The sequence below is a fragment of the Taudactylus pleione genome, unplaced genomic scaffold, assembly GCF_031769625.1.
Source record: "Taudactylus pleione unplaced genomic scaffold, aTauple2 ptg000009l, whole genome shotgun sequence".
NCBI classification, from domain to species: domain Eukaryota; kingdom Metazoa; phylum Chordata; class Amphibia; order Anura; family Myobatrachidae; genus Taudactylus; species Taudactylus pleione.
In genome coordinates, this window is record NW_028284412.1 from 3,048,692 (window position 1) to 3,120,780 (window position 72,089).

Genomic DNA, 72,089 nt, shown 5'->3' on the forward strand with positions numbered 1-72,089 from the left:
TTTGTCTTGAATCCTATTGGATTCATCAATTAAATACGGTAGCCCCGGGGGGTTTAAATTAACAATTAAACTTGGCATGCTTTCTTTAATCTACTGGTCTATTCTCTGGAGGTTAGTGGAGTTGGTTCTATTTGGGCCATTATGTTCAATTATGTTAGGTGTGCTACAAGCCTTTAGTTTGATTATATTTGTGGATTATACTGCTTTGCAGAATTAACATTTACTTCCATTTTGCTCATTGCTGTTGTTATGTTGATAGCGGCTTTGCGCTATGGCTATAAGCAATTTATAGAAATTAATAGTAAATAGTTTATTCTAAGTCTTATCAGATATTTATGAATTCAAAGATTCTATTACACTTTTATTGGATTATATCTAATATTAGTCCAAGTTTGGGCATATTCTACAGGTTCTTCAGTGAGTGCCCGTTTTTGTAGGATATATGATTAATTCTTAAAATTATGTGTCTATATTTTTTACTATTATAGACGCTATGTGGTTTGTGTTAAGATCGTGCTTATGGATTGTATTACTGCTGTTTTTTGTATGTTACTTATGACATTACTGATTGTACCATTCATGATGTGATGTTTGGTAAACCTGTGCTTACCGATCGTGTTGTTGTTTTTCTATGTATGTTTGTCTTGTTACCATGGTGATGGGTTTTGGCACGTCTCTGCTTTACAGCGTGCGGTCACTAGACCCGACGGGTGACGTGTGATGTCATGGCGCATACACCGGAGGGGAGGGATGCCCGCCCGCTTGTAGTCACTTCTAGGGGTGATTAGAAGTATTTAAGGTGAGTCAATTTTGTATATTGTTGGCTTGACGAAAGATTTCAATAAATCTGAAATGTTGCACTAACTTCTATCGTTGCTGTGAAGTCCATGGAGTGCTGCTCCAATTACTACAATATACAGTCAGGTCCATAAATATTGGGACATTGACAGAATTTTCAAATTTTGGCCTCTATTCACAACCACAATGGCTTTGAAATGAAACAAACAAGATGTGATTTAACTGCAGACTTTCAGATTTAATTTGAGGGTAATTACATCCAAATCAGGTGAACGGTGTAGGAATTACAATGGTTTCTATATGTACCTCCCACTTTTTAAGGGGTCAAAAGTAATGGGACAAACTAAACAATCCTAAATCTAACTTTCACTTTTTAATACTTTGTTGCAAATCCTTTGCAGGCAATTACAGCCTTAAGTCTGGAACGCATAGACATCACCAGACGCTGGGTTTCATCCCTGGTGATGCTCTGCCAGGCCTCTACTGCAAATGTCTTCAGTTCCTGCTTGTTCTTGGGGCATTTTCCCTTTAGTTTTGTCTTCATCAAGTCAAATGCATGCTAAATCGGATTCAGGTCAGGGGTTTGACTTGGCCATTGCATAACATTCCACTTTGTAGCCTTAAAAAACTCTTTGGTTGCTTTTGCAGTATGCTTCGGGTCATTGTCCATCTGCACTGTGAAGCGCTGTCCAATGAGTTCTGAAGCATTTGACTGAATATGAGCAGATATTACCCAAAACACTTCAGAATTCATTCTGTTGCTTTTGTCAGCAGTCACATCATCAATAAATACAAGGGAACCAGTTCCATTGGCAGCCATACATGCCCACGCCATGACACTACCACCACCATGCTTCACTGATGAGGTGGTATGTATTGGATCATGAGCAGTTCCTTTCCTTCTCTTCTCTTCCCATCACTCTGGTACAAGTTGATCTTTGTCTCATCTATCCATAGGGTGTTGTTCCAGAACTGTAATGGCTTTTTTAGATGTTCTTTGGCAAACTCTAATCTGGTCTTCCTGTTTTTGTGGCTCACCAATGGTTTGCATCTTGTGGTGAACCCTCTATATTCACTCTTGTGAAATCTTCTCTTGATTGTTGACTTTGACACATATACATCTACCTCCTGGAGAGTGTTCTTGATTTGGCCAACTGTTGTGAAGGGGTTTTTCTTCACCAGGGAAATAATTCTTTTGTCATCCACCACAGTTGTTTTCCGCGGTCTTCCGGGTCTTTTGGTTTTGCTGAGCTCTCCAGTGCGTTCTTTCTTTTTAAGAATGTTCCAAACAGTTGATTTGGCCACACCTAATGTTTTTGCTATCTCTCTGATGGGTTTGTTTTAATTTTTCAGCCTAATGATGGCTTGGTTCACTTATAGTGAGAGCTCTTTGGATCTCATATTGAGAGTTGACAGCAACTGATTCCAAATGCAAATGTCACACCTAGAATCAACTCCAGACCTTTTACCTGCTTAATTGATAATGAAATAATGAGGGAATAGCCCACACCTGTCCATGAAATAGCTTTTGAGTTGATAGTCCCATTACTTTTGGCCCCTTAAAAAGTGGGAGGCACATATTGAAACTGTTGTAATTCCTACACCGTTCACCCGATTTGGATGTAATTACCCTCAAATTAAATCTGAAAGTCTGCAGTTAAAGCACATCTTGTTTGTTTCATTTCAAAACCATTGTGGTGGTGAATAGAGGCCAAAATCTGAAAATTCTGTCAATGTCCCAATATTTATGGACCAGGGTTGCTGAAATATAAAGTCCCATAGGAGGCACTCCGGACTAATAAATAAAATGACACTCAATGCGGCATGAAGTGCAATGTTTCAATGCCTTTATTGGCTTGACAAAAACGCCAATAAAGGCATTGAAACGTTGCACTTCATGCCGCATTGATTGTCATTTTATTTATTAGTCCGGAGTGCCTCTTATGGGACATATATATATATATATATATATATATATATATATATATATATATATAGATAGATATAAATACATGACACAGCACAGCCCCCCTCTCTGCCTACAGTGCCAGGTTATACTTACTTTTCGATGTAGCTAATATTGCTGCTCTTGATGTCTGGTCCAGGGGCTGGGCACTGGGTAGTGGTGGGCGGTGGCTAATCTGGAAGCAGAGCTGTGAGGTCACTCACGGCTCTGCTTCGCAAAGGCCCATGGGAGGAATGGCCGCGGATGCCCTCCCACGGCCCTCTTGCCTCACACTGTAGCACTAGTCAATAGCCAGAATGAGCTTCTGTGCAGAAGCTCATTCTGACTTGGCTCGCAGTCAGTCAGTGAGTCACCTGACCTGCTGGCTGCTGTAGTGCCCGATCGGAGCTGAGCTGAGCTCTGATCACGGCACAACGGGAGGGGAGGGGGAAGGCAGCGTCGCGTAGGGGGGCAGCATTAGAGCCCTGGAATGCCCCAAGGCATTCCAGTCGCCCTAGGCATTTGCTTACAATGCCTATGCCTAGAGCCGGCTCTGTATTTTTCCCCCAAAAAATAACACTTTTTGAATGTAACATGCACAGAGAAGGATTCATGAATTTGATTCAGTGGTGTAACTAGGGTACTTGGAGCCTAGGGCGAGTTGAAAACAGGAGACCCTCCCCCATGTGCATGATGAAAAGTGGGTGTGGCCACATGTCACACACCCCTTTCTCTGCACGCTGGGAACATTCCTTCCATTCCATATGCACCTTAATGCAGTGCCCCTTATACAGTCCCCCCTATGCAGTGCCCCCAGTAGTTCCCCTTATACAGTACCCCCAGTATGTAATGCCCCCAGTAGTGGTTCCCCTTATGCAGGCCCCCAGTAATGCCCCTTATACAGTACCCCAGTAGTGGTCCCCCCTTATGTAGGCCCCCAGTAATGCCCCTTATACAGTGCCCCCAGTAGTGGTCCCCTTATGCAGGTCCCCATTAGTGCCCCTTACATAGTCCCCCCCAGTAGTGGTCCCCCTTATGTAGGCCCCCATTAGTGCCCAGTGCCCCCAGTAGTGGTCCCCCTTATGCAGGGCCCCATTTGTGCCCCTTACACAGTGCCCCCCCCAGTAGTGGTCCCCGGTATGCAGTCCCCCATTAGTGACATGCACACACAAAACAGAAAAAACAGACTTACCTGAATCCCCGTTCCTGCCTGTAGCAGTCTGCTTCTCCGTCTCCATCCTCCCGCTTGGTCCTAAGGGAGAGATGTGATGACATCTCTCCCATCACCCACTGCAGGAGCCGGAAGGTGGAGCTCATGAGTGAGCTCCGGCCCGGCTCTGGCAGTGGGCGCAGCAGCCAATGAGAGTCTGTCTGACTCTCATTAGCTGCTGAAACACACACATCACCGCCAGCGCCAGCGGCGATGTGTGTGTAAATGTTTAGTGCGACCGCACTCACTGCGGTCTGCACTACACTGGCTAACTAGGACGGGCCCGTACCATGGCCGGCGGCGCCCCCCACACCGCAAGTTCCACGGCACCAAGGGCACAAGCCCCGCTCCCTGCCTTAGTTACGCCACTGATTTGATTGCTTTAGGTTTCGCCATTAGGTAGAGTTAGGAAGAATTTCCTGAAAAGGAAACAAGGCCATCGATAGCAGTGATGGGCCTGGGTATAGGTGTGTCCAAATCAGGGAGGTGTGGCCCATCTCCTCCCCCAAAAAAACTTTTTGGGAAGGGGGCAGTTTTCCCCCTTTTGGCCAGGGGGCAGATCCAGGTAGGGGAAAGATCAGTGTGATCATTCCCTCCATTACACTTGCAGGAAAAGAGAGGAGACTACTGCTGCTCAAAGGCAGCAGTCTCCCTGGGCCCTCCGCAGTCCAGCACACAGCAGCTTGTGGTGGGCTGGGAAGTGAGACTGCTGCTGGTGAGCAGCAATCTCCTCTCTCATTGCCTGATGTGCTAATGACCTGGGCCCCTTCACCTGCTTAGGCCTGGGTATGTAGTAATTGTAAATTTGTTACTAACTTATTACAGGTTGAGTCTCCAATATCCGTAATTCTATTATCCGAAATATTCCAAAAACCGAAGTATTTTGTGGTAGCGGTGACGTCATGACGTGACCTGGCATCATGATGTCACAGATCAATGACCAATCACTAGTGGCGTGGATGTGGCCTATATGCCACTCTCCCCCCACTGCAGCGCACTCCAGGAACATTGTGACACCCGCCAGACTCCCCCGCAGCACGTGACGGACCCTATTGCTACATCCGCCGGCCCCCCAGTGACACCCGCAGGACCCACCCCTGCCGCACATTCCGGGCCTCACATGATACCTGCCGGACTCCACCCGACGGATCCCTTGCGACACTCACCGGACACCCCCGCAGCACATGCCAGGCCTCCTGTGACACTCACCGGACACCCCGCAGCATACGCCAAGCCTCCTGTAACACCTGCCAGACCCCTCCGCTGCACACGCCAGGCCTCCTGTGACATCTCCCGGATCCCCCCCGCAAGGTATTCTGAAAACCGAAATGATCCAAAATTCGAAATGCTCCTGGTCCCGAGCATTTCGGATATGGGAGACTCAACCTGTATCCATTATTGACAGCAGTTTCGGGAAAGTACTACTGATATAAATAATCTTATCTTGTATATGTTTTTTAAATATTTTTTAAATTATTATTTATAGTCAGAAGAGGCCTGTATTTAATTGGTCTATCAAGCACCATCACTTAATAATATATATATTTGTCTTGCGCAGTTTTTTTCTTCTTTTCTTTATTTTAATTACTATGTACTGCCAGGTGGCTACTGGTATTACAATTAACAGCAGCATAGATTATATAATCTATTGATTGATCATTGTACGCAGCTATATCACACTAAATATAAGTATATAGCCAGTGGTTGTCTAGTGCCAGGTTTTAGCCGCTTAGGTTTTACTGACAGCTGAAATCCATTTCTCTTTGTGATATCTGTATAATATGAAATATCTTTTCAGATGGACAAGGCCAGAACACCACTGGGACATGGCTGAGGTCAGGACGCCTCAGACCATCCTTAAGAAGACGACCATCAAGAAGATCAGGAAAGGAGCCAACTGCCAGTCAACATAAAGCTGTTGCGCAGAATGGAGAACATCTCCTGCTGAGCCCCATCCTGAGGCTCATTGTGCCGCGTCTTCCCACTTACCGCGGTGCTATGACTTGGACATTTTCTGACAGCGTCTCTGAAGGACACCAGGCAGAAGAAGGAGAACCAATCAAACGCTGAAAAGCCTAAAGTGGTGAGCTTGTTCCTTTTTTTATTTTTTTTAAATTATAATAATTCTCCATGTTTACAGTTTGTCTTTGTCTATTTCCTTTTTTTTATTTTAATACAGGTGGATCTATGGAGGGATAGGAGATGAGTCAAACTATTGGGAAAGACATGTTTCTGATTCCTCCAGTTATTTTATATATTTTTTATATACTGTACAGTATTTGAGATTCAGTTTCGAACATTGTTTTCTTAAAAATAACAATTTATAAGTTTTTCTTTAAATATATCTGCGTTTATATGTACAGAACATACAGTACAATATTACATTCACTGTTTTCTCCTTTCTTTGCGGTGATCCATGCATCAGAACTGTCAAGGTTACAGCCTGCACCGATAGGACTACAAAATATTCCTAATATTTGAGGTCAGTCTTGTGCCCGCACCACATACCACTATCCTATTGCTCAGTTTCAAATATAATACAGTATGTTAAAACTGACTCTGGCTGTATATAATTATTGTGTCCACATTTCCTATCTGCATACTTTTGTTTTCATCTCGTATTTCTTCATCAAGACAAAGAAGCTGACATTTGTAATGGAAGGTCTACAGTACATATATTTATGCAGTTCACTTATATAGAAGTATTTGATGTACAGGTATTATAAAACTCCAAATTGTCTTTTGTTATGAGTTATTAGACTAGCAATTAATTATGACAACAAGCATTGCATAACTAATTACTTTTTCTTTATTTCATTCACACAAAGGCTAGGCCAACTCACTCAGTCACAGATGAGCACTTTGCATGTCAATGCTGACTCTAGCTTACCTACAACACAGAAAACATATTCTGCTTACATTTGCATGCTGGATCTTGTTGCTCAGATTGTTGCTGCAAATGTAATAGCCTTGTCTATACAGCTTTCCAAACTGCTAGTATGCATTGTTACCACCCTAAGGGCCATATTCATTGTTAATTATCGGGGTCCAGGCGGACCCTTATAATTAACATTCTAACTTGTGCTTAGCTGTGGAGCAATTAATCATTGCTCCAGGGCGGAGAGGTTCGGAGACAGCTGATCCAAAAATCACCTGTCTCCCGAATGTTTTCACTGCTACTTTCATCTGACTCGGCAGTGCTAGTGTGCCTGCGCAGGCTCGGACTGGGCCACCAGGGATCGGGGAATTCCCCGGTGGGCCCCAGTGAAATATAGCCACGCCCTCTATTGTGGGAGGGCGGGGCTTAGCGCATGTCACCAGTGCTGTTGTTTCACTCTGCAGCTGCCCGGTGGAAGCTGCAGGCTGCAGGTTGTAGGCGGGGAGCAGCGGGCGGGCTTTTCACAGTAACACCACTGATTCCATGTTCCGGAATCAGTGGTGACCTCATGGGGGGAGGGGCTTAGTGCATTTCATCGGTGGCACCGTTGTTTACACAATGTGTGCAGCTGCTTGCCAGTCAGTCAGTCTGTTGACTGACCCGGCAACAGCTGCGGGTGGTGGGCAGTGGATGTCCAGCGGCCAGCTCCATCTAGCACCACTGATTCAATTTTCTGGAATCAGTGTTGATGTCACGGGGGGAGGGGTTTAGCAAGGCTGTGCATGGCTGCTGCAGGTGCTATCTTCTTGCCGGGCAGCAGGGCTGAAGCAGCGTGAGCTAAACATTGGTGACTGACCTGGCTGGTGGGGAAGTGGGGGAGGCGGGAGATGGTCATAATTTGTGTAGGTACACAGCATACACACACAGCAGTCTGACAGTGTACTATATAAGCAGCTGCAACATTGATTGCCCAACTGAGTGGTGTTATCATGTGCTGCCGGCAGGGGGGTGGAGTGGAATCCAGGCACAGACACAGTCACCCATGATCTAAGGAAGTCACAGAATATTGGAAAAAATGGATTACAGCTACAGTATTTGCACACTTTCTGTCTAGGTAAATATTGGAAAAGACACTGCAACTGCTGATTCCATTTCTTAAAAACATTAAAGTGTCATCCCCTGCCTAAATTTTTACTCACAAGTTAAAAAACAAATTTAGAAGTTTTGTTATTATCATCAAGGCTGAAAAGTGGTAATGTAAATATGGGACTGGCCCACATCGAAATCTACGGATGGCCCCATTCTAATGTTGAGGTTCCAGTGCACTGAAATTATGCATTGCGAATCAGATACACCCCAGTCCCTTCCTTGTGTTGGCTGTGGGCTTTGCTATAATGAACATAGGGGCTGATTCAGCGTTGAATTCAATGCTGATATTATTGCAGATCGAATGCTTGTTTGCTATTGTGCGTGTGCAAATGCCACACTGCACACATTGCATTGTGATTATGTTTCGCACATAGTATTCACGGATCAGTATTTACTATATATATATATATATATATATATATATATATATACATATATATATATTGTGACACAGTTAGGTTAGGGGGTCCCTCTCCTGGGTAGAGGACTCCTTCCTTTCACACACAGCAGCTGGGAAACAGTACACCAGACTGGATGCAAGTACAAGCTGGTCGGCGCCAGTCTTTATTGTACAATGTCAGAAACAAACATAAAGAAAACATAAACATAAATCCTAGCCCTGTCGGGGCACTAACTTCACAGGTAGTTCCCTCACTACCAGAACCTGGCAGGGCCTAATGCCCTCACCAGCAACAAGGGCACAGCACAACACTTACAGTTAGGTTTTCAAGTGTCTCTGAGCAAACTCCCTGTCTGTTCTCCCAGGTGAGACAATCAGCCCCCAACACACTAGGCTTATATTGGCCACTCTCAGGTGGAAACCCTAACAAGCCTGTTACCAGGCTAAGAGAACCAAAACCTGGAGTGGCCGTGGGTGGAGCCCTCCCTCTCCTCTCACCCACAAGCCCCAGGTCCCAAACCGGCTTTTCAAAAAGCCAAGACTCAAGCCTGCTACACTGCAGACTTTCTCCTGGAGGTTTAAAACACATAAGACAGGAATCTGGGACAAATGTATCTGCCACAGACCACTTTACCAATGATCCTATCACATATCCCCCCCTTTGTTTCGACCTGTGGGGCGGAACAACTGAAGCCCCCAAACAATGAATGCGTGACAATGCGTTAGCATTGGCCAGCTGGCATCCTGGCCTGTGTTCCACTGAAAATTTAAAAGTTTGTAACGCCAAGAACCATCTCGTAATTCTCGCATTACTGTCTTTATTTTCGGACATCCACTTCAAAGGGGCATGGTCAATTTGAACTTTCTTTCAACCAAGTAGTACCTGAGAGCCTCTAACGCCCACTTTATGGCCAACGCCTCCTTCTCCACTGTGGCATAGTTTCTCTCATGTACATTCAACTTTCTGCTTAGATAGAAAATAGGGTGTTCCTCACCCTCCTTGTTCTGGGACAGGACCGCTCCTATACCTACTTCTGATGCATCGGTTTGTACTATGAATTCCCTGTCAAAATTAGGAGTCATCAGGACTGGTTGGGAACACAACGCTACTTTCAACTCCTGAAAAGCTTTCTCCGCCTCAGGACTCCATTCTACCATGACTTTTTGTTTGCCTTTGGTAAGGTCAGTCAGTGGGACTGCCATGGTGGCAAAGTTAGGTATAAACCTCCTGTAGTACCCCGTAATTCCCAAGAAGGCTCTCACCTGGTTCTTATTCAGAGGCCGTGGCCAGTTTTGTATGGCATCAACTTTATTGAGCTGAGGCTTTATCAGGCCTCTGCCAATGGTGTATCCCAGATATTTTACTTCCTCCATGCCTAGACAACACTTTTTTGGGTTGGCTGTCAAACCTGCCTTATAGATGGAGTCCAAAACTGCTTGTACCCTGGGTAAGTGAGACTGCCATTCAGGACTATGAATGACCACGTCATCCAGATAAGCAGCCGCATACCGTCTATGGGGCCTTAGAATCCTGTCCATCATTCTTTGGAAGGTAGCAGGTGCCCCATGTAGCCCGAAGGGCAACATCTTGTACTGAAACAAGCCCTCTGGCGCTGAAAAAGCTGTCTTTTGTTTGGCACTCTCGGTTAACGGTACTTGCCAATACCCTTTGGTTAGGTCAAGAGTGGTTAAATACCTTGCCGTCCCTAGTCTCTCAATCAATTCATCCACTCTTGGCATCGGGTAGGCATCGAATTTTGAAACACTGTTCAACTTTCGGAAGTCATTGCAGAAACGCACACTCCCGTCGGGCTTTGGAATCAACACAATGGGACTTGACCATTCACTATGTGATTCTTCAATAACCCCTAACTCTAGCATATTTTTAATTTCTTTCGACACCGATTCTCTTTGTGCTTCTGGCAACCTATAGGGCTTTAGATTAACTTTAACCCCTGGGTCAGTGATGATGTCATGTTTAATGACCGAGGTTTTCCCAGGTACGTCAGAGAACAGCACCCTATTTCTGATCAGAAACTCCTTGACCTCTTGTTGTTGAATTGCCGACAGGGTTTTTGCCACTGTCACTTCGGGAACTAAGGGCCCTGGATTTACTGGAGGGGCTCGGACGGCCGACAGTGCCGTTCTGTCTATCCAGGGCTTTAACAGATTTATATGGTATATCTGTTCCGGCTTTCTTTTCCCCGGCTGGTAAACTTTGTAATTGGCCTGCCCCACTCTTTCTAAGATTTCAAAGGGCCCTTGCCATTTAGCCAAAAGTTTATTTTCCACAGTGGGAACCAATACTAACACTCTGTCCCCAGGAGCAAAGCTGCGTAACCGAGCATTGCGGTTGTATATCCTCTGCTGTGCCTGTTGAGCCTGTTCCAGGTGCTCTCTCACTATCGGCACTACCGCAGCAATTCTCTCCTGCATTTGAGAAACATACTCAATCACAGTTTTGTAAGGACTAGACTGCCCCTCCCATGTCTCTTTGGCAATGTCTAGTAACCCCCTTGGGTATCTCCCATACAACAAGTCGAAGGGTGAAAACCCGGTGGAGGACTGGGGAACTTCTCTTATGGCCAACAATAAATACGGCAATAAGTAATCCCAATCCCTACCATCCTTGTCGACGACTTTCCTAAGCATGTGTTTTAACGTCTTGTTAAACCTCTCGACCAGCCCATCGGTTTGGGGGTGATAAACCGAAGTTCTTAACTGTTCAATTTTGAACAGGCGACATAACTCTTTCATGACTTTTGACATAAGCGGTGTACCCTGGTCAGTTAGTATCTCCTTGGGTATACCCATCCTGCTAAAGACATGAACTAGCTCTCTGGCAATGGTCTTGGTTGACGTATTGCGCAACGGTACCGCTTCCGGGTACCTGGTAGCGTAATCCATTATGACCAGAATATACTGGTGTCCCCTGGCAGACTTCATTAAGGGTCCAACCAAATCCATCGCTATTCTTTCAAAGGGCACCTCTATAATAGGCAACGGAACTAGTGGACCCTTAAAATGTGGCCTGGGAGCATGGTACTGACACTCAGGGCAGGATGCGTAAAAGTCAGACACCTCTTTATGAAGCCCGGGCCAGAAAAACCTCTGCATTATTCGCTCAGTGGTTTCCTCTACCCCTAGATGGCCTGCCGTTATATGACCATGGGCCAGATCCAACACTGTTCTTCTGTAGGCTTTGGGAACTATTAGTTGTTCCACAATATCTTCCCCCTTCTTAGTCACCTGATATAACAAATGCTGACACATTGCCATGTGGGGATAGGACAAAGGACTATCAGGGTCTACGGGTTTACCATCAACTACTTTTACATTCTCCCTGGCTTTTACCAAAGTAGGGTCATTCAACTGCTCCACGGCAAAGACCTCTCTTCTGACCTCTAAATCAGGCAGATGATCACCTGGCCCAACAACACTTCCCACCTCAATGGGAGGCACATCAGTTGGCGGGCCACCGTCACGTTCCGCATTCTCTAGTTCGCCAACCATAGTAGAAAAAGGGAATAACTCTGACTCAGAAGAAACTCCCTCCTCCACTACATCGACAACCTTCTCAAATGGATTGGGGTTGTTCACCTCTGGAACAAAATGGCTTTCCCACAACTTCCAGAAGGGAGCAAAGTCTCTCCCCAATATTGCATCGTACATCAGACCATGCACCAAACCCACAGAAACTATAGCAGAGCCACATGGTGTCTCGATGTTCACCTCGGCCGTAACATAATATCAAGTATCCCCATGTATGCAGGTCACACCAACAGTTTTCCATGTATGCCTCAAGGGGTTCACCAGCTCAGCTTTTATAAGTGTCACCAAGCTACCAGAGTCTAACAGTGCCTCTACTCGGTTGCCATCTACAGTGAGTACACACATGTGCTTATCAGTCTCAGCCTGCCGGTCAGCCGTACAGGCTGTCTGTGCAAAGAAAGACCCACTGCGGTAGACATGAGCAGTATCACATTGCATAGGTTCAGTTGTAAGTGAACAATTAGCGGCAATATGGCCGAAGCCATCACATCGGAAACACTGAGTCATATTAATGTCTAGTCATTTACGGGGCAAGAACCTTCCTGGCCTGGCAGGCCTGTCTCCAGGTTCTACACCCTCAGTCTTAGGTACATTCCACCGCCCAGCACCCTTCTCCCCTGGAACAGTCTTACCAGTGTCTGTGGGAGTTCGCCGGTGCGCCATCGGGGCTCGGTGGGGCATACTCATCAGCTCCTCAGCCGCCACGTACCTCTCCACCAGCTCGACCAACTGGTCCGTGGACTTGGGGTCTGCATGACTCACCCACTTGCGCAGAGTCACAGGTAATGATCGCAGGTACCGGTCCATCACGACCCTTTCCACGATCTGTGGTCCCGTCAGCATCTCGGGCTGTAGCCATTTTGAGGACAGATGGACGAGGTCATGCATCTGTGAACGTGGAGGCTTGTCCCTATGGAACTCCCAGCGGTGGACCCGTTGGGCACGAACAAAGGTGGTGACTCCCAAGCGAGTTAGGATCTCCTGTTTTAGTTTTTTATAGTCCTTGGCATCAGCCAGGCATAAGTCGAAATATGCTTTTTGTGGCTCCCCAGACGAAAAAGGTGCCACCAGACTTGCCCACTGCTCCTTGGGCCAACTCTCCCTTTCAGCCGTTCTTTCAAATGCGGCGAGATAGGCCTCCACATCATCGCCCGAAGTCATCTTTTGGAGGAAGTGACTGGCTCGTACGGAGTGAGTGGTGGTGGGAGGACCAGTATTAACATCTCTGGGCCGGGCGACCAGGTGCTGTACCACCTCTTTTATGGCCTGGCTGTTTTCCGCTAAGGCCTGGCGGGTTTCCTTGATGGTGACCTGTTGTTTCCTCTGGGCTGTCTCTAAGGCCAACAGTTGCACCCTGGTGGATTCCTGCTGAGCCCTGGTAGATTCCTGCTGAAGTTTGTTCGTCTCCTGCTGAAGTTTGTACGTCTCCTGCTGAGCTCCTGTAGCTTGGAGCAAGGCCTTAATAATTTCCTCCATTTTGTTCTGGGGTGTAGGTTGGAAGCTGAACCTTGCCTCTCTGAGCATTGGCTGACGCCTCCTCTATGGGACTTCAAGGACACAGTGTTATTTCCACACTCACAAATTGGGTGTCTGTCCCTTTAATTTTTAAACGGAAAGTTTTCCTCTTGCTGCAACTTCAGTGTGTGTGGTTGCACGCATTCTCCACCATATTGTGACACAGTTAGGTTAGGGGGTCCCTCTCCTGGGTAGAGGACTCCTTCCTTTCACACACAGCAGCTGGGAAACAGTACACCAGACTGGATGCAAGTACAAGCTGGTCGGCGCCAGTCTTTATTGTACAATGTCAGAAACAAACATAAAGAAAACATAAACATAAATCCTAGCCCTGTCGGGGCACTAACTTCACAGGTAGTTCCCTCACTACCAGAACCTGGCAGGGCCTAATGCCCTCACCAGCAACAAGGGCACAGCACAACACTTACAGTTAGGTTTTCAAGTGTCTCTGAGCAAACTCCCTGTCTGCTCTCCCAGGTGAGACAATCGGCCCTCAACACACTAGGCTTATATTGGCCACTCTCAGGTGGAAACCCTAACAAGCCTGTTACCAGGCTAAGAGAACCAAAACCTGGAGTGGCCGTGGGTGGAGCCCTCCCTCTCCTCTCACCCACAACCCCCAGGTCCCAAACCGGCTTTTCAAAAAGCCAAGACTCAAGCCTGCTACACTGCAGACTTTCTCCTGGAGGTTTAAAACACATAAGACAGGAATCTGGGACAAATGTACCTGCCACAGACCACTTTACCAATGATCCTATCACAATATATATATATTAGATCAAGAAATCTTAAAAACTAAAAATCCTAAAACAACAATTAACACAAAGTTTTCTACCAGTGGTTAAAAATAATCAAAAAACTAATAGGAATGGCTTCTACTATTGTACTAAATGTATGGGCTGTAAACAACAACCAAAGAGCACCAAACCAGCATTGGAATTCCAGTCCAAAGAAACAGGAGCATCCTTCAAAATTAAAGATGACATCTCGTGCGAGACAGAAGGAGCAATATATATGCTCGAATGCCCGTGTGGTCTTCAATATATTGGACAAACCAAACGAAAAATAAAGACAAGAATTTCAGAACACATTTATAATATTAAAAGAGGATTAAGTACACATAGTGTCTCAGCTCACTTCCTGAAATACCACCAAAAAAACCCAAAAGGACTAAAATTCCTCGGTATTCAGAAAGTAAAAACTAACTGGAGAGGTGAAGACATGGTAAATAAGTTAAAGAAAGCTGAAACAAAATGGATTTTCACCCTCAACACATTGGAACCCAATGGTTTGAATATTGATATAGAATTAAAAGCGTTTTTATAATTATTAATTTTAAAATATTATATCCCTACTATCCCTCCTATACACTTTGTACACCCTTTTTTCATCATACATCCATGATTTTTAACAAAAGAAAAACAAAAGACAGAATTTTCAGATTTTAAAATAATTTTAATGGAGTCCCAAAGAACATGCGATTGCCGTTTTTTTTTTTTTTCCGGGTTTACCCCTTCCTGTTTGGAGAATAAAATTTAGTATTTAAAGGCAGTTACATAACTACCACACTCATCCTGGAAAAAGAACCACATCAGGTTCGAAACGCGTTAGGAGAGTTGAGGAGGACTAAAAGACTTTCAACAGCAGACTGGTCACCATATTCGAGTAAGCCACCCGGCGTCTGATGTCATCATCGTGTGCCGCGGGCACCGCGCAGTGTGAGAACAGCGCCGCGAGGAAGAATCCCTGGAGGGAGAAAGTACTAAGCGATCCTTCACCAGTGCGGGTCTCACCACGTGACGGCTATTACTTCCATCAAGCGCCGCGGCACACGGAGGAACCCCGGAGAGGGGAATAGTAAGGTAGGGACAGTTAGAAGTTGGCTACACGAATTATTAACATCGGGACACTGCTGTTTTAAATCTACCACTCCACCAATTGGTCTGAAAAGACTATAAACATCACAGCTGTAATAAAATTGCTCTAATAGTCTTTACAGGGCATAGATCCCTTATTGAGGTGGAGCTAGTGCTATTTTTAGCAGAAAATATCTATTTTTTGATATCCATAGAAACAGCTGTAAGTATAGCTCAAATTTTGGATATTTTTTAAGTCTGTCTTTTATGTTTATTTTTGCATAAGCGCTTGGTTTTTAAGATTTTTTGATCATGTACAAATTATACTGAGCAGCTTATCATATATACATAAACAATTTTACAAAGCGCAGCACACACACATTGTATTCTATATATATATTAGAGATGAGCGGGTTTGGATCTCAGAGATCCGAACCCACCGAATTTCGGGGATTCGGGGCGATCCGAGCCAAGCTCAGATCTCCCTGCCTGCCCCGGATCCCTCCCCGAGGCAAAACCTTGCGATCCCGCTGTCGGGTCACGAGGTTTTGTATTGTGCGGGCTTAACGCTCATTGGCTGAGAGAGTCGTCTGTCACAGCTCTCAGCCAATCAGCGTTAAACCCATTATGCACACAGTCAGGAAGCAAAAGAAGATGGCACCCGCCATCCCCCGCTGCCTGACACTGCTGGCATCCCCCGCTACTGACACTGCCGGCACCCCCACTGGCAGCATCCCCCGATGCTGACAACATGTGCTGAGGACACCGTCAGCAACCCCCATACTGCCGGCACTCCCACACTGAGAACCACCAGCACCCCTGCACTGCCGACACTGTCAGCACATATGCACTGAGGACACCGCTGGCACCCCCGCTCTGCCAACACCGCCGGCACCCTGCATTGAGAACACCCCTGCACTGCCAACACAGTAAGCAAACCTGCACTAAAGTCACCAATGGCACTGCCGACATCGCCAGTACCCTTCACTGAGGACACTGCCAGCACCGCAGCACTGCCATTCCATGTACTGACGACACCGTCAGCAACCCCTGCACTGCTGACACAGCCAGCAAACCTGCACTGGAGACACCGCTGGCACCTCCGCTCTGCTGACACCGTCAATACCCTGCACATGTACTGAGGACAGCGTCAGCAATCCCGCTCTGCCGACACTGCTGTCACTGTAAGTGCACTATTGGTGTATCCAACCCACACTGTATAACACACTGTATCTGTGTTGGAAATTGGGAGCTGAACTGCCACATGTTAGTGTTGCCCACTGTGTCACTTAGCTTAGTCAGCCAGCTAGCTGGATGCAACCTTTTGGCCATAACTAGATGAAAAAAATAATATTGTGAGGTGGTCAAAATTGATTGGAAATTATTGGAAATAAAAGTTATTGAGGTTATTAATACTGTAGGAACAAAAAAAAGGCCCATTTTATGTGATTTTAGCTGTTTTTTTTATATTTTTTAAGAAAAAATCCAGATCCAAAACCAAAACCCGTAAACAAAACACGGAGGTGAGGTTTTGGCAAAACCAATCCAGATCCAAAACCAGGGGAGATCCAGATCCAAAACATCTATAAAGAGGCCCAGACCAGGGTTCTGTGATGGCTAGCCACACCCCCTTTGGTGGCTGACCACCCCACTTAAACAGGGGCCCCTTCCACTGCATTTCCCTGGTGGGCCCTTCATGCCCCAATCCGACACTGTGCCTGCTTAACCTAGTGTTCACGCAGGCACACAATGCCCCGGCCAAAAAGATCCCTCTTCGTAAATCAGGATTCCTTCCCATAGGGAAGGAGCGGGTAGCGGGAGCAAATGCTATATGAAGATGGTGAAAGCTCCCGCAGTCCAGCTATGAAAATATTGATGAATTTAAGTCTCTATACTCTTAGGAAGGGGCTGGCTGGCAACTTTCAGGCTGGGGGGCAAACACAAGCAAGTGGCCCTGGCTTGTCAATGAAAAAAAAAACAGTGACAGAAAACTACAGATAAATAAACGTTATATACATTTACAGTATTTATTATCCATATATTGTATCTATCTAGTGTGTATATATGTACATGTGTGTATCATATATACGCATGGACATTTTAATAAAAATCTACATCCTGGGACAGGTATGATAGGTGAAAGGGTGAGTGTGCGGGGACAGGTATTATAGGTGACAGGGTGAGTGTGCGGGGACAGGTATTATAGGTGACAGGGTGAGTGTGCGGGGACAGGTATTATAGGTGACTGGGTGAGTGTGCGGGGACAGGTATTATAGGTGACAGGATGAGTGTGCAGGGACAGGTATGATAGATGACAGAGTGAGTGTGCGGGGACAGGTATTATAGGTGACAGGGTGAGTGTGCGGGGACAGGTATGGTAGGTGACAGGATGAGTCTGTGGGGACAGGTATTATAGGTGACAGGGTGGGTGTGCGGGGACAGGTATGATAGATGACAGAGTGAGTGTGCGGGGACAGGTATTATAGGTGACAGGGTAAGTGTGCGGGGACAGGTATGTTAGGTGACAGGATGAGTGTGTGGGGACAGGTAGTATAGTTGTCAGGGTGAGTGTGCGGGGACAGGTATGGTAGGTGACAGGATGAGTCTGTGGGGACAGGTATTATAGGTGACAGGGTGAGTGTGCGGGGACAGGTATGGTAGGTGACAGGATGAGTGTGTGGGGACAGGTATGGTAGGTGACAGGATGAGTGTGTGGGGACAGGTATGGTAGTTGACAGGATGAGTGTGTGGGGACAGGTATGATAGATGAATGGGCGAGTGTGTGGGGACAGGTATGATAGGTGACAGGGTGAGTGTGTGGGGACAGGTCTGGTAGGTGACAGGGTGAGTGTGCTGGGACAGGTCTGGTAGGTGACAGGGTGAGTGTGCGGGGACAGGAATTATAGGTGAATGGGTGAGTGCGTGGGGACAGGTATGATAGGTGACAGGGTGAGTGTGTGGGAACAAGTATGGTAGGTGACAGTGTGAGTGTGCGGGGACAGGAATCATAGGTGACAGAATGAGTGTGCGGGGACAGGTATGGTAGTTGACAGGGTGAGTGTGCGGGGACAGGTTTGGTAGGTGACAGGGTGAGTGTGTGGGGACAGGTATGGTAGGTGACAGGGTGAGTGTGTGGGGACAGGTATGATAGGTGAATGGGTGAGTGTGTGTGGACAGGTCTGGTAGGTGACAGGGTGAGTGTGTGGGGACAGGAATTATAGGTGAATGGGTGAGTGTGTGTGGACAGGTATGATAGGTGACAGGGTGAGTGTGTGGGAACAGGTATGGTAGGTGACAGTGTGAGTGTGCGGGGACAGGAATCATAGGTGACAGAATGAGTGTGCGGGGACAGGTATGGTAGTTGACAGGGTGAGTGTGCGGGGACAGGTTTGGAAGGTGACAGGGTGAGTGTATGGGAAAAGGTCTGGTAGGTGACAGGGTGAGTGTGTGGGGACAGGTATGGTAGGTGACAGGGTGAGTGTGCAGGGACAGGTCTGGTAGGTGACAGGGTGAGTGTATGGGAAAAGGTCTGGTAGGTGACAGGGTGATAGTGCAGGGACAGGTCTGGTAGGTGACAGGATGAATGTGTGGGGACAGGTATACTAGGAGACAGGGCGAGTATGCGGGGACAGGTCTGGTAGGTGACAGGGTGAGTGTGTGGGGACAGGTCTGGTAGGTGACAGGATGAGTGTGCGGGGACAGGTATGGTAGGTGACAGGGTGAGTGTGCGGGGACAGGTATGGTAGGTGACAGGGTGAGTGTGCGGGGACAGGTATGGTAGGTGACAGGGTGAGTGTGCGGGGACAGGTATAGTAGGTGACAGGGTGAGTGTGCGGGGACAGGTATAGTAGGTGACAGGGTGAGTGTGCGGGGACAGGTATAGTAGGTGAATGGGTGAGTGTGTGGGGACAGGTCTGGTAGGTGACAGGGTGAGTGTGCGGGGACAAGTATAGTAGCTGACAGGGTGAGTGTGCGGGGACAGGTCTGGTAGGTGACAGGGTGAGTGTGCGGGGACAGGTCTTGTAGGTGACAGGGTGAGTGTGTGGGGACAGGTATGGTAGGTGACAGGGTGAGTGTGCGGGGACAGGTATAGTAGGTGACAGGGTGATTGTGCAGGGACAGGTCTGGTAGGTGACAGGACTAGTGTGTGGGGACAGGTATAGTAGGAGACAGGGTGAGTATGCGGGGACAGGTCTGGTAGGTGACAGGATGAGTGTGTGGGGACAGGTATTATAGGTGACAGGGTGAATGTGCGGGGACAGGTATGATAGATGACAGGGTGAGTGTGCGGGGACAGGTATTAAAGGTGACAGGGTGAGTGTGCGGGGACAGGTCTGGTAGGTGACAGGATGAGTGTGTGGGGACAGGTATTATAGGTGACAGGGTGAGTGTGCGGGGACAGGTATGGTAGGTGACAGGATGAGTGTGTGGGGACAGGTATGATAGTTGTCAGGGTTTGTGTGCGGGGACAGGTATGGTAGGTGACAGGGTGAGTGTGCCGGTACAGGTATGGTAGGTGACAGGATGAGTGTGTGGGGACAGGTATGGTAGGTGACAGGATGAGTGTGTGGGGACAGGTATGATAGGTGAATGGGTGAGTGTGTGGGGACAGGTCTGGTAGGTGACAGGGTGAGTGTGCGGGGACAGGTCTGGTAGGTGACAGGGTGAGTGTGCGGGGACAGGAATTATAGGTGAATGGGTGAGTGTGTGGGGACAGGTATGATAGGTGACAGGGTGAGTGTGTGGGAACAGGTATGGTAGGTGACAGTGTGAGTGTGCGGGGACAGGAATCATAGGTGACAGAATGAGTGTGCGGGGACAGGTATGGTAGTTGACAGGGTGAGTGTGCGGGGACAGCTTTGGTAGGTGACAGGGTGAGTGTATGGGAAAAGGTCTGGTAGGTGACAGGGTGAGTGTGTGGGGACAGGTATGGTAGGTGACAGGGTGAGTGTGCGGGGACAGGTCTGGTAGGTGACATGGTGAGTGTATGGGAAAAGGTCTGGTAGGTGACAGGGTGATAGTGCAGGGACAGGTCTGGTAGGTGACAGGATGAGTGTGTGGGGACAGGTATAGTAGGAGACAGGGCGAGTATGCGGGGACAGGTCTGGTAGGTGACAGGGTGAGTGTGTGGGGACAGGTCTGGTAGGTGACAGGATGAGTGTGCGGGGACAGGTATGGTAGGTGACAGGGTGAGTGTGCGGGGACAGGTATGGTAGGTGACAGGGTGAGTGTGCGGGGACGGGTATAGTTGGTGACAGGGTGAGTGTGCGGGGAAAGGTATAGTAGGTGACAGGGTGAGTGTGCGGGGACAGGTATAGTAGGTGAATGGGTGAGTGTGTGGGGACAGGTCTTGTAGGTGACAGGGTGAGTGTGCGGGGACAAGTATAGTAGCTGACAGGGTGAGTGTGCGTGGACAGGTCTGGTAGGTGACAGGGTGAGTGTGCGGGGACAGGTCTGGTAGGTGAGAGGGTGAGTGTGTGGGGACAGGTATGGTAGGTGACAGGGTGAGTGTGCGGGGACAGGTATAGTAGGTGACAGGGTGATTGTGCAGGGACAGGTCTGGTAGGTGACAGGACTAGTGTGTGGGGACAGGTATAGTAGGAGACAGGGCGAGTATGCGGGGACAGGTCTGGTAAGTGACAGGATGAGTGTGTGGGGACAGGTATTATAGGTGACAGGGTGAATGTGCGGGGACAGGTATGATAGGTGACAGGGTGAGTGTGCGGGGACAGGTATTAAAGGTGACAGGGTGAGTGTGCGGGGACAGGTCTGGTAGGTGACAGGATGAGTGTGTGGGGACAGGTATGATAGTTGTCAGGGTTTGTGTGCGGGGACAGGTATGGTAGGTGACAGGGTGAGTGTGCCGGTACAGGTATGGTAGGTGACAGGATGAGTGTGTGGGGACAGGTATGGTAGGTGACAGGATGAGTGTGTGGGGACAGGTATGATAGGTGAATGGGTGAGTGTGTGGGGACAGGTCTGGTAGGTGACAGGGTGAGTGTGCGGGGACAGGTCTGGTAGGTGACAGGGTGAGTGTGCGGGGACAGGAATTATAGGTGAAAGGGTGAGTGTGTGGGGACAGGTATGATCGGTGACAGGGTGAGTGTGCGGGGACAGGTATAGTAGGTGACAGGGTGAGTGTGTGGGGACAGGTCTGGTAGGTGACAGGGTGAGTGTTCGTGGACAGGTATGGTAGGTGACAGGGTGAGTGTGCGGGGACAGGTCTGGTAGGTGACAGGGTGAGTGTGCGGGGACAGGTCTGGTAGGTGACAGGGTGAGTGCGTGGGGATAGGTATGGTAGGTGACAGGGTGAGTGTGCGGGGACAGGTATAGTAGGTGACAGGGTGATTGTGCGGGGACAGGTCTGGTAGGTGACAGGACTAGTGTGTGGGGACAGGTATAGTAGGAGACAGGGCGCGTATGCGGGGACAGATCTGGTAGGTGACAGGGTGAGTGTGTGGTGACAGATATGGTAGGTGACAGGATGAGTGTGTGGGGACAGGTCTGGTAGGTGACAGGGTGAGTGTGCGGGGACAGGTATGGTAGGTGACAGGATGAGTGTACGGGGACAGGTCTGGTAGGTGACAGGATGAGTGTGTGGGGACAGTATTATAGGTGACAGGGTGAGTTTGCGGGGACAGGTATGACAGATGACAGGGTGAGTGTGCGGGGACAGGTATTAAAGGTGACAGGGTGAGTGTGCGGGGACAGGTCTGGTAGGTGACAGGATGAGTGTGTGGGGACAGGTATTATTGGTGATAGTGTGAGTGTGCGGGGACAAGTATAGTAGGTGACAGGGTGAGTGTGCGGGGACAGGTCAGGTAGGTGACAGGGTGAGTGTGTGGGGACAGGTATGGTAGGTGACAGGGTGAGTGGGTGGGGACAGGTATGGTAGGTGACAGAGTGAGTGTGCGTGGACAGGTATAGTAGGTGACAGGGTGAGTATGCGGGGACAGGTATAGTAGGTGACAGGGTGAGTGTGTGGGGACAGGTCTGGTAGGTGACAGGGTGAGTGTGCGGGGACAAGTATAGTAGCTGATAGGTTGAGTGTGCGGGGACAGGTCTTGTAGGTGACAGGGTGAGTGTGCGGGGACAGGTCTGGTAGGTGACAGGATGAGTGTGCGGGGACAGGTCTGGTAGGTGACAGGATGAGTGTGTGGGGACAGGTATTATAGGTGACAGGGTGAGTGTGCGGGGACAGGTATGATAGATGACAGGGTGAGTGTGCGGGGACAGGTATTAAAGGTGACAGGGTGAGTGTGCGGGGACAGGTCTGGTAGGTGACAGGATGAGTGTGTGGGGACAGGTATTATAGGTGACAGGGTGAGTGTGCGGGGTCAGGTATGGTAGGTGACAAGATGAGTGTGTGGGGACAGGTCTGGTAGGTGACAGGGTGAGTGTGCGGGGACAGGTTTGGTAGGTGACAGGATGAGTGTGCGGGAACAGGTCTGGTAGTTGACAGGATGAGTGTGTGGGGACAGGTATTATAGGTGACAGGGTGAGTGTGCGGGGACAGGTATGATAGATGACAGGGTGAGTGTGCGGGGACAGGTATTAAAGGTGACAGGATGAGTGTGCGGGGACAGGTCTGGTAGGTGACAGGATGAGTGTGTGGTGACAGGTATTATTGGTGATAGGGTGAGTGTGCGAGGACAGGTATGGTAGGTGACAGGATGAGTGTGTGGGGACAGGTATGATAGTTGTCAGGGTTTGTGTGCGGGGACAGGTATGGTTGGTGACAGGGTGAGTGTGCGGGGACAGGTATGGTAGGTGACAGGATGAGTGTGTGGGGACAGGTATGATAGGTGAATGGGTGAGTGCATGGGGACAGGTCTGGTAGGTGACAGGGTGAGTGTGCGGGGACAGGTCTGGTAGGTGACAGTATGAGTGTGTGGGGACAGGTATGGTAGGTGACAGGATGAGTGTGTGGGGACAGGTATGGTAGGTGACTGGATGAGTGTGTGGGGACAGGTATGATAGGTGAATGGGTGAGTGCATGGGGACAGGTCTGGTAGGTGACAGGGTGAGTGTGCGGGGACAGGTCTGGTAGGTGACAGGGTGAGTGTGCGGGGACAGGAATTATAGGTGAATGGGTGAGTGTGTGGGGACCGGTATGATAGGTGACAGGGTGAGTGTGTGGGGACAGGTCTGGTAGGTGACAGGGTGAGTGTGCAGGGACAAGTATAGTAGGTGACAGGGTGAGTGTGCGGGGACAGGTCTGGTAGGTGACAGGGTGAGTGTGCGGGGACAGGTATGGTAGGTGACAGGGTGAGTGTGTGGGGACAGGTCTGGTAGGTGACAGGGTGAGTGTGTGGGGACAGGTATGGTAGGTGACAGGGTGAGTGTGCGGGGACAGGTCTGGTAGGTGACAGGGTGAGGGTGTGGGGACAAGTATAGTAGCTGACTGGGTGAGTGTGCGGGGACAGGTCTGGTAGGTGACAGGGTGAGTGTGCGGGGACAGGTATAGTAGGTGACAGGGTGAGTGTGCGGGGACAGGTATAGTAGGTGACAGGGTGAGTGTGCGGGGACAGGTATAGTAGGTGAATGGGTGAGTGTGTGGGGACAGGTCTGGTAGGTGACAGGGTGAGTGTGCGGGGACAAGTATAGTAGCTGACAGGGTGAGTGTGCGGGGACAGGGCTGGTAGGTGACAGGGTGAGTGTGCGGGGACAGGTCTTGTAGGTGACAGGGTGAGTGTGTGGGGACAGGTATGGTAGGTGACAGGGTGAGTGTGCGGGGACAGGTATAGTAGGTGACAGGGTGATTGTGCAGGGACAGGTCTGGTAGGTGACAGGACTAGTGTGTGGGGACAGGTATGGTAGGTGACAGGGTGAGTGTGCGGGGACAGGTATGGTAGGTGACAGGGTGAGTGTGCGGGGACAGGTATGGTAGGTGACAGGGTGAGTGTGCGGGGACAGGTATAGTAGGTGACAGGGTGAGTGTGCGGGGACAGGTATAGTAGGTGACAGGGTGAGTGTGCGGGGACAGGTATAGTAGGTGAATGGGTGAGTGTGTGGGGACAGGTCTGGTAGGTGACAGGGTGAGTGTGCGGGGACAAGAATAGTAGCTGACAGGGTGAGTGTGCGGGGACAGGTCTGGTAGGTGACAGGGTGAGTGTGCGGGGACAGGTCTTGTAGGTGACAGGGTGAGTGTGTGGGGACAGGTATGGTAGGTGACAGGGTGAGTGTGCGGGGACAGGTATAGTAGGTGACAGGGTGATTGTGCAGGGACAGGTCTGGTAGGTGACAGGACTAGTGTGTGGGGACAGGTATAGTAGGAGACAGGGCGAGTATGCGGGGACAGGTCTGGTAGGTGACAGGATGAGTGTGTGGGGACAGGTATTATAGGTGACAGGGTGAATGTGCGGGGACAGGTATGATAGGTGACAGGGTGAGTGTGCGGGGACAGGTATTAAAGGTGACAGGGTGAGTGTGCGGGGACAGGTCTGGTAGGTGACAGGATGAGTGTGTGGGGACAGGTATGGTAGGTGACAGGATGAGTGTGTGGGGACAGGTATGATAGGTGAATGGGTGAGTGTGTGGAGACAGGTCTGGTAGGTGACAGGGTGAGTGTGCGGGGACAGGTCTGGTAGGTGACAGGGTGAGTGTGCGGGGACAGGAATTATAGGTGAAAGGGTGAGTGTGTGGGGACAGGTATGATCGGTGACAGGGTGAGTGTGTGGGGACAGGTCTAGTAGGTGACAGGGTGAGTGTGCGGGGACAAGTATAGTAGGTGACAGGGTGAGTGTGCGGGGACAGGTCTGGTAGGTGACAGGGTGAGTGTGCGGGGACAGGTATGGTAGGTGACAGGGTGAGTGTGTGGGGACAGGTATGGTAGGTGACAGGGTGAGTGTGCGGGGACAGGTATGGTAGGTGACAGAGTGAGTGTGCGGGGACAGGTCTGGTAGGTGACAGGGTGAGTGTGCGCGGACAGGTATGGTAGGTGACAGGGTGAGTGTGCGTGGACAGGTATAGTAGGAGACAGGGTGAGTGTGCGGGGACAGGTATAGTAGGTGACAGGGTGAGTGTGTGGGGACAGGTCTGGTAGGTGACAGGGTGAGTGTTCGTGGACAGGTATGGTAGGTGACAGGGTGAGTGTGCGGGGACAGGTCTGGTAGGTGACAGGGTGAGTGTGCGGGGACAGGTCTGGTAGGTGACAGGGTGAGTGCGTGGGGACAGGTATGGTAGGTGACAGGGTGAGTGTGCGGGGACAGGTATAGTAGGTGACAGGGTGATTGTGCGGGGACAGGTCTGGTAGGTGACAGGACTAGTGTGTGGGGACAGGTATAGTAGGAGACAGGGCGCGTATGCGGGGACAGATCTGGTAGGTGACAGGGTGAGTGTGTGGTGACAGATATGGTAGGTGACAGGATGAGTGTGTGGGGACAGGTCTGGTAGGTGACAGGGTGAGTGTGCGGGGACAGGTATGGTAGGTGACAGGATGAGTGTACGGGGACAGGTCTGGTAGGTGACAGGATGAGTGTGTGGGGACAGTATTATAGGTGACAGGGTGAGTTTGCGGGGACAGGTATGACAGATGACAGGGTGAGTGTGCGGGGACAGGTATTAAAGGTGACAGGGTGAGTGTGCGGGGACAGGTCTGGTAGGTGACAGGATGAGTGTGTGGGGACAGGTATTATTGGTGATAGTGTGAGTGTGCGGGGACAAGTATAGTAGGTGACAGGGTGAGTGTGCGGGGACAGGTCTGGTAGGTGACAGGGTGAGTGTGTGGGGACAGGTATGGTAGGTGACAGGGTGAGTGTGTGGGGACAGGTATGGTAGGTGACAGAGTGAGTGTGCGTGGACAGGTATAGTAGGTGACAGGGTGAGTATGCGGGGACAGGTATAGTAGGTGACAGGGTGAGTGTGTGGGGACAGGTCTGGTAGGTGACAGGGTGAGTGTGCGGGGACAAGTATAGTAGCTGATAGGTTGAGTGTGCGGGGACAGGTCTTGTAGGTGACAGGGTGAGTGTGCGGGGACAGGTCTGGTAGGTGACAGGATGAGTGTGCGGGGACAGGTCTGGTAGGTGACAGGATGAGTGTGTGGGGACAGGTATTATAGGTGACAGGGTGAGTGTGCGGGGACAGGTATGATAGATGACAGGGTGAGTGTGCGGGGACAGGTATTAAAGGTGACAGGGTGAGTGTGCGGGGACAGGTCTGGTAGGTGACAGGATGAGTGTGTGGGGACAGGTATTATAGGTGACAGGGTGAGTGTGCGGGGTCAGGTATGGTAGGTGACAAGATGAGTGTGTGGGGACAGGTCTGGTAGGTGACAGGGTGAGTGTGCGGGGACAGGTTTGGTAGGTGACAGGATGAGTGTGTGGGGACAGGTATTATAGGTGACAGGGTGAGTGTGCGGGGACAGGTATGATAGATGACAGGGTGAGTGTGCGGGGACAGGTATTAAAGGTGACAGGATGAGTGTGCGGGGACAGGTCTGGTAGGTGACAGGATGAGTGTGTGTTGACAGGTATTATTGGTGATAGGGTGAGTGTGCGAGGACAGGTATGGTAGGTGACAGGATGAGTGTGTGGGGACAGGTATGATAGTTGTCAGGGTTTGTGTGCGGGGACAGGTATGGTTGGTGACAGGGTGAGTGTGCGGGGACAGGTATGGTAGGTGACAGGATGAGTGTGTGGGGACAGGTATGGTAGGTGACAGGATGAGTGTGTGGGGACAGGTATGGTAGGTGACTGGATGAGTGTGTGGGGACAGGTATGATAGGTGAATGGGTGAGTGCATGGGGACAGGTCTGGTAGGTGACAGGGTGAGTGTGCGGGGACAGGTCTGGTAGGTGACAGGGTGAGTGTGCGGGGACAGGAATTATAGGTGAATGGGTGAGTGTGTGGGGACCGGTATGATAGGTGACAGGGTGAGTGTGTGGGGACAGGTCTGGTAGGTGACAGGGTGAGTGTGCAGGGACAAGTATAGTAGGTGACAGGGTGAGTGTGCGGGGACAGGTCTGGTAGGTGACAGGGTGAGTGTGCGGGGACAGGTATGGTAGGTGACAGGGTGAGTGTGTGGGGACAGGTCTGGTAGGTGACAGGGTGAGTGTGTGGGGACAGGTATGGTAGGTGACAGGGTGAGTGTGCGGGGACAGGTCTGGTAGGTGACAGGGTGAGGGTGTGGGGACAAGTATAGTAGCTGACTGGGTGAGTGTGCGGGGACAGGTCTGGTAGGTGACAGGGTGAGTGTGCGGGGACAGGTATAGTAGGTGACAGGGTGAGTGTGCGGGGACAGGTATAGTAGGTGACAGGGTGAGTGTGCGGGGACAGGTATAGTAGGTGAATGGGTGAGTGTGTGGGGACAGGTCTGGTAGGTGACAGGGTGAGTGTGCGGGGACAAGTATAGTAGCTGACAGGGTGAGTGTGCGGGGACAGGTCTGGTAGGTGACAGGGTGAGTGTGCGGGGACAGGTCTTGTAGGTGACAGGGTGAGTGTGTGGGGACAGGTATGGTAGGTGACAGGGTGAGTGTGCGGGGACAGGTATAGTAGGTGACAGGGTGATTGTGCAGGGACAGGTCTGGTAGGTGACAGGACTAGTGTGTGGGGACAGGTATAGTAGGAGACAGGGCGAGTATGCGGGGACAGGTCTGGTAGGTGACAGGATGAGTGTGTGGGGACAGGTATTATAGGTGACAGGGTGAATGTGCGGGGACAGGTATGATAGATGACAGGGTGAGTGTGCGGGGACAGGTATTAAAGGTGACAGGGTGAGTGTGCGGGGACAGGTCTGGTAGGTGACAGGATGAGTGTGTGGGGACAGGTATTATAGGTGACAGGGTGAGTGTGCGGGGACAGGTATGGTAGGTGACAGGATGAGTGTGTGGGGACAGGTATGATAGTTGTCAGGGTTTGTGTGCGGGGACAGGTATGGTAGGTGACAGGGTGACTGTGCCGGTACAGGTATGGTAGGTGACAGGATGAGTGTGTGGGGACAGGTATGGTAGGTGACAGGATGAGTGTGTGGGGACAGGTATGATAGGTGAATGGGTGAGTGTGTGGGGACAGGTCTGTTAGGTGACAGGGTGAGTGTGCGGGGACAGGTCTGGTAGGTGACAGGGTGAGTGTGCGGGGACAGGAATTATAGGTGAATGGGTGAGTGTGTGGGGACAGGTATGATAGGTGACAGGGTGAGTGTGTGGGAACAGGTATGGTAGGTGACAGTGTGAGTGTGCGGGGACAGGAATCATAGGTGACAGAATGAGTGTGCGGGGACAGGTATGGTAGTTGACAGGGTGAGTGTGCGGGGACAGCTTTGGTAGGTGACAGGGTGAGTGTATGGGAAAAGGTCTGGTAGGTGACAGGGTGAGTGTGTGGGGACAGGTATGGTAGGTGACAGGGTGAGTGTGCGGGGACAGGTCTGGTAGGTGACATGGTGAGTGTATGGGAAAAGGTCTGGTAGGTGACAGGGTGATAGTGCAGGGACAGGTCTGGTAGGTGACAGGATGAGTGTGTGGGGACAGGTATAGTAGGAGACAGGGCGAGTATGCGGGGACAGGTCTGGTAGGTGACAGGGTGAGTGTGTGGGGACAGGTCTGGTAGGTGACAGGATGAGTGTGCGGGGACAGGTATGGTAGGTGACAGGGTGAGTGTGCGGGGACAGGTATGGTAGGTGACAGGGTGAGTGTGCGGGGACAGGTATAGTTGGTGACAGGGTGAGTGTGCGGGGAAAGGTATAGTAGGTGACAGGGTGAGTGTGCGGGGACAGGTATAGTAGGTGAATGGGTGAGTGTGTGGGGACAGGTCTTGTAGGTGACAGGGTGAGTGTGCGGGGACAAGTATAGTAGCTGACAGGGTGAGTGTGCGTGGACAGGTCTGGTAGGTGACAGGGTGAGTGTGTGGGGACAGGTATGGTAGGTGACAGGGTGAGTGTGCGGGGACAGGTATAGTAGGTGACAGGGTGATTGTGCAGGGACAGGTCTGGTAGGTGACAGGACTAGTGTGTGGGGACAGGTATAGTAGGAGACAGGGCGAGTATGCGGGGACAGGTCTGGTAGGTGACAGGATGAGTGTGTGGGGACAGGTATTATAGGTGACAGGGTGAATGTGCGGGGACAGGTATGATAGGTGACAGGGTGAGTGTGCGGGGACAGGTATTAAAGGTGACAGGGTGAGTGTGCGGGGACAGGTCTGGTAGGTGACAGGATGAGTGTGTGGGGACAGGTATGATAGTTGTCAGGGTTTGTGTGCGGGGACAGGTATGGTAGGTGACAGGGTGAGTGTGCCGGTACAGGTATGGTAGGTGACAGGATGAGTGTGTGGGGACAGGTATGGTAGGTGACAGGATGAGTGTGTGGGGACAGGTATGATAGGTGAATGGGTGAGTGTGTGGGGACAGGTCTGGTAGGTGACAGGGTGAGTGTGCGGGGACTGGTCTGGTAGGTGACAGGGTGAGTGTGCGGGGACAGGAATTATAGGTGAAAGGGTGAGTGTGTGGGGACAGGTATGATCGGTGACAGGGTGAGTGTGTGGGGACAGGTCTAGTAGGTGACAGGGTGAGTGTGCGGGGACAAGTATAGTAGGTGACAGGGTGAGTGTGCGGGGACAGGTCTGGTAGGTGACAGGGTGAGTGTGCGGGGACAGGTATGGTAGGTGACAGGGTGAGTGTGTGGGGACAGGTATGGTAGGTGACAGGGTGAGTGTGCGGGGACAGGTATAGTAGGTGACAGAGTGAGTGTGCGGGGACAGGTCTGGTAGGTGACAGGGTGAGTGTGCGCGGACAGGTATGGTAGGTGACAGGGTGAGTGTGCGTGGACAGGTATAGTAGGAGACAGGGTGAGTGTGCGGGGACAGGTATAGTAGGTGACAGGGTGAGTGTGTGGGGACAGGTCTGGTAGGTGACAGGGTGAGTGTTCGTGGACAGGTATGGTAGGTGACAGGGTGAGTGTGCGGGGACAGGTCTGGTAGGTGACAGGGTGAGTGTGCGGGGACAGGTCTGGTAGGTGACAGGGTGAGTGCGTGGGGACAGGTATGGTAGGTGACAGGGTGAGTGTGCGGGGACAGGTATAGTAGGTGACAGGGTGATTGTGCGGGGACAGGTCTGGTAGGTGACAGGACTAGTGTGTGGGGACAGGTATAGTAGGAGACAGGGCGCGTATGCGGGGACAGATCTGGTAGGTGACAGGGTGAGTGTGTGGTGACAGATATGGTAGGTGACAGGATGAGTGTGTGGGGACAGGTCTGGTAGGTGACAGGGTGAGTGTGCGGGGACAGGTATGGTAGGTGACAGGATGAGTGTACGGGGACAGGTATGACAGATGACAGGGTGAGTGTGCGGGGACAGGTATTAAAGGTGACAGGGTGAGTGTGCGGGGACAGGTCTGGTAGGTGACAGGATGAGTGTGTGGGGACAGGTATTATTGGTGATAGTGTGAGTGTGCGGGGACAATTATAGTAGGTGACAGGGTGAGTGTGCGGGGACAGGTCTGGTAGGTGACAGGGTGAGTGTGTGGGGACAGGTATGGTAGGTGACAGGGTGAGTGTGTGGGGACAGGTATGGTAGGTGACAGAGTGAGTGTGCGTGGACAGGTATAGTAGGTGACAGGGTGAGTATGCGGGGACAGGTATAGTAGGTGACAGGGTGAGTGTGTGGGGACAGGTCTGGTAGGTGACAGGGTGAGTGTGCGGGGACAAGTATAGTAGCTGATAGGTTGAGTGTGCGGGGACAGGTCTTGTAGGTGACAGGGTGAGTGTGCGGGGACAGGTCTGGTAGGTGACAGGATGAGTGTGCGGGGACAGGTCTGGTAGGTGACAGGATGAGTGTGTGGGGACAGGTATTATAGGTGACAGGGTGAGTGTGCGGGGACAGGTATGATAGATGACAGGGTGAGTGTGCGGGGACAGGTATTAAAGGTGACAGGGTGAGTGTGCGGGGACAGGTCTGGTAGGTGACAGGATGAGTGTGTGGGGACAGGTATTATAGGTGACAGGGTGAGTGTGCGGGGTCAGGTATGGTAGGTGACAAGATGAGTGTGTGGGGACAGGTCTGGTAGGTGACAGGGTGAGTGTGCGGGGACAGGTTTGGTAGGTGACAGGATGAGTGTGCGGGAACAGGTCTGGTAGGTGACAGGATGAGTGTGTGGGGACAGGTATTATAGGTGACAGGGTGAGTGTGCGGGGACAGGTATGATAGATGACAGGGTGAGTGTGCGGGGACAGGTATTAAAGGTGACAGGATGAGTGTGCGGGGACAGGTCTGGTAGGTGACAGGATGAGTGTGTGGTGACAGGTATTATTGGTGATAGGGTGAGTGTGCGAGGACAGGTATGGTAGGTGACAGGATGAGTGTGTGGGGACAGGTATGATAGTTGTCAGGGTTTGTGTGCGGGGACAGGTATGGTTGGTGACAGGGTGAGTGTGCGGGGACAGGTATGGTAGGTGACAGGATGAGTGTGTGGGGACAGGTATGGTAGGTGACAGGATGAGTGTGTGGGGACAGGTATGGTAGGTGACTGGATGAGTGTGTGGGGACAGGTATGATAGGTGAATGGGTGAGTGCATGGGGACAGGTCTGGTAGGTGACAGGGTGAGTGTGCGGGGACAGGTCTGGTAGGTGACAGGGTGAGTGTGCGGGGACAGGAATTATAGGTGAATGGGTGAGTGTGTGGGGACCGGTATGATAGGTGACAGGGTGAGTGTGTGGGGACAGGTCTGGTAGGTGACAGGGTGAGTGTGCAGGGACAAGTATAGTAGGTGACAGGGTGAGTGTGCGGGGACAGGTCTGGTAGGTGACAGGGTGAGTGTGCGGGGACAGGTATGGTAGGTGACAGGGTGAGTGTGTGGGGACAGGTCTGGTAGGTGACAGGGTGAGTGTGTGGGGACAGGTATGGTAGGTGACAGGGTGAGTGTGCGGGGACAGGTCTGGTAGGTGACAGGGTGAGGGTGTGGGGACAAGTATAGTAGCTGACTGGGTGAGTGTGCGGGGACAGGTCTGGTAGGTGACAGGGTGAGTGTGCGGGGACAGGTCTAGTAGGTGACAGGGTGAGTTTGTGGGGACAGGTCTGGTAGGTGACAGGATGAGTGTGTGGGGACAGGTATAGTAGGAGACAGGGCGAGTATGCGGGGACAGGTCTGGTAGGTGACAGGGTGAGTGTGTGGGTACAGGTCTGGTAGGTGGCAGGGCGAGTATGCGGGGACAGGTCTGGTAGGTGACAGGGTGAGTTTGTGGGGACAGGTCTGGTAGGTGACAGGATGAGTGTGTGGGGACAGGTCTGGTAGGTCACAGGGTGAGTGTGTGGGGACAGGTATGGTAGGTGACAGGGTGAGTTTGTGGGGACAGGTATGATAGGTGAATGGGTGAGTGTGTGGGACAGGTATGGTAGGTGACAGGGTGAGTGTGTGGGAACAGGTATGGTAGGTGACAGTGTGAGTGTGCGGGAACAGGAATTATAGATGACAGAATGAGTGTGCGGGGACAGGTCTGGTAGGTGACAGGGTGAGTGTGCGGGGACAAGTATAGTAGGTGACAGGGTGAGTGTGCGGGAACAGGTATGGTAGGTGACAGGGTGAGTGTGCGGGGACAGGTATGGTAGGTGACAGGGTGAGTGTATGGGAAAATGTCTGGTAGGTGACAGGGTGAGTGTGTGGGGCAGGGCTGCCATCAGAAATTCTGGGGCCCAGTACTAACAAAATAGGCAGGGCCCCCCCCCCCCCGGGTATAGGGCAGAGTTGGTCGGAGTTGTGGATAACGTGAGTGGAGCTATATCAGGGATGTTGCCTAAGTTTGTGCGTAAACCAGGGAGGATGGCTAGGCATGGTGGTGGGGGGTGGTACAGGGCAGGGAAGACTGGCCTGGGGTGGCAAAGGGCAGGGAAGTGTGATTGGACTAGGGGGGCAAGGGGCAGTAGGGGAGGTGCAGAGAAGACAGGCTGGCAGGCTGGCTGGACATGGGGGAGGGGCAGAGAAGACAGGCAGGCACGCTGGCTGGACATGGGGGGGGGCAGGGAAGGCTGGCTGGACTGGGGCAGAGAAGACAGGCTGGCTGGACTATGAGGGGGCACGGGGAAGACTGGCTGGACTGAGGGAGAGACAAGGCAGACTGGAAGGACTGGGGGGGGCTTCGGGAAGGCTGGCTGGACTGGGGGGGCAGGGAAGGCAGGCTGGCTGAACTGGGGGGGAGCAGGAAAGGCTGGCTGGCTGGATTGGGGGGGAACAGTGCAGGGAAGGCTGGCTGGACAAGAGAGGGGGGGACACAGAACAGGGTCAGCTTACCTGTTCTCCTGTCCTGAGAGAAGGGAGCCCAGCTGGCAGTGGTGAGGAATGCACCGGGCGACAGGAAAGGAGAAAGATCATCAGCGCTGTGTCATTCAACTAAGGACTTGAGCCGGCCTCAAACATCAGGGGTGCTGCAGCATTTACTATGGAGCCGACCGCGAGCCAATCACACCACGCGGAACAGCGGCCAATCAAGAGCGGCCGCTCCTGATTGGCTGATCAAGAGCTGCTGTTCCTGATTGGCTGCCGTTCCATCAGCCAATCACAGCTCGCGGAACGGCATCCAATTAGGATCGGCCGCCCCTGACTGTCGTTCCGCGAGCCAATCACAGCTCGCGCTCGGCTCCAGTGACAGTCCATAGTTGAAATGTCACAGTGCTAATGATCTTTCTCCCTGCCTGCCGCCACCGATGCATTCCTTGTCACTGTCAGCCGGGCCCCCTCTGTCTCCGGGCCCGGTACTGGAGTGCCGGCAGTCCCCCCCTGATGGTGGTCATGGTGTGGGGACAGGTATGGTAGTTGACAGGGTGAGTGTGCGGGGACAGGTCTGGTAGGTGACAGGGTGAGTGTATGGGAAAAGGTCTGGTAGGTGACAGGGTGATAGTGCGGGGACAGGTCTGGTAGGTGACAGGATGAGTGTGTGGGGACAGGTCTGGTAGGTGACAGGGTGAGTGTATGGGAAAAGGTCTGGTAGGTGACAGGGTGATTGTGCGGGGACAGGTCTGGTAGGTGACAGGATGAGTGTGTGGGGACAGGTATAGTAGGAGACACGGCGAGTATGCGGGGCAGGTCTGGTAGGTGACAGGGTGAGTGTGTGGGGACAGGTCTGGTAGGTGACAGGGTGAGTGTATGGGAAAAGGTCTGGTAGGTGACAGGGTGATTGTGCGGGGACAGGTCTGGTAGGTGACAGGATGAGTGTGTGGGGACAGGTATAGTAGGAGACAGGGCGAGTATGGCGGGACAGGTCTGGTAGGGGCCAGGGTGAGTTTCTGGGTACAGGTCTGGTTGGTGACAGGGTGAGTGTGCGGGGACAGGTATGGTAGGAGACAGGGTGAGTGTGTGGGGACAGGTCTAGTAGGTGACAGGGTGAGTGTGTGGGGACAGGTCTGGTAGGTGACAGGATGAGTGTGTGGGGACAGGTAAAGTAGGAGACAGGGCGAGTATGGGGGGACAGGTCTGGTAGGTGACAGGGTGAGTGTGTGGGGACAGGTCTGGTAGGTGACAGGGTGAGTGTGCGGGGACAGGTATGGTAGGTGACAGGGTCAGTGTGTGGGAGCAGGTCTAGTAAGGTAAGGTAAGTGGATGTGAGGAAGATGTTGTGGGTGACAGGGTGAGAGAGTCTGTAGGCGGGTCTGAGCACAGCATCCCTTCCCCTCCCCTTCAATGTTCTCCTTTCACTGCACTATATGTTGTTCTCCTTTCACTGCACTACATGTTTCTGCAGTATCTATTCATTTCCAGCCAGCCCCCATTCTCTGTTGCCAGCCCCAGCAGTATTCTCTCTGTCTCTCCAGTCAGCCCCCCTGCTGTGTCCCCAGTGCCAGCAGCCCCCCTTCTGTGACTCCATCCCTAGCAGCCCCCCTTCTGTGTCCCCATCTCCAGCAGTCCATCTTCTGTGTCTCTATCCCCAGCAGTCTCCCTTCTGTGTCCCCAGCCAGCCCCAGCAGTCCTCATTATGTGTCCCCAGATCCAGCAGTCCACTTTCTGTGTCTCCATCCCAAGCAGCCCCCTTTGTGTCCCCAGCCAGCCCAAGCAGCCCTCTGTGTCTAGAGTCAGCCCCAGCAGCCCCCTTGTGTCCCTAGAACCAGCAACCCCCTCTTCTGAAACCAGAGTCAGCCCCAGCAACCCCCCTTGTGTCCCCAGTCAGTCTCCTTCTATGTCCCCAGTCAGCCCCCTTCTATGGCCCAAGCAGCCAATCTTCTATGGCCCCAGCAGCCAATCTTCTATGGCCCCAGCAGCCAATCTTCTATGGCCCCAGCAGCCCATCTTCTATGTACCCACCCAGCCAGTCCCCACACTTACCTTGCAGGCTTCTGCTCACTCAGCTCCTCTGAGTCCTCTTCTCTCTTCTGCGGCGCACGTGACGTCATGATGTCACACGCGCCGAGTCTTTGTGAAAAAAAAAAAAAACTTTACTGCACGAGTGTACTGCGCCGGAAGGCACGCAGTGGTACTCATCAATAGCTGCATGGCCTGGGGAGGACAGACAGCAGCAGCCCTCATCCTGGTGGTGGCCATGCAGCTGCCTGCAGGACACACAGAAAGATCTTGTGGCTGTGGATGCCGCCGAAGTCAAAGTCGGAATGCAGCCGCGGCTGCAACAGAGCAGCATAACACACAGGACCACCAGGGCTCTTTACTGTCTGAGGAGGCGGCCCACGATGCTTGGCAATAGAGCGGCTTGGGGGGTCACATGGCACTCTGCCCCCCGGCCCAGCCCGCCACTGATCTTAGATGAGGGTGACTGCCGCCGCTGAAAATAAGAGGGAGGGATAGTACAATTACTCACCCACTGCTCCCGTCCAGGCCAGGTCCTGGCACCTGCCCATCTATCAGACGCCTTGACCGGCGCATGCGCACTAGTGGAGGGGAGTCGCACATGCCACCGGCATCCAAAGGGCTGCATCATCTGCAGCCCCTAGGAGCCGGTTAGGGCTTGCGAAAGGCTGGAAGCCGCTGTCTGCTAATAGCAGCCTGGACTGGCAGTCCCAGGGCAAGGAGACACCTCCCCCTGAGACTGCTTGTATTTTTGACTGGCAGGCAGCGCTTCCAATAGGAAGCCACTGCCAGTCACACAGTGTAGCCAGTGCAGTCAAAGACTGAACTGACTACACTGAGGTGGTGGATTTTACTGGGGGGGCTGCAGCCTTGCATAAGTTAATAAGCCTAAAGAAAGTGAAAACCGAGGCAATTGTCTTATTCACTTTTAAAGATATTGCAGAATAACCACGTGAAGCGCAAGTGGAACGCACCGCGTCACTTCCGCCCGTGTCTATGGGGGATCAAAGCCATTCTGAGTGCGCGGCTCTTCCGCCCTTACTGAGTATCGTGACTGAGTCTTGGGTGCGCGTCATTCTTGATGCACGTCATATGGGATGCGCGTCACATCCACTCATCATGTGTAACGCGGCTAGGTGTCCACTCTGTGCTAGTTAATGCAGTGGTTATGTGACTCGTCTCGTCACCTCCGCCCCACTGGGATACACATCACTTCCGTTCACCATGTGTTTCATAAGCTGTGTGTATACTTTTATGTACAATTTCATTGTCCCACATTATTTTAGGTCATTTATATTATCCAGAGATATTATTCGAAGTATATATATATATATATATATATATATATATATATCAAAAAGTGATGATGGAGAATCCGTGTCCCATTCCTCGCGTACACTTCCGGTCTTTAAGTTCCTTCCGGACCCTGGAATGCATGGTGGCCATTTTTGTAGTTCTTTAGATATTAGTTAATTGTAGAGGAAGTTCCTGGTCCAGAGTCTCGGTGTACAGCTGCGATTTTCTGAGGATTTATGACATCTTTAATTTTTTTAGGTGTTGATAATTTTCTAGGAGTCCATTGAAGCTTGTGGCACTCATTCCTTCAAATATAGTTGTCTTTCATCATTCCTACATATTCAAAATATAGTTTAGAGTATGTACACATATAGATATATATATCAGGGGTATTGGAAACATGTTCTCTAACAATGGTATCTGGCATAAGGACATAAGTAACATATTGATTATCGGAATATAGTGAATAATTTTAACCTCAATAAAAAATTTCAGGCACATATACTGTAAGCATTATTTGATTAAGCACCCACTAGTAAAAGCACTACACTCTGGGCAGAGTGAAATTATATATATATATATATATATATATATATATATATATATATATATATATATATATATATACAGTCAGGTGCATAAGTATTGGGACATTGACAGAATTTTCATATTTTGGCCTCTATTCACCACCACAATGGCTTTGAAATGAAACAAACAAGATGTGCTTTAACTGCAGACTTTCAGATTTAATTTGAGGGTAATTACATCCAAATCAGGTGAACGGTTTAAGAATTACAACGGTTTCTATATGTGCCTCCCACTTTTTAAGGGGCCAAAAGTAATGGGACAAACTAAACAATCCTAAATTTAACTTTCACTTTTTAATACTTTGTTGCAAATCCTTTGCAGGCAATTACAGCCTGAAGTCTGGAACGCATAGACATTACCAGACGCTGGGTTTCATCCCTGGTGATGCTCTGCCAGGCCTCTACTGCAAATGTCTTCAGTTCCTGCTTGTTCTTGGGGCATTTTCCCTTCAGTTTTGTCTTCATCAAGTGAAATGCATGCTCAGTCGGATTCAGGTCAGGGGATTGACTTGGCCATTTCATAACATTCCACCTTAGCCTTAAAAAAACCATTTGGTTGCTTTTGCAGTATGCTTCGGGTCATTGTCCATCTACACTGTGAAGCGCCGTCCAATGAGTTCTGAAGCATTTGACTAAATCTGAGCATATAATATTGCCCGAAGCACTTCAGAATTCATTCTGCTGCTTTTGTCAGCAGTCACGTCATCAATAAATACAAGGGAACCAGTTCCATTGGCAGCCATACATGCCCACGCCATGACACTACCACCACCATGCTTCACTGAAGAGGTGGTATGTTTTGGATCATGAGCAGTTCCTTTCCTTCTCCATTGTCTTCTCTTCCCATCACTCTGGTACAAGTTGATATTTGTCTCATCTGTCCATAGGATGTTTTTCCAGAACTGTAATGGCTTTTTTAGATGTTGTTTGGCAAACTCTAATCTGGTCTTCCTGTTTTTGTGGCTCACCAATGGTTTACATCTTGTGGTGAACCCTTTATAGTCACTCTTGTGAAGTCTTCTCTTGATTGTTGACTTTGACACATATACACCTACCCCCTGGAGAGTGTTCTTGATTTAGCCAAGTGTTGTGAAGGGGTTTTTCTTCACCAGGGAAATAATTATTCTGTCATCCACCACAGTTGTTTTCCGTGGTCTTCCGGGTCTTTTGGTATTGCTGAGCTCTCCGGTGCTTTCTTTCTTTTTAAGAATGTTCCAAACAGTTGATTTGGCCACACCTAATGTTTTTGCTATCTCTCTGATGGGTTTGTTTTGATTTTTCAGCCTAATGATGGCTTGCTTCACTGATAGTGACAGCTCTTTGGATCTCATATTGAGAGTCGACAGCAACTGATTCCAAATGCAAATGTCACACCTAGAATCAACTCCTGACCTTTTACCTGCTTAATTGATAATGAAATAATGAGGGAATAGCCCACACCTGTCCATGAAATAGCTTTTGAGTTGATAGTCCCATTACTTTTGGCCCCTTAAAAAGTGGGAGGCACATATAGAAACCGTTGTAATTCCTACACCGTTCACCTGATTTGGATGTAATTACCCTCAAATTAAATCTGAAAGTCTGCAGTTGAAGCACATCTTGTTTGTTTCATTTCAAAGCCATTGTGCTGGTGAATAGAGGCCAAAATATGAAAATTCTGTCAATGTCCCAATATTTATGCACCTGACTGTATATAAAAAATGTTTCTAGGTACACAGAAACCCCCCCTGCGTGCACCACAGTAGTCTCCAATTACTAAGTACCAGTTCTGTCAGGTCTTGAAACACTGCCTTTCCCTGTTAGGTTTTTCTCCGGGTGAGTTTCATAATTACTAATTTCATATAGGAGCCACTACATCAGCAACTTTCACGATTTTTTCAGATGGGGGGATTTAGGGCCTCATTCAGAGGCGGTCGTAAGATGCAAGTGGTCGCACAGAAACAGGGCGGCCGCTTGCATCCTGAACGGCTGCCTCCATGTTGGTTGTTAACCAACAGCCTAACACCCACAGCTCTAAAGACCATTAAGGGAGATGGTCGCGATGGTCAAGACCATCGCGACCATCAGGGCTTACGACGAGACCCTAGGGTAGGGTCTCGTCGACCTTAAGCCCCAGGGAGCTTCCTGCTGTGTCCGTCGTGCGCATGCCCGGTGGACCAACATCGAGTCGGTTGCGAGCGCTCAGCGCTCGCGACCGACTTTGAATAAGGTCCTTAATCTCTGTGTCAGTAGCATTCATATGCGTTTTAATGCTACTGTATATTTGATTGGGTTTATCTGTGTCTTTTCCTTATTCGTAGACTAATATATCCTAGAAGCCACTCATATGCGAGCTAGGTGTACTTTATAAAAACACACATATATTGTCTGTTTGTAGGATTATTGTTTAATATTTGTGCGCTCACTAATTTATTTTTATCATTGTTATTCATGACTTTTTTAGACAGCTGCCAGTGTAACATAACCCTTAGTTACAATGTTTAGTAACAGAGACTTAGGGAAAAGAAATGACCTATGTCATAGAATCTTTAATGAAGAGATTCAAAACACACATGCTAACACCTCAGGTATGGAGGATCTGGATACACCTTTCTTGGAAGTGGAAATGCTTTTAACTAGAGAAATTAAAACATGGTGGGAGATAAAGGGACTGGAGCATTATATTCCGGCTCAAAGAATTCCAAGAGGATTAAGGATTCTAAAAAAAATCCCACTTTTGGCTTGGACAACCCAGAGTTTATTGAAAACTGGGATAATGTCCTACATGAGTGTTCTGTAAAATTAATGCAAGTCATCACAGAGAAGAAGAAAACTCTAGATAAAATCGAGGAAGATCTTGAAGTTAAAGAACAAACTTTATTGATTCATAAAGAAAAAGAAGTATTTAAGGCAAATGACATTACATTGACTAGAAAGTTGGAATGGATAGAAGAGGAAGTCATTAAAGGAAAAGAGAAGAAATTTCTAAGGGATAAGTCAGATTATCAAAATAATAAAATTAAAAATTGGAGTAGATTTAACATCAGGCAAGAAAGAACACAGGAGTAGACCCCAAAAAAACTGGAAACAGACACCATTTAGAAGGAAGGAAAGAATGTCCAATGTAAAAACTAAAAGAGGGGGACAGAATCTCTCTCCATATACTTACGCCATTCCAACGAGAAATCAGTTCTCGACCTTGCAGAGATTTGAGTCAAATAGTGACTCAGATTTTTTATCCCCTGATCCTTTAATAGATACCGTAGGCATACGGAAGAAAACTTTCTTTGGAGAGAGGTTCAAAACCAAGTCACCCCTAAAAAGAAGCCACCCAGAAGACGAGGCACCAGAGGCAATGGGAGGAAAAACAAACAAAAGGAGAATCCTTCCACAATAGAACTAATGGACTCGGGAATTTTTAATTTATCTCAGCATGCATTAACAAAAGCAGAAGTAGATCTCTTGAATAGAGGGCTGAAGTTTGCACCATCAAATCAGATGAATTTATTTGAAACTTTTATAGATCTTAATAAATTTACTAGGAATTTAACATTGAATAGGCATTTCGCGAAAAAGGAGGTAGAAGTAACTCATGTACCTCAATCGAAATCTGGTCTTAGAAATAAATCAAAATATTATCCTTTGGAGTCGAAGGGAAATCATATCAGTGTCTTTTATGATTTGGTAAAAAAAGACCTGTGTGAACAAAAACTCCAACCCTTAAAAAAAATTTAATCTAAAAAATGCAGAGAAAGAAGCTTTAAAGAATTTACAAAATAATAATATGATAGTTATCAAGCAGGCAGATAAGGGGGGTGGGGTCCTAATTCAATACCGTACATCTTATGTAAACGAGGCTCTAAGACTCCTAAAAGATGAATCATCATATAAAGTTCTACCACAGGATCCTACGATAAAATTTGTGGAAGATCTCAGGACTGTTTTATTACATTATCTACATACACAAAAACAGACAAATCTCAGATACAAATAGTGTTTTGAAAATTATGTCCGAAATTGAATGGAAAAACACCTATCTTTGGATTACAATAGACGTTCAGAGCCTCTACACATGTATTGAACATGACAAAGGTATGTTATCATGTAGGAAATTTATGTTTAGGGATCCATCAATGTCAACGCTGCATAAGAATGGAGTTTGTGATTTTATGAGATTTATTTTAAGTCACAATTATTTTACGTTCCTGGATTGTTTCTATATTCAAATTTGTGGGACAGCAATGGGGACTATCTTTGCCCCAAGTTTTGCCAATTTGGTGATGGGCAGTTGGGAAGAAGAAATGATTCATTACAATAATCCTTTTGAGAAACACTTGAAAATGTACAAATGCTATATATAGACAATATCATCATCATCTGGGAGGGAGACGATTTGTCTTTTGTAGAATTTTTCAAAGTTCTCTCAGTTAATACTTATAATCTGAAATTCACGTACAATCTAAGCAAGGACAAAGTGGAATATCTGGATGTAATATTAAAAGGTGAAGATGGAAAAGTGGTACCAAGCAACTTCATCAAAACTGTGGACACAAACAGAAATTTACATTTTAATAGCTGTCATGCAGAACATTGGAAAAAGAATATACCCTTTTCACAGTTTTCTCGTGTAAAAAGAAACTGTGGTAAAAAAAAGAACTGCACCACACAGCTTGAAACCTACTCCAACAGATTTGTAGAAAATAATTATCCGGATGAAATAATAAAAAAGGCTTCAACCAAAATCAGTAGTCTGGATCGATCTGTACTACTCCAACCAAGAAAGAAGACGACAGAGAACAAACATATTCCATTTATTACCACCTTTAATTGTCAAGAAAAACAGATTAAAATGATACTTAACCGTCATTGGGAAGTTTTACTAATGGATCCAATTCTGAATGGTATTCTTCCTTCTAGACCAAAGGTAATCTTTAAAAAGAGTAGGAATATCAAGGAAATTTTAGCACCTAGCTTACTTAAGAAGGAAGATTCAAGAAATCAAAAAACTTTAAGAAAATGTCAAGGCTGCTATAAATGTAGCAGCTGCAACATATGTAAATTTTTACATCTGAAAAGGAAAATCTTCCATAATCATGACAATTCATAGGAGTATAAAATAAAGGATTTTACCTATGGTAAAATTACCTATGGTAATTTATATGTTGGAATGTGCCTGCGGTTTTAAGTATATTGGAAAAACGAAGAGAATATTAAAATTACGTATTCAAGAGCATGTTCGTAATATTAAGAATAAAATAACAACTCATGCTATATATAGACACTTTGCAGAACATCATAATTCTGATCCCGACTACTTATCTTTTAAACCAATAGAATTGGTTAAACTTGGGGAAAGAGGGGGAGATATTCTCAATAAATTATCCATGTATTGGATCTTTGAGTTAGGTACTCTCTCCCCCAGTGGTTTTAATGAAGCCTTTGAAATTGCACCTTTTTTATGAACATCATGTGAATCTTTTTATGAACATTTGTGATTAATTATTATTTTCTAATACATTTATCTATTCATCTTTCTTAACTCAATTAATAATATTTTTTTAAGTCTGTAGATATATATTTATTAGACTATAATGGTGGTTGCATTCTTCCCTTCATTTATTTAGTAGTATCTATGCTCACCCTTGTATTCTTATATTTTTAGTGCTATTTACTACAAGCCCTTTTAGAAATGGACACTGTTTCATATGGACTCTTTATATCACACTATGGTCGGGTTTAAAATGGCCGCTTTTCAAGGACAGACTGTATCAAGGTAGAGATTCCCCCAGCATCCGTCGTATTGTATGCAGAGGACCTGCAGAAGTGACGTTAACGACAAGTGCGGCTTAACCCGGACAGGATGTGATGTTCGTGTGCCACTATACTTCAATCCGGACAGGAAGTAAAGTCCCGGTGCCATTTGTTTCGGTGCCTATAAGGAAATGACTTTTGGGACAGACCTCTGTAGTAGGTGCTCTGTTTCCCCAAACCGGAGGGGACGTGATTAATGCTCCCAGTTCCGTCAGCGGAATGGCCCAGTTATACAGTCTAAGTAAATATTATATGTGGATGGGGCTCTATATGTTTAGGAATATCTAATATTTTATATGTTCACAATGTATTTTAAAATCTTTATGCCAAATAGAAAAGTTTTTTTTTTTCCCTGGTCTGAGGACAGGAAGTGGTGTTTTCCCTGTCTGAGGACAGGAATTGATGTTTTCCCTGTCTGAGGACAGGAAGTGATGTTTTCCCTGTCTGAGGACAGGACATGATGTTTTTTGTTCGGTCCATGTGGATCCTCCATTTTTAATTACCATAGGTATAAATATGTCCTTTGAGTAATATTTCTTATCCCCTTGAAGAAGTTTTATTTTACCAAGATGAAACGCGTTGGTACCCTGCTATCCTGGACCCTCTTATGATGGACAGATAAGCCTTTATAATATTTTGCCTTTGTATGTTGTTTACCTGCATTTAATTGTGGATCTTATTTTATAAATTAAACTGTGTTTTGTGTATAAATATTTGGAGTATTATTACATGTGAGGACTGACTATAGTTCCAATAACTCCTAAATTACACAGTGATGGATGTTTGATGCAGTATTAAGATGGTACACACAATGTTTTGCTTTCTTTTTTTCCTTTATGTTTGAATCATGGTTGGTCAGGTGACCGAAGATTTTCTATTGAAGATAAGTTGCTTTTCCTTTCATAATCATGTATATTTTTCACTATATCTTTTTGATCAGTTCACCTTCTGGCGCTTGGGATTTTTCACTATTTAATTGATTTATATATGGTTTATCACTATATATGACTAATATATCCTAGCAGGCACTCATATACGAGCTAGGTGTACTTTATAAAAACACACATATATTGTCTGTTTGTAGGATTATTGTTTGTCACTTGTGCGCTCACTAATTTATTTTTATCATATATATATATATATATATATATATATATATATAAATATAAATATATATAAAATAATGTTTCTAGGTACACAGAAACCCCCTCCCCCCTGCATGCACCACTGGAGTCTCCAATTACTAAGTACCAGTTCTGTCAGGTCTTGAAACTCTGCCTTTACCTTTTAGGTTTTTCTCCTGGTGAGTTTCGTACTTACTAATTGCATATAGGAGCCACTACATCAGTAACTTTCACGATTTTTTCAGATGGGGGGATTTAATCTCTGTATCAGTAGCATTCATATGCAATTAAATGCTACTGTATATTTGATTGGGTTTATCTGTGTCTTTTCCTTATTCGTGGCTAACAAGAGGCTTAACTACTTGCCGACATACTGCGGGGGTCCATGAGGATTTTTTTTTTCTCCCAGTTGTTTAATTGGCAAAACAATTTAATATATAATGGCATTATTTAATACTCCCCAGGGGATTTATGTTTTTGTCTCAGGTCATATTACCTACGCTTCGATCCATCACCCACCTCTCCATATACTGTATGTTGAACACTTGTTTGTATGATCGAGGCTACTGTAGTTGCTTTTTTCCCATTTTCCTTGTGGTTCTGAATTGTGTGTTATAGGGTGATACACGATAGGGGTGCTGCCGTCTACAAGATAGCAGGCTGATGTACAACCCAATGTATGAACGGTCATGAGTAGCTATCGATTCAGCCAGGTGCAGCAGTTGTTGCCCCCCCCCCCCCCACAGCAGTGACAGCACTGTCACTGGCTGCAGTGACTGCTGGGCTGCACGTGAGATCTCAGGATGCTAGAAAGACCTGGCGCATGCCCAGTGGAGCCGCACAGGAGGTGACACAGCGCTAGGGCCCCTCTGTACCACCCAATGGTGACAAATGTATAGTACACATGTAACTTTAACAAGAATATGGGCCCCTTCAGCTCTGAGCCCCATAGCAGCTGTACCCCTTGTACCTATGGTAGTTATGCCCATGGCTATGGGTAACTTCCCCACTCGTCTGCTTCTCCACTCTTTACAAGGTTTGATCCATCTCTCCCATAGACATTCATATAAAACTGGCCAACATTTTGCCATGAAGAGATTATAGAATCCTGGGAATGACAGATGTATTTTGTTTATGACATAAAATATAGAATTATAAAAAAAATGGTTGGGACAGCGCTCATCATGGCCTGTTCAATGTAAATATGGAATATTAATATACCCTACAGTGTGAAAATGATATATAGATTAATAATACAAGTATGAAATGTGAACAAAAAAAGGTTTCATAAAAATACATATGTAGCATAAATAGCAACACATATATAAAGGATGAATCATCTATGGATTATATAAGATAGGTGAAAATAATAATAAATTATTGCCATTATAGTCCAAGAATTATCTGCATCTGGCTGAAATAAATTGGACCAAATAAGTAACTCAGGCCCTGATTCAGAGCCGGACGCTCTGACAGAGCGCTCGCTTTGAATCAGGGCCGTCTCTCTTACTGTTTGGAGCGGCCTCCTGGCCGCTCGCATAGCTGTGGGTGACCACCCACAGCTATAGCGAACGGCCAAAATGATCGGGCTTGCGATGAGACCCTGCGGTAGGGTCTCGCTGCCGCAAGCCCTGGAGTGCTTTTGGCTCTATCAGAGCCAAAAGCACTCCCACTGACATCACTAGTGATGTCAGTGGGGCCAGCCCAGACGGTAGGCGTTCCCATGGGAATGCCTCCGTCTGGGCAGCCACGCCCCCGGCACGCCCACCAAAGGGGGCGTGCTGTCAATCACCATCGTTGGCCGTCGTTATTCAGGTCTCACGCATGCGCACGACGGAGCCGCCTCTGTCGTGCGCATGCGCACTTGGGCAACATCGACCCGCTTGCGAGCGCTCAGTGCTCGCGAGAGGGTCTGAATTAGGCCCTCAGTTCTTTAGGAATGATGATCGCAATTATTACACGTTCCAGTACCTGCATGGTGCAGCTGTGTCCACAGTGTCCAGGGGGAGATATAGAGCCATATTCAATTAGAGACGAAAAGCCATTTTCGCCTGTTTGTTTGCGAAAATTTCTCCTAAAAAAATTTTTGCCAAATTCAATTCCAGGACAATTTCGCTTAAGCGAAAACAATTCTCAAAAAAGATTCTCCAATCAATAACATATGAAAAGAAATGGGGTGCAAACGTGGGGAAATGACTCAGAACCCTTGGGACAGCCCCCCAAATTACAAATCTGCAAAAAAAATAACCTAAGAACACCCCAAAAAAAAGACCTGTCATTTTTGGGGTGAAAATTTTAAAAGTGGGGGGATAAACATAAAAAGTAGCGAAATAGACTTCTTGGGGGTCCCCAAGTATGGGTCAGGTGTTTTTGGAATTGCAGGTGCATGCAGCAGGTGGATTTTTCATGTGTTTAAAAAGTTCACTTTAGACACATAAAAACATGCTAGCACCCATTTTCAAAAACCCCAAATTTGACAGGACTACTTATCTTCACCAAAAAATACAGCTTTGCGCCATTCTTCACCACTTTTTCAAAGACGCTAATAGCAAGCAATTTACACAACTTAAGTACCCAAAATAGTCTTATTAGGGCTATTAGTACACATCTATATTGATTCTAGATGTTAATGTATCTTTTTCTGGGGTACAGACTGATTTCCCCAATTCTTTCAGTACTTTTCGCCTGTTCTGCATTCGCCTATTTCCGTTTTCGCCTGTTTTGCAGATCTTGAACGACAGCCTGATTAGAGAGCTGCTGCATACTGCGTAGAGATGTGCACCACCCCCCAGTGTTTTGGATCTGTATTAACTTTGTGTTGTGGCAAAACCACCCTCACAGGTTTTGGATCTGTATTTTTTTTCACCAAATGATCAAAAATGCTAAATCACATAATTTGGGCCTGTTTTTGTTCTTACAGTATTATTAACCTCAATAACTTTAATTTCCAGTAATTTACAGTCAATGGTGACCACCTCACAGCTCACAATATTGTTTTCATTCAGTTTATGCCAAAAGGTTGCACCAAGCTAGCTGGCTAGCTAAACTAAGCGACAGCAGTGAGCGGCATAAACACATGTCAGGTTAACTTCTAACATAGCACATCTACGAAACAGAGTAGCACTGCATTGCAGACAGGATGGCAGTTTAATATAAACTATATGATGCTTTAGAATGTTTTCAATAATCAAGAACTAGATCAGAGGCCCAAAATGGAGGTGGAGTATGTAGTGGAAGAGAGATTGATTACATACTTACCTACTCTCCCGGAATTTGCAGGAGGCTCCCGAATTTTCAGCGAGCCCCCCCCCCACACACACACCCCCTGAAGAGTATTCGGATCTCCCGCATCCCGCCCACTTCCAAGGTGTGTGGACAGGATGGGGAGATAATTACTGGGAATCGTGGCATAAATGCTGTGAATTGCGGAACCGTACGGCGGGAGCAGGGCTATATAATGCAAAAGTGTAATTTAGCCTTGCCCCCTCCTTGCGCTCCTGTGATTTGTGGCAGGTTCCCCATTACAGGAACCCGGCCCTGCCCCCCAAAGTGGCCAACTGTGTCTGCACTCCAGGCATCTCCGGGGGAGCATATTACAAAAGTCAGTAAGTATGATTGAATAATTGATCATTATTTTATTACTGCTATGAAAAAAACAAAGCAGAGAAGTGGAAAATTATATTAAAAAAAGAAGTACCCAAAATGGATGAAAGTGGTGCATTAATTAATTGATTGAAGCAATTGATTTGATTAAGAAAATTAAATCAAGGCCATAAACGATTACATTGTAAGTAGCCAAAGATTCCTAACAAGAGTTTAAAGAGAAGCCAAGAATCTTAATAATTGCACCGCAGAGCAGCTAACTCCAAATCAGCCTATTGTATACTAAAAAGAGAAGACGGCCCTGCTGGCCATACTACCCCCCCTTCCCTAATTGGGTAACACACCCCTGTAGTACATTTATGAGCACCAAGAGAGTCTGAGTATGAGAGATATAGACACAATAACATTTTGATAAAAGACATTAAAAAAAAACTGGCCACCAACTGCAACACACTGTGCAGATATTAAGGCCTTGGCCCTTGACCTACTGACCTTTAGTATCACGGCCTGAATGTTTTAGAACACATCGCCTATATGTACATGAACAAAATGCACTGGGGGACAGCGCACAGACGTACCACAACAACAATAGAAGAAATCAATTTTTTCCACTTTTTTAAAATTCGCAACTCAGCTGACACTGCGTTTATATGTACGTGAACAAAAATGCACTGGGAGACAGCACAGAGACGTAGTACAACAACAATAGAAGAAATTTATTTTTTCCACTTTTAAAATTCGCAGCTCAGCTGACACTGCGTGCAGTCACAGCATTTATATGTATGGGAACAAAAACGCACTGCAGGACAGCACACTTAACTTATTGTTTTTATACTTTTTCTGCAAATGACAACTGTGGAGTCACACTGCTTATATCGCAGTCGGGTATTAACTGCGGAGTCACAGTACGGCACCACTGTGTGACAGATAGACTAGTCATAAATAATACTATAATTCTTGCACTATACAAATAATAAACAATGATTTTCTATCTGCATGTACTGTACATCTAGCTCAGCCAATATTAACAGTGTTTAACACTAAGGGGACTGGAGTGCAAATAGCACAACAGCCACTGGACACAAGGAGTGGATGTACACAGCAGCAGCCTCTAGCCACAGGGATTGGAGTGGACATAGCACAGCAGCAGTCACTGGAGGTGGAGAGGATAGACACAGCATAGCAGTCACTGGACACAGGGGGTGGATGGACACAGCAGCAGCCACTGGAAACGGGGTGGATGGACACAGCAGCAGCTACAGGGACTGGAGTGGACACAGCAGCAGCCACTGTAGGTGGAGAGGATGGACACAGCATAGCAGTCACTGGACACAGGGGGTGGATGGACACAGCAGCAGCTACAGGGACTGGAGTGGACACGGCACAGCAGCAGCCACTGGAGGTGGAGAGGATGGACATAGCACAGCAGCCATTGGACACGTTAGCCTAGACTGGAGTCAGTGTGAAATGGCACCTGATTCACTGTGTGAGGGACTTATATAGAATACAAAACCGCAATATGATGTTTTGCCTCGATTTGGAATCTGAGCAATGCGGGAAAACCCGAGCCACCACTCGGATTCACTTGAATCAGGGAAGTTCGGATGGGCTTGGTTTTCAGAAAACCGAGCCTACACATCTCTAATACTGTGCACAGAGGACTAGCAGAGAAAGCCCACATGCAAGAGACTGCATGTAGACTGGATTCAAATGAAATGTAGAATGTTTGCTTTGATGAGGGTCCTCCTCTTTGATGGGAACAACTGTGTGGAGTTCCTCCTCTTTTTCCTCCTGGTCTAAAGTCAGGGCTGGGGCCTCCTCCTCCAGAAGACATGGATCCTCCTCCTCCACAGGAGATGGAGCCAGGAAAATTCTCCTCCTCAAAAGATTTATCTGGGGCCTCCTAGGGATGGCCATCGGCCATCAATTTTTAGAAATCATCGATGGTCACCAGTCGATGTCGAATAGTTTTACCATTGATGGCAGAGAACCAGATGGTTTCACGCCATTGATGATAACCGTGGGCCCGATGGTTCACATCCTTGACTATGCTGCATTGTGCATAAGTGATGGAGATGGGGGCGGTGCAGGGCTGCTGCCTGACAGCTGAGCCTGTCATGTCAGCTATAGAGTAAGGTGGACCATCAGCATCTTAGCATGCTGTATGCGTGAGGCAAGGACTCAGGATTCCCGATGGCCCGCCTCGCTCTATAGCTGACATGACAGGCTCAGCAGCCCTGCACCACCCCCAGCTCCAGCTGTTACATGCAGTGTGCCAGATCATGATGCCAATCGAGACTCCTCCCCCAGGCCCCACCCCCATCTCAGAAGTTGACCTGCCGCCGCGCATGTGCAAAGGAAACTGCCAAGCTGCACAGGTAGTCTCTTCTGCGCGTGTGCAAATCTTCAATGGTCTAAACCATCCATGGTTCTGAACTAAATAGTTTGTTACTGTCGATGGTTCATGCCACCATCCCTATTGGTGGCAAGTTCACCGATGGTCATCCCTAGGGCCTCCTCCTCCAGTCAAACATGGATCCTCCTCCTCCACAGGAGATGGAGTTGGTGTCTCCTACTTCTCACAAGATATAGTTGGGACCTCCTCCAGAGCAAGACATGGATCCTCCTCCTCCACAGGAGATAGAGCTGGGAAATCATATTCCTCACAAGATATAGCTGAGGCCTCTTCCTCCTCACAAGATATAGCTGGGGCCTCCTCCTCCTCCCAAGATATAGCTAGGGCCTCCTCCTCCCAAGATATAGCTAGGGCCTCCTCCTCCCAAGATATAGCTAGGGCCTCCTCCTCCCAAGATATAGCTGGGGCCTCCTCCTCCAGCCAGATATGGATCCTTCTCCTCCACAGGAGATGGAGCTGGGAAATCCTCCTCCTCAAAAGATATTATAATATATGCAATGACTGCACTATCTTTAAGGTGGTGTGTATAAGCAGCTGCTAGACCCTGTAGGGTACCCTCCCCTACAAATTGCACCAGTGAATAAAGGGGGGGATGAGTCTGTGCTATCGATTATAGTTAAGGAGATATGCAATCTTAAGACTTATTGAATAACTTAATGTCAGTATATACTGTAGATGACACAGTAAGTAGAATCAGGGTCGTATCTATAATGGGTGCAGGACACACAGGCCCCTGGGTCCAGAGGGGCACACACCACACACCCTGCACCCACATTTTTAATACTTACCTCTCCGTAGTCCCACGTCGGCGGTAGCAGCACTGCACAAATCACCTGAAAAATGGCTGCCGCGGCGACCTGTGCTGCACCAGCCTTGTTCCACATGCCATTTCGCCGGTGATCTGCGCATGTGCAGTAGACTCTGGGCACAGACTAGTGCCCAGAGTCTACTGCAGTGCTCAGTGTGCTGCCGGCCACCAGGGAGAGAGGAGGGGCCCAGTCGGAGACTGCACACAGGCCCCATCCTCTCTCATTATGCCCCTGTTTAGAATATACCATATAAGTGGTAAAGCATAAAGTGGATAACACAATGCAGTATTTATAGGTTAATAACTATAAGCTATGTGAGTGACCAAATAAATTATGCATATAGCGATAGATGGTGAAAGTTAGGTTTTATTCGGAAGGCACAGTGCTCCAACCAATCATATTTAATGTCCTATTGCGGATTATGCTGGATGTTAAGGAGCCAGCAAAAGTCACTGATCACCTTATTGTAATGCACCTTATTATAATGTTTGGGAAATGATGGTATCCCAGTCTTGGAAATGCAGGGGATGGTGTGAGCCCACAAGTGGTGCAAGTCCTGCCAGGGTAGTCTGCCCTGGAGGGGCGGCATCCCGTGCCTTCCATTTGTGTCTTGCTGTGCGTTCCCCTCTTGGTGAGCGGTATCTTGATGTTGTTGTCTTGCACTCCTGATTCTGCCCCTAATGCTAAGGGCTGACCGTAGTCCATCCACACTCTGGAGCAGGCTCGGCCCCTGCTCGGGAGTCACTGGTGTCCTACTGGTCTTCTGGGTACCACAGTTTCACAAGATCACGCTGTCCCTCAGCGTCTGCTGCAGTCACCAGCCGTGTTGTCAATGTTCAGCTTCATAAGATGTTGCCAGAGCCGCATCCTCCACTGTGGCCCCTGACGGCATGTTCTGTGGAATATAATACATGATTATTTTTCATTTTTGGTGTCATGTTTTAAACAATATGGCATCTTGCATGTGGGGCAAGGATGGCGCAGCATATTAGTCCCAATAAGGTGCTAGGTCTTAGTGCCCACTTTCCCCAAACTGTGAATGTGCACCTACCACAATGTAGTAATATAATACTCAAGATGCATCACACACTCCCCTTCTAATGCGACGCTGCTAATTCTCCAATAACACTGTTGTTCTGTATGTCAATAGATGAATCTAGCAGGGGTGGGCAATAAGCGTCCCTCCAGGTGTTGTTGAGCTACAAATCCCAGCATGCCTTGCAAAAGTTTTAGCATGGCCATATAGCAAAACTGTTGCAAGGCATGCTGGGATGTGTAGTGTTACAACATCTGGGGGCCGCTTATTGCCCACACCTAATCTAAAGCAATAAGGGATAGATGAACTAAGCCATGGAGAGAGAAATCAAGTTCCAACCAATCAGCTCCTAATTGTCATTTTTCAAACACAGCCTGTAAAGTGACAGTTAGGAGCTGATTGGTTGATACTCCTACTTTATGGCAGGTAACGGGGAGGGTCGGCAAAAAGCGCAGACATGTCGCAACTGTTTTGTGGGTGTGTCATATCCTGCGTCTGCGATCATGTATGGAAGAAGAAGAAGGTCTCCGACGTCTTAGGGAGCACGCCCATTCTGTGCGACCAGAGGATCAAAAGACAGATATTCAAAAGATCTGCTTCTGTGTACGCGGATGCTTGGATTTGCAAAGCCTTAGGGGAGCGTCTGAATACATTACTGGCCATCTGCGACATTTGTATATTTTCGCACAACAGTTGCGTACGGAATCGCAGCTGCAATGACCTTATCACACATCTCTGAATCAGGTCCAGAATACAATAAAATTTGTTTGGAAAAAATTAGGGGTGAGCGGGTTCGGTTTTACTCGGTTTTACCCGGATCTTTTTATTGGCTGTCGCCAAACATGTGTTTTGGATAGCGAATAAAATCGAGCCAAATTTGCGGTAAAGTGGCGATAAGAACCGAGTAAAACTGAGTAAAACCGAACCCGCTCACCCCTAGAAAAAATACATTTGATATAAAACTTAAAGTTTATATTACACATACACTTCCCATTACCAAGTATAACACACATGGCAGTAACAGTGGAATGTTCATATAGTATGTTATACAGACCTGATGTCATAAGCACTGGCCTCCAGCTGCACCTAGAATAGCATGTGGGTGAGGAGGGTGTGCAGCAGCTGGAGACCGCACATGATGGCCCCATACCGGTCTGGGTACCATATCTGCTGGGATATACAGGGCATGGCTGGGTTGTATGCCTGGCAGAGGAGAAGGAATAAGAAGAAAACTACATTTAGCCAAAGAGTGAGGAGGAATCACAAGGGGAATTCAACTTCGTATATATCCCTTTTCATTCTTCATTATCATGTGCCAGCAATTTACATTACTATACAGGGTGCCGGCAATCTCACTACCTATACGGTGTGCCAGCAATCTCATTACCCATTTAGCATGACAGAACTCTCACCAACTATACAGTGTGCCAATAATCTCATTATCCATACAGTGTGCCGGCACTCTCATTACCCATACTGCGTGCCAGAACTCTCACTAACCATACAGCGTGGCAGCAATCTCATTACCCATACAGCATGCCGGCACTCTCACTAAACATACAGCGTGGCAGAAATCTTATTAATCATACAGCGTGCCGGCATGCTCATTATCCATACAGCATGCTGGCACTCTCACTAACTATAATGCGTGCCGACAATCTCACTAACTATACAGCATGCGGGCACTCTCACTAACTATGCTGTATGCCAGCACTCACATTAACCATACTGCATGCCGGAAATCTCACTAACTACTAGGGGTGAGCGGGTTCGGATTTCTGAAATCTGAATCCCCCCGAGCCCCCCCGATCCGAGTCAGATCCGAGTCAGGCTCGACTTTTCCCGCCTGACTCGGATCTGAAATCGAGGCAAAACGTCATCATCCCGCCTTCCGGGTCTCGCGGGTTTTGGATCCTATATAAGGTACCCGCGTCGGCGCCATTTTCTCACTCGGCTGTGGACAGTGAAGAGGGAGGGTGGGAGTTAGGGCTGGCTGGGCTGTGTAGTGTAGTGTAGTGTAGTGCAGAGTAGTGTTGTGCTGTGCTGTGCTGTGCTGCGCTGTGCTGCTGTTGTCCACTACTTCAAAGTCCATAGGGGCTGGCTGTGTTGTGCTGTGCTGCTGTTGTTAATAGGGGCTGTGTCCACTACTTCAAAGTCCATAGGGGCTGGCTGGACTGTGTTGTGCAGTCAGTTCTCCATAGGGGCTGAGTCCACTCCAAAGTACTGTGCAGTGTCCCAGTCCTAAAGGGGTGCTGTAGTGTTGTCCAGGGGGTGCTCTGTCCATCAGGGGTGCTCCCCCCAAGTGCTAAAAAAGTAATATTTTTTGTGTGTTTGTGAATTGTGTGCGCAGTAGCCGTAAGTGCATCAACAAAGTAGTGCCAAGCGTGCGCCTGTGTCATAAGTAAAGGGCCAGCTGGCTTGACCGTTAAAGGGTGCTGTAACCCCAAAGTACACTCCAGTCCAAACCAAAAAAAAAATAATTTTCTGTGTTTGTGAATTGTGTGCGCAGTAGCCGCACGTGCATCAACAAAGTAGTGCCAAGCGTGCGCCTGTGTCATAAGTAAAGGGCCGGCTGGCTTGACCGTTAAAGGGTGCTGTAACCCAAAGTACACTCCAAACCAAATAACAAAATATTTTTTCTGTGTTTGTGAATTGTGTGCGCAGTAGCCGCACGTGCATCAACAAAGTAGTGCCAAGCGTGCGCCTGTGTCATAAGTAAAGGGCCGGCTGGTTTGACCGTTAAAGGGTGCTGTAACCCCCAAAGTACACTCCAAACCCAAAAAATATATATTTTCTGTGTTTGTGAATTGTGTGCACTGTAGCCACACGTGCATCAACAAAGGAGCAGCGCCAAGCGTGCGCCTGTGTCCCATAAGTAAAGAGCCGGCTGGCTCATTTCTTAAAGGCTGGTGTAACCCACAAAGTGCACTACTCTCCAGCAAAAATAAAAAAATATTTTCTGTGTTTAGCCGCACGTATATATCAAATCGATATAACATAAATGGAGGACCAAACTTTCTCCAATAAAAATAAAATAGAGAAAGATCAAGAACCACTTCCTCCTAGTGCTGAAGCTGCTGCCACTAGTCATGACATAGACGATAACATGCCATCAACGTCGTCTGCCAAGGCCGATGCCCAATGTCATAATAGAGGGCATATACAATCCCAAATGACAAAGTTCAGGAAAATGACCTTGAAAAAAACATTTAAATCAGCTGAAGAGAGATGTAAACTTGCCAATATGCCATTTACGACACGGAGTGGCAAGGAACGGCTAAGGTCGATCCCTAGTATGTTCATGACTAGTGGTTCAGCTTCACATGACGATGGAAGCCCTCCTCCCACTAAAAAAATCAAAAGAATTAAGCTGGCAAAAGCGCAGCGAAGAACTGTGCTTTCTAAGAAGATATCACAAATCCCCAAGGAGAGTCCAAGTGTGGTGATGGTTGCGATGCCTGACCTTCCCAGCACTGGACGGGAAGAGGTGGCTCTTTCCACCATTTGCACGCCCCCTGCAAGTGCTGAATGGAGCACCCACAGTCCACTTGCTGATATGCAAATTGAAGATGTCACTGTTGAAGTACAACAGGATGAGGAAACTGGTGTAGCTGGCGCTGAGGAGGAAGTTGGCGAGGAGGATTTTGATGGTGATGTGGTTTGTTTAAATCAGGCTCCGGGGGAGACAGTTGTTGTCCTTGGGATGAAAAAGCCCATCACGGTCATGCCTGGGCAGAAGACCAAACATTCCACCTCTTTGGTCTGGCAATATTTCTATCCAAATCCGGACAACAACTGTCTTGCCATATGTACCATATGTAAAGGTGAAATAAGTAGGGGTAGGGACGTCAACCACCTAGGAACATCCTCCCTTATACGGCACCTGCAGCGCGTTCATAAAAAGTTACTGTCAAGTTCAGAAACTTTGGCTAAGACCGTAAGCAGTCCAGGGACACCTAAATCCTGTTGTCCTGTTGTATCCAAGCGCCTGCAAACCACACCGTCAACTCCCTCCTCGTCAATTTCCTCCTTAGTCAGGATCGGAAGTAGTCCTGCAGGCCATGTCACTGGCATGACTGACTCTCCTATCCGGGATTCCTCCGGAGGATCCTGCATTGCTACGCCTACTGCTGCCACTGCTGCTGTTGCTGCTGCTGGGAGTCGTTCATCATCCCAAAGAGGAAGTAGGAACACCACTACTTTTACTAAACAATTGACCCTCCAACAGTCCTTAGCGAGGAGGATGAAGTACGACAGCAGTCATCCTGAAGCAAAACGTATAACTGAGGCCTTGACTGCTATGTTGGTGTTAGACGTGCGTCCGGTATCCGCCATTAGTGCAGTGGGATTTAGACAATTGATGGAGGTAGTGTGTCCCCGGTTCCAAATCCCGTCTAGATTCCACTTCACTAGGCAGGCGATACCGAGACTGTACAGAAACGTCAGAAAAAGTGTCCTCAGTGTCCTGAAAAATGCCGTTGTACACAATGTCCACTTAACCACGGACATGTGGACAAGTGGAACAGGGCAGACTAAGGACTATATGACTGTGACTGCCCACTGGGTAGATGTATCACCTTACGCAGCAACAACAGCAGCGTCACCAGTAGCAGCATCTCAGAAACGCCAGCTCGTTACAAGGCAGGCTACGCTGTGTATCACCGGTTTCAGTAAGAGGCACACCGCCGACAACCTCTTAGAGAAACTGAGGGAAATCATCGCCCAGTGGCTTACCCCACTTAAACTCTCCTGGGGATTTGTGATATCTGACAACGCCACCAATATTGTACGGGCATTACATCTGGGCAAATTCCAGCACGTCCCATGTTTTGCTCACACAATAAACTTGGTGGTGCAGAATTTTCTGAAAAGCGACAGGGGCGTGCAGGAGACGCTTTGGGTGGCCTGAAAAATTTCTGGCCACTTTCGCCATTCAGCGACTGCGTGCCGAAGACTGGAGCGCCAGCAAACACTCTTGAACCTGCCCCGCCATCACCTGAAGCAAGAGGTTGTGACACGGTGGAACTCAACCCTCTATATGCTTCAGAGGATGGAGGAGCAGCAAAAGGCCATACAAGCCTATACATCCACCTATGACATAGGCAAAGGAGGGGGTATGCACCTGACTCAAGTGCAGTGGAGAATGATTTCCGTGTTGTGCAAGGTTCTCCAGCCCTTCGAACTTGCCACACATGTAGTCAGTTCAGACACTGCCAGCTTGAGTCAGGTCATTCCCCTCATCAGGCTTTTGCAGAAGCAGCTGGAGAAAGTGAAGGAGGAGCTAAGACGGAGCGATTCCGCTCGGCATGTGGGACTTGTGGATGAAGCCCTTCATTCGCTTTGCCAGGATTCCAGAGTGGTCAATCTGTTGAAAGCAGACCACTACATTTTGGCAACCGTGCTCGATCCTAGGTTTAAAGCCTATGTAGTGTCTCTCTTTCTGGCCGACACAAGCCTGCAGAGGTGCAAAGACCTGCTGGTGAACACACTGTCAGCTGAAGCGGAACATGACACGTCAACAGCTCCTTCTTCATTTTCTCCCGCAACTGGGGCTGCCAGGAAAAAACTTAGGCATCCTAAGCAACCCGCTGGCAGGCAGGACCAAGTTTGGACATCTGGTCCGGACTGAAGGACATGGCAACAATTTCTGACATGTCTTCTGTCACTGCATATGATACTGTCACCATTGACAGAATGGTGGAGGATTACATCGGTGACAGCATCCAAGTAGGCATGTCAGACAGTCCATACCTGTACTGGTAGGAAAAAGAGGCAATTTGGAGGCCCCTGTACAAACTTGCTCTATTTTACCTGAGTTGCCCCCCCTCCAGTGTGTACTCCGAAAGAGTGTTTAGTGCAGCCGGGAACCTTGTCAGCGAAAGGCGTAGGAGGTTGCTTCCACAGAATGTGGAGAAGATGATGTTCATCAAAATTAATTATCAGCTCTTCCAGGGAGACCAGCCTCCAGAACGTACAGAGGGACCTGTGGTGGTGGATTCAAGTGGGGACGAGTTAATACTTTGTGAGGATGAGGATGTACACACTGAAGAGGGTGAGGAATCGGTGGATGAGGAGGATGAGGATGACATCTTGCCTCCGTAGAGCCAGTTTGTGCAGGGACAGATTAATTGCCAGCTTGTTTTGTGGGGGCCCAAACGAACCAATCATTTCAGCCACAGTTGTGTGGCAGACCCTGGCGCTGAAATGATTGGTTTGTTAAAGTGTGCATGTCCTGTTTATACAACATAAGGGTGGGTGGGAGGGCCCAAGGACAATTCCATCTTGCACCTCTTTTTTTTCTTTGCATTATGTACAGTTTGGGGCCTAGTTTTTCAAACTGCCATCCTGTCTGCCACTGCAGTATCACGCCTAGATGGGTCACGTGTTTGTGCCGCCCACTCGTGTCGCTTAGCATAGTCATCCAGCTACCTCGGTGCAACCTTTTGGACATAAAAACACTATTGTGAGGTGTGAGGTGTTCAGAATAGACTGGAAATGAGTGGAAATTAAGGTTATTGAGGTTAATAATAGCATAGGAGCAGAAAAACCTACAAATTCTGTGATTTTAGCTGTTTTTATGCTTTTTAAAAAAAAAATACAGATCCAAAACACAAAACCCAGAACCCAAAACACGGAAGGGTGGTTTTGGCAAAACCAATCCAGATCCAAAACATGAAGAAAGATCCAGATCCAAAACCAAAACACAAAACACGAAAAGTGGCCGGTGCACACCCCTACTAACTACAGTATACAGTGTGCCAGCAATCTCACTAACTATACTGTATGCTGGCAATCTCACTAACTATATAGTGTTCCGGCAATCTCACTAACTATACTATGTGCCAACAATCTCATTACCCATACTGCATGCCGGCAATCTCACTGACTACACAGCAAGCCAGCACTCTCACTAACTACTGTGTGTCAGCAATCTCACTTACTATACAGCATGCAGGCAATCTCACTAAGTATATAGCGTGCCGGCAAAATCACTAACTATACTGTATGCCGGCAATCTCACTAACTGCACAGCGTGCCGGCACTCTCACTAACTTTACTGTATGCCAGCAATCTCACTAAATATACTGTATGCTGGCATTTTCATTACCCATACTGTATGCTGGCAATCTCACTGACTATACTGTGTTTCGGCAATCTCACTAATTATGCTGTATGCTGGCAAACTCACTAACTATACCACGTGCGGGCAATCTCGCTAACTATACAGTGTACTGGCACTCTCACCAACTATACAGCGTGCTGGCAATCTCCCCAACTATACAGCGTACTGGCAATCTCACCAACTATATAGCGTGCTGGCACTCTCACTAACTATACAGTGTGTGGGCACTCTCACTAACTATACAGCATACTGGCAATCTCACCAACTATACAGCGTGAGGGCACTCTCACTAACTATACAGCGTGTGGGCACTCTCACTTACTATACAGCAGGCGGGCACTCTCACTAACTACACAGCGTGTGGGCCCTCTAACTATACAGCGTGTGGGCACTCTCACTAACTATACAGCGTGTGGGCACTCTCACTTACTATACAGCAGGCGGGCACTCTCACTAACTATACAGCGTGTGGGCACTCTAACTATACAGTGTGTGGGCACTCTCACTAACTATACAGCGTGTGGGCACTCTCACTAACTATATAGTGTGCGGGCACTCTCACTAAATATAACAGAGAAATACAGTAATTTAAGCCATTAAGAACATTAATTGAGGCTTTTCTATCAGGACAATTGGACAATACATAGAACAATTAAATTACCAGGAGCCACAAGGTCTTCATATGCTGCTTTATGCGGTGAAATATGCCAGGTCCTTTAAAAATAAACAGAAATATATACATATGTTCTTATTAATGAGGTAAATGGCATTAGTATTACACCAGAATAAGTATTTGTATCTCTCAGAGTATGGGGATAACAGGGATAAATAGGTCATTGTATTATCCGTACATCACAGAGCTATGAAGCTCTCAGTCACCTCTGTCTCCATGCAGGGCTGGAACTACTGGCAGTGTAGCCGGTGCATTGCACCAGGGCCCGTAGCAAAGAAAGGGCCCACAGCCGGTGGCATTATCAGAGAGCAGAACTAATAAAGAGTCACACTGACTCATTACATTACGCCGCTGCTGGCCGCGGGCCATAAGTAAGGAGAGGCGGTCCGGCCGGTGGAGAAGAGAAGACCCCTCCGCTTAGTATGCTCTAGCTATCATTCTACACTAGAGTTACTCCATTCTAAAGCTGGGTACACAGGACCCAGTGGTGGTGCGTTGCAATGTAACAATACATTGCATGCACCATACACACTGCACAATCCAGTGTATGATGATGCAGTACATTGTTACTGCATATAAACTACATCATATTAACAGCAGATGGGCCAATGTGATGAATGACCATAGATAACAAACCATCGGGCATACACACTGATACGTGTCAGAATGACATATCACACAATATATCGTTTAGCGTGTACCCAGATTCAGTTCTACATACTCTGTCTAATTCCTATACCTTCCCGACTTCAAACTTATGCTAGGTACACATTAGCCGATGTACTGTATACCCAGCACAATATCATAGGCGACAGGACCCAGCGGCGTCAACGGAGACAATGTCGCCCGTCGGACCTGCAAGCATGTCTGATGGGTGATGTCGCTGATGACGTGCAGGAGCATGCGTTATCAGCGATATAGCAGGTACAAACTGCCAGTATGTAGACGATGCATTGTCCGCCGGATAGGACGTCATGTCGTCTAGTGTATACCACTGATATTCATCATTACTAACCCTTCCGGGGAGGTCCAGCAACGTCCTCCTCGTCGGCGGGGTCCTCCACTCACCTACTGGCAGCCTATCACTGCCAGCAATGTACTTTTATGTCATGCGCATGAGTGACGGCACTGTAATATATTGTGCATTATATGGCAGTTACTGCGATACTCTCTGCATGATATAGCAGTCCCTGCGCGACACTCTCAGCATTATATGGCGGGCTTATGATGTTCTCTGTAACATATGGTGGTTACTGCAATGTTCTCTGCATTATATGGTGGTCGTTGTGATGTTCTGTGTCTGCATTATATGGTGGTCACTAGGAAACTTTCTGCATTATATAACGCTCACTGCAACATTCTCTGCATTATATGGCAGTCACCGATTGTCTCTGCATTATACAGCGGTCACTGCAATGCTCTCTGCATTATATGACAGGCACCAATTGTCTCTGTATTATATGGCGGTCACTGCAATGCTCTCTGCATTAAATGGCACTAATGATACCCTGGGCCTGATTCAGACCCGGTCGCAAGCACTGAGCTCTCACAACCAGGTCGATGGTGGCCCAGAGCGCATGCGCACGATGGAGCCGGTTCCGTCGTGCGCATGCGTGAGACCCGGATAGCGATGGGCAATCCATCGCTAGGGGTCTCACACCAAAGGGGGAGATGTCAGTGGGAGAGCTTTCGGCTCTGTTTGAGCCGAAAGCTCTCTGGGGGCTTGCAGCCACGAGATCCTACTACAGGGTCTTGTCGCAAGCCCGATGGTCGCAATGGTCTTGACCATCGCGACTAGTGGCGTAACTAGGGTATTTGGAGCCCAGGGCAAATTTGAAAAGGGAGCCCCCCCCGATATGTGCGCATGCGTCAAAAAAATGGGCGTGGTCACTTAAAAATGGGGCGTGTCAACATGACACACCCCTTTATTTTCATGCTGAACATTCCTATCCATATGCACCTTAACCACAGTAGTGCCCCTTATACAGTGCCCCCAGTATGCAGTTGTGGCCCTCTTATGCAGGCCCATAGTAGTGCCCCTTAAACAGTATCCCCAGTAGTGGTCCCCCTTATACAGCCCCCAATCAGTTCCCCTTATTCAGTGCCCCCAGTAGTGGTCCCCCCAAATGCAGTGCCCTATGTCGTGTTCCCCCTTATGCAGTGCCCCCAGTAGCAGTCCCCACAATGCAGTGTGCCCAGTAGTGGTATCCCCGTATGCAGGGCCCTTTATATAGTGCCCCCAGTAGTAGTCCCCCCCTATGCAGTACCCTTCACATAGTGACCCCCCAGCAGTAGTCCCCCCCATGCAGTTTTCCCAGTAGTGGTCCCCCTTATGCAGGCACCCAGTAGTGATCCCCCTATCCAGTGGCCCCTGTAGTGGTCCTTCCTATTATTGCCCCCAGTAGTGGTCCCCTCAGTGCAGTGCCCCTTTTATAATGCCCCCAGTAGTAGTTCCCCCCCCAAGTAGTAGTCCCCAGTAGAGGTTCCCCCTCCCGATTAAGTGCCTCCAGTAGTAGCCCCCCCCCCAGTAGAGTTCCTCCCAGTAATGGTGCCCCCAGTAGTAGCCACCCCCCTCCCCCATTGTGCCACCCCCACCACCAGTAGAGGTCCCCCCAGTAGTAGCCACCCCCCTCCCCCGTTGTGTCCTGTGCCCCCAGTAGTGCAGACAGGTTTAAAATATATATATATATACACAAATATACTTACCTGAATCCACGCTGCTGCTCCGGACCGCAACACCGCTCCCATCGCCGCCCGACAGTCCTCCCGGGCTGGCGCGCTCAGCATTATGGGAGAGACGTCATGATGTCATGACGTCTGTCCCATTACCCACTGCAGGAGCCGAACGGAAGCCTGGCTCTTGCAGTGGGTGCTACAGCAGTCAATGAGAGTCTATCTGACTCTCATTGGCTGCTGTTTAACACACGCATCGCCGCCAGCGCTGGCGGCGATGTGTGTGTTATGCACAGCCTTAGCCTGCCTCCTGGCGCTATTGGGCAAGCGCTCAGGGGGAGGGAAGGGGCTCAGCTGTGCAGCACAGGACCCGCGGTGGAAGCCTAGCACTGGTCCTGTGTAAATGTGTAGCGCTGACCACACTCACTGCGGTCGGCGCTACACTGGCTAACTAGGGCGGGATGGACCGTGACCGGTGGCGCCCCCCCGCGCCGCCGGTCCTATGGCGCCCAGGGCACACACCCTGCTCGACCCCCCCTAGTTACGCCACTGATCGCGACCATCATCCTGGCCGCACACGCATTAGCTGTGGGTGGCAACCCACAGCAATGCAAGCGGCCAGGAGGCCGCTCCATTAAAAAAAAAAAAGACGCCCTGATTCAGAGCGAGCGCTCTGTCAGAGCATCCGGCTCTGAATCAGGGCCCCTGTGTGCTGTGAGGCCACACCTCTTCCCCATGAGATCTCACCCCTTTTTTGTGGGCATACAACTTAATTATGTGCAAAAATTCCCTAATTTGCATGGAGGGCGGCGGCAGCAAAGAATATTGTTGCACCTGGACCCACCACTCATTACATCAGCCACTGCCTCCATGTCGAATATCTCTTAGATCTGATCTACCTGTTGTCTTCATGCCTCATCTTTACCTCTCACTTACTTCACCCTTGTGGTGCGTACACACTACACGATATGCTCCCTGAGTGATATCGTGTAGTGTGTCCCCGGCAGGCTGTGCTCAATGTCGTTCATGAAATTGAGCACAGCCGCTGAACGATATCATTAACGATATCGTTCAGCGCCGGGCTCTCTCCCCCATTCCCTGACATGCAGCAACCTGACGAGGTCATCAGGTTGTGCTGCATGTTCAGGTGATGGACAATGTCGGAAACGACCAGCGGGAGTGCGCATCGCTGGTCGTTTCCGACATAAAAGTGCACGATTTGTGCACGATTACTGAGCGACTGCACGATTATGATGTTCCCCTTGTGTGTACCCACCATTTGCCTTCCCTGCATTACATCTGCTGCTTTCCTCATCTCTTCTGTCCCTTTGATTCATCTCTGCCAGCCCCTTGTTCCCCCAAGTCACCCTGCCCTTTGCCTCACCTGTGCCCATCTCCAGACTTCTATTACTTTCTGTTACCTTGTGACATTTATCACCCTCCCCTTCTCCATGCCCCTCACCCCTCCATTCTGTTACACTGTCTTCCTGCACCCCATCAGGCCCAGATTTTGTGGAAAGGCCACAAGAGCCCAGACCACAGGCTGATATGTGCTTACTCTGTATGTCACTATCACCTGTTACCCATCACTGGTGTATGGTGACTGATATCTGGGGACAAATAGAGGACACATGGCACCATTGTGATACCACGGTGTTGGAGGGGGTGTGGGTCATCTCTCACTTTACACTGCACTACACTATACTACACTACACATAATACACTCACATAGTACAATGCCATCAATGTACAGAGACATAAGAAAATATTACCCACTTGTATATACATAACTGAAATGATCTACATGCACAAGTGTTTGCCATGGAAGCCAGGGACTATCTGTATTATTTACTGTATATGAAAAACATGTCAAACATATATATATATATATATATATATATATATATATACTTACCCTTTTCTCCCATCTTCATCTCCTGCATGAGATAAGTCTCATATACCTCCGGGCTGGTATACTTCTCTGCAAAGAAAAATAAATTGATTACAAACACTATTAAGTAGGGATTTCGGAAATCCGAACCCCCCTGCCCCGAGCCCCCCGATCTGAGCCGGGAACCGAGTCCGGCTCAGGTTTTCCTGCCTGGCTCAGATCTGAAATCGAGGCAAAACGTCATCATCCCGCTGTCGGATTCTCGAGGGTTTTGGATTCTATAAAAGTCCTGTGATCGCCACCATTTTTCATTCCATCTGTGGAGTGTGCTGAGTTAGGAGGGAGCTGGGAGCTCAGTGTTGTGTGTTAAACTTAGACCAGTTATAAAAATAAAAAATAATAAAGTACTGCTGGCTGGCTACTGTGAAGAGGGAGGGAGGGAGGGAGGGAGGGAGGGAGGGAGGGAGGGCTGTTGCTGATGCTGACCATTGGGGCTGGCTACTGTTTTCCATATATAATACATAGGGGCTGGCTGGCTACGGTTGTCCTTGTCCATATATTGGCTGGCTGTTGTCCTGTCCATAGGGGCTGGCTGGCTGGCTGTAGTGCTGTGTTGTCCATGGGATGCCCTGTCTGCTGTAGGGGTTGTACGCTGCCCTTCAAACTCATTTTTACAGGGGCTGTCCTGAGGGTTGTACACTGCACTTCATCAAAATAATTTTTACAGGGGCTGTCCTGGACAAAAGTCCATGAAAAATTATGTTTGTCCATGAAAGATGACGTTTTGACTCTTTCTGAGACCCGATTTTTGGCGGGAAAAATCCGAACTTGGAGGGAAAATCCGAACCAATCCGAGCCTGCACATCCCTAGTCTCTGCTACTGTGGTAACTCTCCTTTTGATAAGGATGACACCTATGGCTTCTACTGGATCGGTGTCTGGAAGAGGAATCATATCTGTGTGGAGAATGATCAGATCAGTGACTGTACCGACTTTGGTGAGGCAGATAATATGATGGCGAGTAACTGGGTCGGGCCATCATTGCTGTGCTGATCCATGAGTGGTTTCCGACCTATAGAAGTTATTCATCATTGCTTGTCTTTGAAGATTGTCCGGAGAAGAGTAAGATCTCTGATAGTTTGGAACAGGAGGTGAAAGTTCAGAGTATTTCGTGAACTCCCCATTGCCATCATGCTTGCGTTCATGTGTTGATGGACTGTTTCCAGTAAAACTGCCATTTCCTTGTGGTGAGTAGGCCGCGCTATTTGCTTCTGCGGAGCCATGGCTGCTTCCTGATCTGAATTGAATTTTCAGCGGCCTCCCAAAGAGTTTGATTCCATTTAACAAACTCATTCCATAGGGAGCAGACTCCTCATGTTTGAAATTGACAAAAGCTAATTGTTTCGACTTTCCATCCTTGTCCTTTGGAATTTTAACATTAATTCACCGCGCAGCACCTTTTGGGGCCTAGTTTTTGAAACTGCCATCCTGTCTGCCACTGCAGTGCCACGTGTTTGTGCCACCCACTTGTGTCGCTTAGCATAGTCATCCAGCTACCTCGGTGCAACCTTTTGGCCTAAAAACAATATTGTGAGGTGTGAGGTGTTCAGAATAGACTGGAAATTAGTGGAAAGTAATGTTATTGAGGTTAACAATAGCTTAGGAATAAATATATATTTGGTGATTTTAACTCTTTTTATGCTTTTTTTTCAAAAAAAAAGTACAGATCCAAAACAAAAAAGTGGCCGGTGCACGCCCCTATTAGAATTGGGCTTTTTTTTGTTCCTAGAGTATCATTAACCTTAATAACATTAATTTCCAGTCATTTACAGTCACTTTACACCACCTCACAGCTCACAATATTGTTTTCACCATTATTGGCCAAAGGCTGCAGTGAGCAGGCTGGTTACTTAGCGACAGAGCAGCGGCACAGACACCACAGTATTTTAAAGCACATCTATGAAACATTGCCACACAGCAGAGGCAGAATTGAAAGGTAGCACAAGATGGTTACAGTGCTTGTATACACAGTGGGCTTATGCCCAAGCAGTCACAGTGCTTGTATACACAGTGGGCTTATGCCCAAGCAGTCACAGCGCTTGTATACACAGTGGGCTTATGCCCAAGCAGTCACAGTGCTTGTACACACAGTGGGGTATGGCCCAAGGAGTCATGGTGCTTGTAATGTATACACATGGGGTACAGCACCAAAAAATATATATATATTTTTATTTTTTTTAAAACTTTTAACTTTCTTGAAGGTTTTTTTAAAAAAAAAATTACTTTTTATTTAAACATTGTTTTTGTACACACAGCCACTTGTAAATCCTATAGATTGTAAGCTTGCAAGCAGGGCCCTCTTACCTCTATGTCTGTCTGTTATTACCCTGTTTTGTTCTATCAATGTTTCCAATTGTAAAGCGCAACGGAATATGCTGCGCTATATAAGAAACTGTTAATAAATAAATAAATAAATAAATAAGTCTGGAGTCTTTGGACACAACCACTTTAATCAGCATAGCATAGTGCAGTGTCCATCAGCGTGTGGTCAGTGCCCCCCTACATAGACACTTAATCAGCAGAGTATAGCACAGCATACATCAGCATGCTCAGTGCTCCTATACATAGCCACCATCATCATTGTATAGCGCAGTGTGCTGTCAGTGCCCCTATACATAGCCACAATCAGCAGAGTATAGCGCAGCATGCTGTCACAGTGCCCCTATATATTGACACCATCTGCAGAGTATAGCACAGCGTGCTGTCAGTGCCCCTATACATAGCCATCAGCATAGTATAGCGCATCTTGTCCCCTTAGCAGAGTGGTGCGCAGCGTGCGAGTGCCTCCTTCTGTGTTTTTTTATACAAGGCGCTGCGAACAGGACTCAGCGTCTTGTATAGAAAATCAAGTCTTGCGAGAATCCGACGTCATTTACATGATGTTCGGACTCGCCGGGGGATCAGAGTCGGCGGCAACACCCGAACTTGCTTTCGGGTGAGCTTGGATTCAACATGTTCGGAGTGGTACAGATTCCACAGAATCCGGACCGCTCATCTCTAAGTATCACCTGTACGTATGAAGGAAGAACCGCGACAGATATCTCCATATCTGCCGCGGTCCCTCCATTTCAACAGCAATGCTGACCACTGTGCCAATCATAGTGCTGCCCACCACAATAACACATAAAATAAGAAATGTAGGATAAATGTAATTTAGTAAGTGCCTATTTTCCTGGAACAATTTGTGAGACACAATTGTAAACAGTTTCAGTGCTATATATAACAAACTAGCTGTAATGCCCCCGATTCTGCCGGGAGCCTCCCGAAAATCGGCTTCAGCGACCCGCCTGCGCCCCCTGCACTTTTCAGATTAAATCCCGGCAGTGGAGGGGCCAGTGACACGATTAGCGCTGAATCGCGTCATCATGGCCCCGCCCCCTGCCTCACAATGCCTTTAATAACGGCATTGTGAAAAGGGGCGGAGCCATGACGTGATTGTGATGTCACACCCCCATGCTCCGCCCCCAAACTCGCATCATCATCATCATCATTATCTGGCCACACCCCGTTTTGCCGCGACCCGCCCTCTGCCGAGAATGCCCGACAGCTCCCTCCCGGAAGGAGGGCGTGAAATGTTGGTAAGTATTCCCCACCTCTTCTCCCTCCCTACACTGTCTCTCTCTATCACCGCACCCTCACTATTTCCTGTAACACTGGTGGGAGGTACCTGTCAATGTGATGACATCATTTTTTATCAGCAATCAATATTTTTCTTTACAGAGACTGGAAAAACGTATTTGATAAATAAAAACTCACCATGTATTTTCATGTATGCCGGCATTTCCGGGGTTGTGTCTGCAGACAAAAAATATATTGAATTGTAACATTGTCTGACAGACATATTTGGGCATTCACTAACATTATTTAAAAAAAGGAAATTGTTAAAGTATAGAAATAACAGACACAGGGACATAAGGGTCCATGTACAAAGCCTTGGAGAGAGATAAAGTGGATGGTACCAACCAATCAGCTCCTACCTGTCACTTTACAGGCTGTGGGGGAGATGTACTAAGCTCTGGAAAGTGATAAATTGGAGAGTGATAACTACCAGCCACTCAGCTCCTAAGTGTCAGTTTACAGGCTGTGTTTGAAAAATGACAGTTACTGTAGGAGCCGTTTGGTTGGTACTTATCACCATCCACTTAATTTCTCTCCAAGGCTTAGGGCCTGATCCAGAGATGGACATAATGGCGATTACATACGCAGATCGAGCGATTGTTTGCCATCGCGCATGCATATAAGCAGCACTGCGCATACACAGAGGAATCCATTACAAAGTGAGTGACAGATTTTCATTGTATGGGGATGGTAACAGGGGGTGGTCAGTGAAACGCAGGCTGTCTGACCGGTTACACGCCGTTATATGGGCGTGCATAAATTAGCCCTTGTGACCTTCTACGCAGCATGAGAGTCCTCTGTGTGTCAGGAGAGATCTCCCGCAAGGACAAGATGGCTGCTTGACGTGCATCAATGTTACTGATATTTATGCAGGTAAGCGATGTCGCACGCAGGTAAGAATACAGCAGGGGGCGTCTCTATGCTCGGGGGAAATTTGGAACCATTAGCATATTTTCGCAGCTGGTTTGATTACGAAATCACAGCTGCGATTGCATTAGCGGCCATCTATGAATGAGGTCCTTACGTAATCCCCACAGCACCTTATTCATAGTCAGATGCAAGTGCAATCATATTTGTGTTTGTTTTTTTTAGTCCAGCTGCGGCTCCCTCCACGTATTGTACCCGTCTGACATGTGTGCAAAATGCGACTGGAGTCATGGCTTCACCGAGTACAGACATTGCTGCTACCGCCCTAACTGTGTGGAGTTTGTATATTCTCCCTGTGCTTGCGTAAGTTTCCTCTGGGTGCTCCGGTTTCCTCCCACACTCCAAAAATATACTGGTAGGTTAACTGGCTCCCAACAAAAAATTAACCCTAGTGTGTATGTGAGCATGTGGTAGGGAATATAGATTGTAAGCTCCACCGGGCAGAGACTGATGTGAATGGACAAATATTCTCTGTAAAGCGCTATATAATAACTTGTAATAAATAAATCACAGCACACAATGGAAATATATTGAAGCTACTGGCAGCTTATAAGTATCCAAGTGGCTTGGTGCATATGATTTGCTCTGCAAAGAAGATTAAATTAGAATTATTTTTATTTCAACACATAAATATATGAGCAGGCTTGTCCTTCCCCTGTTGTGCATGAATCAGTTCTGAGAATGAGAGCTCCTGCTGTGTAAAGTAACCAATCAGATGCAGTCATCAATATCAATGTTACACTTACACCAGAGCACACGCAGCTCAGACCCCACAGGAGGCTGCATTTTATACGTTTATATTAGACTCAATTTGAGAATACACACACACACCACTCCCTTAGGGTACTTTTGCTGTGACCATTCCAAGCCAGGTCAGGTCTCTGCCCCCTAATATAACACAGGACCTTTGCAGTATGTTCCCTGAGTGTCCGCACACAGAGCAGCAGCAGACTGTCAGAGATTGACAGTCTGCTGCCGTTTGGGGGCAGGGTGGGGGCGGCAACAAACTACGTTTCCCAAAATGGAGACGTGTTGCCACCGTTGGGGATGAGGGAAGAGGCCAGGATCTTTGTCAGCTGATGGAGATTTACTGGCCTCTTTCCCTCACTCAGCCGGCCAGGGAGTACTGTACGCTGATAATCCAAAGCTGCGTCTGTGGACGCAGGTCGGATCATTAATGTATGCAGGAGGAGTGATGGCTTGCGTACAGCTTTGCAATTCCATCCTAAGCTGAATCACCCCCACAGTCTCAAGTCAAGTTCTGATATCAAATTGCCTTTCAGATTGACTTAGTTAAGGCCCATAATCAACAATCAGGGGCAGAACTATGGGAGACAATGGAGGTGCCTGCCGCCGGGCTCCCACTCTGAAGGGGCACCTCCTCCATTGTCCACAACATATTCACCCCACTTAGGGCTGTAACTATCTGGAGTGTACCGTCACGGCCACCCAATACATGCCACCCCTTCCTGGCACCTGAGAAGCCACCATACACTAGTGGAGAGCTCCATGTCAGACCATCACCTGCCACTTTCGTCTATCTATAGTCTGTCTGCATGCAAATTGCTACATTACAGTGTCAGCGGCTTTGACAGGGGGGGGGCACCAAATTATAACTTGCCTCCGGGCGTCTGAGATGAACTTACGCCACTGTCAACAATATGTATAATAAATATCTTAAATAGTATTTTTTTTACTTAATTTTATAAAGTTTTTTACCACTATAATAATTACTATACACAAATAGAAAGCAAAGAGCCCTTTGTGTGACAGGAAGAGCTGTTTATGAAGGTAAAAGGGCTCTTTGCACTTGATAAATAATAATTCTAAATAAATTGATTTAGAACCCTTTACTATAATAAATTCATATAAATTAATTGTTACTTACCTTGCGATAATATGCCGAATAGGCAAATCAAGCAAATAACAACACGCATTTTCCAATCACTCTGTCGCTATCCCTCACTAATCTGAGAGTGAGGCCACAGGTCCCCATCACTGTCTCATCTCCCAGTCTGTGATGTCATAATGTTACCTATTACATGGTATGTATCCACCAGTCTGTATTGGGCTCAGTATATTTATTGGATGTGATTTATTATTGCGACAGAACTAAGAATATTTGTTGCATCCATGTCCTAAAGTTTAGTTGAAAATTACTGGTGGCTCATTCCCTATCTCCCTATTTATCCCCCTCACTCCCAGGGAGTATGAGGGAGAGGAGGGCGATATTACGGATACTAGATGGATGATTTCTAAGGCCTAGTATAGTATATCCCCAATGTCCTAATCTTCCATATATGACAATATTAAAGGATGCCCAATGTATGAGATGCATTAAGAGAATTTATTTTACATTCAAAAATTACTTTTCTTTACAATAACACAGGACAAGCGCGAGGCCTTCTCTCATACCCCATACACTGAGACTTATTTATACACAAAGTGATCATTTAGGTTTCCTAAGGGATCCCATAGATAAATACCCCATACATACATACCTTACATATATACATACATACCATAGATACAGTGACGGTTCTAGGTGCGGGCTAACAGGGCCGTCGACCGGAGAGCCGACACCTAGAGGGCGCCACTGAGTCCCCCCCCACAAAAAAAAACCTAGAAGAAAAAAAAATTTTTTTTAAATACGCTGGTCCCAGAACCCTCCCCCCCCCCAGTCGCCGCCGCCGCCGGAAGGCTGCATTTGCCGGGCGCCCGCTGATATTTGTTATCAGCAGGCACCCGGCTCCCTCCCTGCAGCGGCTCCGGCTTCCGGCAGAGAGAGTACTATGGGAGGGACGTCATGATGTCATGACATCTCCCCCATAGACCCCGAGGAGCCGTGGTCGGACCGGACGGCAGCGGCAGTGGAAGCAGGAGCGGGGCTAAATGTAAGTATCGTGGGTTTTTTTTTTCAGTCGGAAGCACTGGGGGCACGATTATAG

General features: G+C 48.1%; 1 long non-coding RNA gene across 1 annotated transcript; it reads left to right on the plus strand.

Moving 5' to 3' along the window:
- Positions 1-5,762: 5,762 nt before the first annotated feature.
- Positions 5,763-43,808, plus strand: LOC148542717 (uncharacterized). The gene is made up of 3 exons (XR_015877035.1): positions 5,763-6,036; positions 6,379-6,435; positions 43,041-43,808. It is a non-coding gene; the product is annotated as an uncharacterized LOC148542717 (long non-coding RNA).
- The last annotated feature ends 28,281 nt before the right edge of the window (positions 43,809-72,089 follow it).